Consider the following 72089-nt stretch of genomic DNA (forward strand, 5'->3'; position numbering starts at 1 on the left):
GACACTTGGGCCTTGGGTCTCCACTCTGCACTTCCCCCTTTATTTAATATGATATATATAAACACATACATATATACATATACACATATATACACATACATACACACACATATCTTTTTTTTTGCATGATGCCTTATATCTGGTCCCTTGGGCCCCTCATGATTGCACTGGCCGGTGTGCTTCTACCATGTGGGCTTTTTTGCTTCTGAGCGAGATGGCCGCTTGTTCACCTTCAAGCCTTTAAGACCCCAGACACTATCTCTTTTGATAGCCGGAAACCATCAGCTTTCTTCACCACATTTGCTTGTGCACCCATTTGTCTTCAGCGATCCTATCATGGAGGTGTGCAGTCAATGATATGATTTTTTGTTCTTTGATGCCTGGTAACTGATCCCTTTGGGACCACTCGATCACACAGGCTGGTGTGTTCTTCCATGTGGACTTTGTTGCTTCTGAGCTAGATGGCCGCTTGTTTATCTTCAAGCCTTTAAGACCCCAGTCACTATCTCTTTTGATAGCCGGGCACCATCAGCTTTCTTCACCACATTTACTTGTTCACCTACTTTGGCTCCAGCCGTTGTGTCGGGAGAGTGAGCATCATAGAGTTCCAATTTAATAAAAGAAGGTATTCATGCATTGAGGGAGTGTTTGAGTAGAGGCCCAAGGTCCTTCCGCCACCTTAATACTTGACCTATAAATATAGACACATAGATCTATTTCCCCATCCTCCTATATATATTTGCATGTACATGTCTTTGTCTAGACCTCCATGAATGCCCTTTGACTCCTAGCTCTTTCCTCCATCTCCCTTGACCTTCCTCCTGCCCTACTACCATGCTTCATCGCCACCTGGGCTAGAGTATACCTCTTCTCTAAGCAACCTTACCCTTGATCATTTCCCACCAGGCCTGCCACTCCCCCTTCTCTACCATTTGGGGTCCCATGTTTTTCCCTTGTCCCTGGGTTTGTTAACACCACTTCCTTACCCCCCCTACCCCCCCACCCCAAGTCCCCCCGGAACTGTCGGTCCCGTTGTTTTTCTTCCAGATAGTTCATCCAGCCTGTCCTATTCAGACAGACCTGTGGAGTCACTAACATGCACGAAAACTAGACAGAGGAACACAAAGCAACAGTATACAACCAGACAACAAAACAACCAAAACAAACCACTGAAAAAGAACAGAACAAAACAGTTCACAAGAGAAAAGCTTGTAGTTAGTTCAGGGATCATTTGCTGGCCCTTAGGAGCGTTTTCCAGTCCAGTCTGTTGGGGCACAACGCCCTGGCCCCGAAGTCCACTTTCAGCATTCCCTGGGGACCTTGCCACTCCATTCCCTTGCTGTTCCGCTGCACTCCCCCAGTGATTTGCCTCGGTGTGGTGGGATCAGGTCAGGTGCAATTCCCACACTGTGTCTCCGGTGCTGTCCCCTGTTTCGCCCTTAGTCACTGAGGGGCATCATGTCTCATAGTAGGGCCAGCCATGTTGTTCTCTGTGGACTGGCTGCTCTACTCAGGAAAATCATCATCACGGCCTGGTGGGCCAGGCTGTGCTCCACTCTCTCCTCCTGTCCCTTCATCTGCTCCCGTGTGCTCTGATCAAATATGTCCATCTCCCATAGCTGCAGAGTCAATGTCGTCCTTTGGAACAAATTCTTTTCGGGGGAGGGGCAGGAATCCACTTAATTTATGGTGCTGGGGCCAGCCTCCCAGACCTCTCCACCGGTTCCCTCCTCCACGCCGGGATATTGCATTCACACCTTGCGACACTGGGTTGACGTCTGGTCCCACTTTCCCTGTGGAGATATAAACCATACCCTCCCCTTGGGTGGATTAATGCCCCATTTCTGTCATGCTGATTGTACTTACCTCAGGGGACTCATGTTGTACCTGTCCCTTTGGGTCTGGCTTACCTCGCTTAACATAATTCCTTCCAGCTCTTCCCATGAAATAACGTGTTTCATGTGCTCATTGGTGCTTTTCAGTGCTGCATAATACTCCATTGTGTGTATGTGCCAAAGTTTGCTAATCCACTCGTCTACCGATGGAAACTTAGGCTGTTTCCAAGTCTTTGCTATTGTGAATTGTGCCGCAATAAACATTGGAACGCATATGACTGGTCGTGTTTTATTTGCTGCTTCAACCGGCTATATGCCCAGTAGAGGGATGGCTGGGTCATAAGGTAGATCAATTTCCATTTTCTTTAGGTATCGCCAGATTGCTATCCACAGTGTCTGTACAAATCTGCACGACCACCAGCAGTAGAGGAGGGTTCCTACTTCACCACAGCCCCTCCAACACTTGTTGCTCTCTGATTTACTGATCTGGGCTAGCCTCAGGGGTGTTAGGTGGTATCTCATGGTTGTTTTGATTTGCATTTCTCTTATGGCAAGGGACTTCGAGCACTTTCTCATATATTTATTGGCCATATTGATCTCCTCTCTAGTGAAAGTTCTTCTCATTTCTTTTGCCCACTTCCTTAGGGGGTTAACTGTTTTCCTCTTTTTGCAGGTCATGATGGTGTTGTAGATTTTAATAATGAGCCCTTTGTCTGACGTGTCATTACTAAAAATCTTCTCCCAGTCTGTGGGTTGCTTTGTCACCCTCTTGGCAAAGTCTTTCGAGGTGCACAGGTGTTTTATTCTTATTAGATCCCATTTGTCGATTTCCAGATCACCTGTGTGTGTCCCCTTCCCTGTTGCAGTGAGCCTATGTGCTCCCTGGGCCAGTGCTCTGAGATTAGTCCCGATTCCCTCCTTAATGGTCCTGATGGTTTGGGGTTTGACTTCTAGATCTGTGATCCACCTTGAGTGTATTCTTGTGCATGGGGTGAGGTAGACGTCTTGTTTCAACTTTATACATGTGGATATCCATTGTTTCCAGCACCACTTATTAAAGAGGGCATCTGCTTCCCACTTGACGTTTTTGGGACCCTTGTCGAAGATCAGTTGTCTATATGCTGATGATTTTACTCCTGGGTTTTCTATTCTTTTCCACTGGTCTGAGTGTCTATCATTGTGCCAGTACCATGCTGTTTTGACCACTGTAACTGTGTAGTAGGCATTAAAATCAGGTAGGGCGAGTCCTCCAATTGGGTCCTTCTTCTTGAGGAGTTCTCTGCTAATTCTGGGTTTCTTCCCTCTCCATATGAAGTTGGTGGTCAGTTTTTCCAATTCTTTGAAGAAGGTTGATGGTAATTGGATTGGTATAGCATTGAACTTGTACAGTGCTTTAGGAAGAACTGTCATCTTTACTATGTTCAGCCTACCTAACCATGAGCAGGGGAGCTTCATCCATTTGTGAAGGTTACTTTTGGTTTCCTGTAATAGGGTTTTATAATTATGCTTATATAGGTCTTTAGTATTTTTTGTTAAGTATATTCCTAGGTATTTCAGTTTGTTCTTGGCTACTGTGAAGGGTACTTCCCTCTTAATCGCCTCTTCCATGGCCCTGTCCGATGTGTATAGAAACCCTACCGACTTCTGTTTATTGATCTTGTATCCTGCTACTCTTTCGTATTCCTCTATTGCTGTAAGTATTCCAACTGTGGAGTTTTGGGGGTCTTCAATATATAGGATCATGTCATCTGCAAATAACGATAGTTTCACCTCCTCCTCTCCCAACTGGATCCCTTTGATATCCTTCCGCAGTCTTATGTTGTTAGCCAGAACCTCCAAAACGATATTGAATAGAAGAGGGGACAGGGGGCATCCTTGTCTTGTACCCTTTTTCAGTGGTATTGTTCTTGTCTTTTCTCCATTGACTATGATGTTGACTGTTGGTCTTTCATAGATAGCTTGTATGAGCTTGAGGAACTTACCTTCCAATCCTATCTTCATGAGTGTTTTGATTAGGAATGGATGCTGGATGTTGTCAAATGCTTTTTCTGCATCTATGGATATTATCATATGGTTTTTATCCTTTTTCTTCTCGATGTGGTGTATGATATTGATGGATTTTCGGATGTTAAACCATCCCTGCATCGCTGGGATGAATCCTACTTGGTCGTGGTGAATGATATGTTTGATGTTCCTTTGTATTCTATTGGCCAATATTTTGTTAAGGATTTTTGCATCTATGTTCATTAGAGATATTGGTCTATAATTCTCTACACCTGTGGGGTCTTTTCCCTGTTTGGGTATCAAAGTAATGCTGGCTTCGTAAAATGAGTTTGGGAGCTTGCCGTTCTTTTCTATGTTATGGAATACTTTGTGGAGGATCGGTGTTAGCTCTTCCCTGAATGTTTGGTAAAATTCTGCTGTGTAGCCATCTGGCCCTGGGGCCTTTTTCCTTGGTAGGTTTTTGATGACACTCTCTATTTCTTCCTTCGCTATGGGTTTGTTGAGGTTCTTGATCTCTGTCTCAGATAATCTAGGGATAGATTGTTTTTCTAAATATTTATCCATGTCTTCCAGGTTTCTGAATTCATTAGAATACAAACCTTCATAGTACTTTGTGATTATCCTTTTTATCTTATTGGGGTCTGTTGTTATTGCCCCCGATTCATCCCTCATCCTGGCTATTGATGATTGTTCCTTTCTATCTTTGGTAAGCTTTGCCAGGGGAGTGTCAATTTTATTAATTCGTTCATAAAACCAGCTTCTAGTTGCGTTAATCCTTTGCATTGTTCTTTTGTCTTCCCACTGGTTTAACTCTGCCCTGATTTTTATTATTTCTTTTCTCTTGCTATTGGAGGGGTAGTTCTGTTGACTCTGTTCTAGTTGTTGGAGGTTTTGTGTTAACATATCTGTCATACGCCTTTCTTCTTTTTTCATGTATGCATTTAGTGATATCAAGCTACCTCTGATAACTGCCTTTGCAGTGTCCCATAAGTTTTGATATGTTGTATGCTCGTTCTCATTAGTTTCTAGAAATTTCCTGATATCCTCTCTGATCTGGACCTTAACCCATTCATGTCGCAGGAGATCGTTGTTTATTCTCCAATTGGTGGCCCTTGCTTTTCTGGGTGCCCTCCTATTAATCTCCAGCTTTATGGCATGGTGGTCTGAGAAAGACGTCTGGATAAAATCTATGTGTTTGAATTTACTCAGGCTGGCCTTGTGCCCCAGCATGTGATCTATTCTTGAGAAAGATCCGTGTGGATTGGAGAAGAATGTGAAACCTTTTGCTTTTGGATGAAAGGCTCTATAGATGTCTATCAGGCCCTGTTGCCTAATTACATTGTTTAGCTCTCTGGCCTCTTTGCTGAGCTTCTTTCCCTGTGACCTGTCTTTCTCTGATAGTGGAGTGTTGAAGTCCCCCACTATTATTGTTGTTTCCGTGATTTCTTCTGTCATTTTTTTAATAGTTTGTTTGACGAAATTTGCCGCACCATTATTAGGTGCGTAAATATTCAGTATGCTTATTGCTTCCTGGTTTACTGAGCCTTTGAGCATTATGTAATGTCCCTCTTTGTCTCTTTTTATGTTTTGGATCTTGAGATCCATTTTGTCGGAGATTAAGATAGCCACTCCTGCCTTCTTGGAGTTACCATTTGCTTGGTAAACTTTCTGCCAGCCCTTTATTCTCAGCATATGCTTGTCTGCTTGCTTAAGGTGTGTCTCTTGCAGGCAGCAGATTGATGGGTTATGTTTTCTAATCCAATCCTCCAGCCGCTTTCTTTTAACATATGAATTGAGCCCATTTGTATTCAAAGTGATTATTACAATCGCTGGCTTCATGGTTGCCATATTCTGTTTTGTGTTTTGCGTCTTTACCTATCTTCCTTCATATCAGTGTACTGCGTTTGAGTGGAGGGTTTCTATCCTGTCCTCTTTTCCATCTGAGACCGTGTTGTCCTAGTACGTGTTGCTGGCATGTTGGCTTCTAGATGGAGATGGGCTATATGGTGGTCTCCTGGTGGTTCTAGTTGGAGCTTGATCTTCTGGCCATAGTGAGTCAGCCAGTATGTTCTGCAGGGTCGGGTGACTTGCAGTATATTTTTTGAGTTCTTCCTTGTCCTGGAAGACCCTTATCTTACCCTCTATCTTAATGGATAACTTGGCAGGGTATAGGATTCTGGGGGAGGCATTTTTATCTTTCAGTTTTTGGAAGATGTTGCTCCATTCTCTCCTCCTCTTCATGGTTTCTGCTGATAAGTCTGAGCATATTCTTACCTGCGCTCCTTTGTATGTGACTGTCTTCCTTTCTCTTGATGCTCGTAGAATTTTCTCTTTTTCCTCTAAGTTGGATAATTTTACAATTATATGCCTTGGCGTGTTCTTCTTGGTGTTTAGCTTAGCCGGTGTCCTCTCTGCTTCCTGTATGAGAGTCGGATTCTCCTTTGTTAGGTTGGGGAAATTTTCTTCCAGGAATTCCTTTGCTATCTTGGCGGTCGATTTGTGTGTTATGTTGTGTTCCGGTAGACCGATTATTCGAATATTATTCCTCTTCATAGCATCTGTCATTGATCTCAGGCTGTCTTCTGTTTCTTTAATTTTCCTGTCTGATTGTTTTTCTCGCTTGCTTCGTTTGGTTTGAGCGTCCTCTAGTTCACTGATACGGTTCTCAGCCTCCTCAAGCCTAGATATAGCTTCTGTGACCTTTTGTGTGGCCTCTGCTACCTCCTCTGTTAATTTCTGCAGTTCCTTTTGGTGGATAGTATTCATCCCCTCTATTGTGGACTTCATCCCCTCTATTGTGCATTTCATCCCTTCTATCGTTGCATCCTTATTTTGGTTTGCTTCTCTTAGCTCCTGTATTACTGCAAGCAGAGTTCTGAAGATTTCCTTTTGTGGCTGATCTATATCTGTTTCTTCTATGAGTGACGTTAGGTCTGTTAAAGTGCCTCGTTTTTCTGATTTTTTTGTTGGGAGTGATGTGGTCTGTTGATTTTTCCTTGATCCTTTAATAGGCCCCATGCTTCTGGGAGACAGGAGTAACCTTATTGTGTGGAGGCTCAGACCACTGTGCCATCTCCTGGGGTGGCTGGGGCCGTCTGTGGCAGGCTTAGGGCTGGCACTGGGGACCCAACAGGGCCCCAGGTGGTGAGAGCTGGCTGGAGCTCACTGACGGCTCCTCAGGGACTGCAAAGCCGAGACCCAGGCTCCACTGCAGGTGGAATGTTTGATCTGCCCGGGCTGTGAGCGGGCCCGGGGAGGCCCCTCGGATAGCTGCGCAGGCAGCTGCGCAACACTTCAGGGAACAATGGTGTTCGCTCTCCGCCCTTTTAGTGCGAAACCGCAGGGGGCAATGGCGCCCTTCCTCCGCTCAGGCTCAGAGTCGCGGCCGCCGGGGTCCCCGCAGCACCCTGGGGAGGGCACCTACTCTTGTGCCTTGCGCAGGGAGGGGCCCTTGGTGGGCAGACTCAGCAGCGTGGGGCGCGGCGCTCCGCGGAAGCTCAGGGTCCGGGACAGGCGCGGGTTGGGCTATGGCTCCTGTTGGCGGGAAGTGCTCAGCGCAGGGTCCCCGCCAGGAGTGGAGCTGGTGCTAGGCTGCCAGGGGTGGGCGGGGGCGGGCGGGGGTGGGAGGCCGGCGCACGGAGGGCAGGTTGAGGGGTCCGCGGCAGCAGTGCGGGTGGATGGTCCCCCGTGGGGGTTGCCAGACAACCCGCGGGTCTGCTACCCTGAGCTTGGATGAATGGAGGGAGGGACGTGGGCCCGAGGGCAGATCACTGCCCTGCGGGGAGAGGGGAACTGCGGGAGAGGAAAGCTTCTCTCCCAGTGGGGATCCGCGAGTGGGGAGTGGGCCGCTGGAGTAGGGGAGCGTGACCTGCTGCGCCTGTCTAGGCAGGGCAGGCAAGCGGCTCTGGGCTGGCGTCCGGTTTGGGGATGGAGCCTAGGCCGGTCGCCTGTGAGCTCACGGCAGCTTAGTGGCCAGAGATGTCCCACTAGTCCGGTCCTCTTTCACCTAGACCCCTGCTCCGGACAAATACGTGGGGTAGGACTGGGGTGCTGTCCCAGGGGGATATTTCACTCACCAGACTCTTACTATTCAGCTACCTGGTCGCCAATCCCGCTTTGTTTGTAGGAGCTCTCAGAGTATGCCGGTGTCCCTGTCGGCCATCTTCCCCAGCTCCCAAACTTATTTTTCTATGCTGACCTTATAACCTGTGAAATTGCTTAACCTTTCAATTAGTTCCAATAATTTTCTACTAGGACTTTTGGGCTTTCTATGTTTAGAGTAATATAGTCAGCAATTATAGAGAGTTTTACTTCTTTCCTGTCATTTTGAATGCCTTTATTTTACATTATATGATTGATAGCTATAGTTATGGGTTATAGCACCATGTGAAACAAGATTGGTATTAAATGGTATCCTTATATGGTTCCAATTTGAAAGGTGAATGCTTTTGTTTCCTCTCCATTGAGTGAAATGTTTGTCACTGATATTTCACTTTGCTGTTTTGAGTCTGATTAAATCTGTCTGAAATCACAGCAACACTAGATAAAACAGAAAGGAGCATAGGTCTTACTTCATCCTCACAGTTGTCATGTATGAGGCCTTTGTTACAGTTACTGTGCCATTCTATGATGTTAAAGGTCATCCTTATGCATTATCAAGCACAATATCTGGAAACATGTTAAAAGTCCTGAGATGAAGTAATCACACGCTTACTAGTTAGAATTAAGCATTATAATGTCAAACATTATGCTCACTGTCATGGGATTGGAATATCATGGCTTTCACACTCAGAGATGGAGGTGAGCTGGACTAGTGTGCAGCTGCATCATGATGTGAAACTTAAATTGGTCTGCTAACCTCCAGTAATGAGATAACTTTGTTCTGGAATGATCATGCTCAAGTAATGCCATACCCATCTGCATGCAAAACTGAACTAATTCAAGGAATTCCCATGGCAAAATATTAGCTTGTCATGTGCTTGAATTCCTGGATCATATGGAAAATCAAGAATCATTTTTGAAAAAGCTTATTCTCCTCAGCAAATTCTGGCCCAGAGAGGTCAAGTGACCACCAACTTGTGCTTGAATTTCCCCCATTGACATATGCAGTTTAACCATACAGTAAATGACTGGTGTCAACTCTAAGAATGGAGAAAAATGTTTGTGATCTTTGATATCAATGAGAACAAAATCTGAATGGGCATAACATTTTTAACATGTATAACTAGAGATAGTGCTAGTGATTTTATGGGCAATAATATGAAAAATATTCCAAATTCAGAAAATATGTGAGTGTTGGTATTAAATTCAAGGTTGTGATCCCTGAGCAGTTTGTGGGGAATCATAAGTAAAGCATAAATAGAGAGGAAGACTTTGGTTGTATGTGCTCAAATTTCAGGTGACCCAGAGTCCTCTGGGTAAGGGACATTTAAAAATGTCTGTGCTTATTCCACAAATTTTGAGGACCTGTATGGACTTCATTTAATCCAGAGTGCCTTTAGGTCTCAACTCAACATATTTTGGTTCAAGATATGAAATACTGTCCTTGGCTCATATCCTTACTTTGCCCTATTAAACAATTATTTCCCACTCCCTTCTCTGATGTAACTTTTCACTTTAAGTCATGGCACTTGACAGGTTTTACACTCTTTGGAATGCTCTCTGCCAAACAAAGGGTTTCTCTTCAGAATCTTGCAGTTCTTATAGAGTACAGAGTTACAACCTTGTCTTTTCTGGGGCTCAACTTTTCTGGGTAGCAGCTTCTTCTTACACTGAGGTTTTCCTTAGCCATCAGGTAGTGGGATGTAGTGATAGTGGTGCTTGTAAGAGCGGTGGGGTTTGTGATGATCATGGCCCAAATCTGGAAAAGACCGGGCTGATTCACATCAGTAGGAGGCCAATGCCTACTGGAGACATCCTGCCAGAGCCTCAGGGCATCTGTGCCTTAATAAAATACAGAGTCCGAAGTGGAGGACATCTTGTAGACCCCACATCTGGCTTATGACCACCTGACCTTAGGGATATGGACTGAAGTACACCCACCAACACTTGAGCATTTCCTCAAGCATTCAAGGGGTTTTGTTGGATGTTGTTGCAATTTACATTCAAGAAACACAAGGAAATATATGTAGGCAAGGAATAGGTGGGAAATGGTGCTGAATGACATCATGGAAGAGTTGGATATTTGAGGCATCATCAACCCCCAACTCCTTGGAATTGGTCTGGTATTAATATTACTAAAACATATTATTACCACATAGGAAAATTACCAAGGACTTTGAGGAGGTTGATTAAAAGTCATCCGTGCATAAAGAAAAATTGGGTTTTGGAGAGTGTGAGGTAATGGGAGATACTCTGGGGTGTACCTGCTGGTTCCAAGGAACCCTATACTGCCCAATCTCCAATGTACAGGATATATAAGAGCCTCAGTCAGGGCAGGAGCAATGAAGGGCTGAAGGGAGAGAATACTGGGCTCAGAAATGCTGGGCTTTCCTTTGTCCATTCGCACATACCTTTTAGTTGAAGTGCTCTCTCATTGCAGACTAACACACAGATGAGTTCAAAAGAAGAATTACCCTACAATGGCTCAGAAGAAAAAAAGGAGCCTCTATTTATAAGCATAAGTCTCCCTGCTATGCAAATCATTCTTCAGGCACACGTTTAAAATCCCACAACTTGGGCACTGAAAGCTATCAGTTCTCTTCTGACAGGGCTGTCTATCTCTTGGGAAAGCACAGCTGAGGGCTAAAGATGCTGTTGCTATGTGTTCTCCTGTGCCTGGTGACAGTTCCCCAAGGTGAGGGTCTCAGATGTCGGTGTTGAGTCTATGTGGATGGTTGTGACTGCAAGTGACTGACAGAGATCAATTATCTTTATTTACAGAAGTTCTATCAGAGATGCAGCTTCAGGATTCAGGTCCAGGACTGGTGAAGCCCTCCCAGAAGCTGTCCCTCATTTGCACTGTCTCTGGTGTCTCCATCACAAGTAGGAGTTATGACTCGAGCTGGATCCACCAGACTCCTGGGAAGGGGCTGCAGTGGATGGGAAGCTTATGGTATAATGGTGGTACAAAATATAACCCGTCCTTCCAAAGCTGACTCTCCATCACCAGAGACACATCGAAGAATCAGTTCTTCCTGCAGCTGAGTTCTGTGACTGCTGAGGACATGGCCCTTTATTACTGTACAAGGAACACAGTGAAGTGAAGTCAGTGTGAGCCCAAACACAAAACTCCCCTGCAGGGAAGACACTGGGCAGTAGGGGGCGTGCAGGACCCACTGAACATGGACACCCAGCCCTAGAGAAGCAGGCAGAGGTGAATGAAGGAGGATTTCCTGTTGGAATTAGGGCTTCCTCGCTCAGCTTTCAGCATCCCCAGAACAGGTTTCTCTTTTTTCCCCCCCTAAGTGTTCTTCTCACTGCAGACTTCGAAAGAGGAACTAGAATTCTCTGTTTGCAGTACAAATATTAAAAGTGACAATGATCCTCCATTGTCATCCTATGTGATTCATTTTCCTTCTTGACAAGCAGATTATCGTGGTCATTCTCACCCTGTTAGTCAAAGTATGTTGACGATGAAATACAGACATTTATAGATTCATGAGTAAAATGCATGATTTTAAAAGGCCTGAGCTCATTGCTCTATTAAAACCCAGGATAACACATCTCTGGATGTGTCTCTCTGCAATGTGCACTGTGGATACTGATTGATTAATATTCTTATGTCTGAGAAAATAATTGCAGTGACTTCTGATGCTAAACTTGTGACATGACTTTTGTGAAATTGCTCTTTGGGGTCATAATGAAGCGAACACTCAATGGAAGGACAACTTTGATTCCAAAATAAAGTAGCAGATGTGTCACAAGAAGAGGAAATGGCAGACCAGTATCTCAGAATGCTCTTTAGAATTGAGAATAATGAGACTTCTCACATATTTTGAATATGTTTTCAGGGCAACCAGTTCCTAGAGAAGAACATCCTCTATTGTAGAGTGTCAGCAAAATATAAGAATACCCTGAATTAGATGCACAGACGGGGGTGGCTGCAAAAATGGTCTCAGACTTAGGATCAAATGAGGACGGTTCAGGACTTCTCAGTTTATGTATTTGTGCTGTTGTACACGGAGGCACGGAGCATAAAACTTACTCAAATGTAATCAACAACATCCCTGATAATGAGTTGCAGGAATTGAGATTAATTCTGTTAGCCAAGTGTGAATACCTAAAATATTACTATAATACACCTTTTCATATTTACTATTTAACATTTGATACGTATACCATTCCTTATTAAGTTTACCTATACGTAGTTTAATATTTCCATTTTGATACACTTTTGCTTATTCTGGGTTTTAATACTTTCTGGATTTTTTTTTCATGTAGGGGTTTATACCTGTTGTATTTTGTCATTGTTGGTAGCCTTTTTTATTCCCTCTTATGTCTTTTTCTGTTTTTTGATTTATGAAACCCAAGATGGGGAAATCTACAGAGATAATAACTAGAATAAGGGTTCCTGGGGCCACAGTAAGGGAAATGGTGGTAAAATGGAATGTGATTGGTAGATTTATGTGCCAACCTGGCCAATAGGAACATGTGGTATTAATAAGGTTGCAGTTTGATTGGAGAGCAAAGAGATAAATGGCTCAGAAAGGTCACTGGTATCTCTCTTGCTCTCTGATAATCAGACCAGTGTGTGGCTGCCTTAGCTTGTTCTCTTCCTCAACTCCTAAGCTACACTGCCTTTGGGGCTGACAACCTGTAGATCATGTCGCTAGAGCTTGAGTTTCCTTTGAGACTAGCTTCGCCACGTTGCTGTTGTAGACATCACTTGAGCTTGGGACTGTTGGAACTTGTCATCCTGATGATTGTTGTTCACCCACCCTGCTGTTTGCTGCCTGTGGCCAGACTGTCTGCATTGCTCTATGGAAGACTCAGCTCTCTGCTTCCTTGATCCTGGACCCAGTGGTCGTTGTGAGTTGAACGCCTTCCAGTATATTATTTTTCCCATGGAAATGAATTGAACTGAGCCCTCTACACTGCTGTGTGGCCTAATTAACTGTTATATTCACACACACACACACACACACACACAATCATAAGTATCCTGGTTTTGTTTATCTAGAGAACCCTGTCTAACACAGGGAGCTAATGTAAAGGATTTCAAGAAGGAAGAAAATGTTTTCAAACAGGTTGTGGTAGCAATTGTGAACACAGCTTGATAAGACTGAACGACAGAATGGTATGATGTCTAGATTTGATTCTAATAAAATGGTTTGAATGAGGGGAAAAAAAGAAAAGGTTTAAGGATCTTATTTGCTGACAAAATGATTTAAAAGGTTTTTATTTTGTATACTTCTGAAAATAACTTCTTAAAATATTTCATATGAAAAATGTACTTAATATTGATAACATGCTGTTTCTAATACATATTTCATAATAAATTTTGCCAATTTCTCAGTTTAAAAAAGGCAGTGTCTGAAAATGAGGAGCAGCTCTATTCTGTCCTAGAGGGTCGCTATGAGTCAGAATTCACTTGCTGCTAGTGTGTTATGGTAATTGAGTTTCTCAATTTGTATCTTATTTTGGTTGCTGATCTCCATTAGTTTTTTTTTCTGTGTATTCTGTATTTTGTCTAATCATAGTTAATATTATTGTCAGGAATTGCTCAATTCTTTCCATTATCCTGGTCTCCAAAGAAATTATTACATTCTGTTTTTATTTTAATTATGCCCTTTTTTTCTGTAACATCATTTATACTATTATGTATAATATTTTAATAACATGTTAATGGGTTTCCTTTTAAATATACATTTTATTGGTTGTTCTTCAATTTTCTATGTAACTTTATACAAATAAACTTATTTATCCTTCCAGTTGATTTATTCCTTTTTATATATCATTTTATTGGGGTCTTGAACAGCTCTTATAACAATCTATACATATATCCATTGTGTCAAGCACCTTTGTCCATATATTGCCATAATCATTTTCAAAACATATTCTTTCTACTTGAGCCTTTGGTATCAGCTCATTTCCCACCCACTCCCACCCTCCCTCATGAAAACTTGATAGTTTATAATATTTTTTCATGCCTTACACCAAACGCTGTCTCCCTTCACCCACTTTTCTGCTTTTTGCCCCCCTGGGAGGGGATTATATGTAGATCATTGTGATCATTCCCTCTTTCTCCGCCCCACCTCCCTGCTATCCTCCTTTATCCCTACTCTTATTATTGGTCCTGAGGGTTTTATCTGTCTTGGATTCCCTGTGTTGTGAGCTCTTATCTGTAGCAGTGTACATGTTTTGGTCTACCAGGATTTGTAAGGTAGAATTGGGGTCATAATAGTGGGAGGGGAGAGCATTAAATAACTAGAGGAAAGTTCTATGTTTCATCGGAGCTATACTGCACCCTGACTGGGTCATCTCTTCCTTGTGAACCTGTGAGGGGATGTCCAATCTGTAGACAACTGGACATTCCCTTATTTTGTAGTGTAAGGTCATCATAACATTATATTTCTGTTGAACCAATTGAGAAGTCGCCAGCAAAACACAGTTTACACAGAAGCGTTGGATGCAACAGCAGTTTGCTCTCACAGAGAAGAGATAGAGCTAGCTCCTCATCAGGAGTGGGCACAAATCTCCACAGTCAGTGGTTTCACCCTGGGGCCAGTGCAGGGATGGGGGTTTGCAAGTATCCCTCTTTTGTGCTGCAGTTGAAGAACTGTGTTCCCTCCACAACAGCAAAGATAAAGAAATGGGTTTATGCTATGAGCTCAAATCTGCAGGAAATAGTGAGTTTGTTTTGTTGTTGCTGCTGTTTTGTGTGTTCCATGTAATGTTCATAACAATCAGTTTGGGGACTGTTAGCATGGGTTCAGCCGAAGGTAGAGGGGGTAGGCTGTAGGACACCAGACACTAAGGAGTGTTTTTGAATACAGAAGCCCTGGAAAGGCAGTCATTCAGCAAGGTCATCATACCCCAGTAGCCAGACTGACAATTTGATGCTAATCATGTCTGGTTCTGTCATGGACTCCAGAGAAGGAGGCAACAGATTGTCAACTTCCCCAATTTCCAATTCCTATTGGAGTTTATCTCAGGTATATTTTGTTGTTGCAGGTAACACTCTTGAATTTTTGTTTTATGTTTTTCTGTTTTACAGTAGATAAAACTTGGGATTGATAAACATATAGAGAAAGCAAGTAGATTAAGGGTTTCGGTGGGTGGTGGCATGGGAGGACATAAACGGGAACTGAAGTCAAGGAATTCAAGAAGGAAGATGATGTTTTGAAACGGATTGTGGTAGCAATTGTACAATACTGCTTGATGTGAGTGAACTGTGGAATGATATGATATCTCTATTAGTACCCAATAAAATGGTTAGGAGGAAAATTAAATAAAGATTATTTATTCCATTGCTAGAAGTTTTTTGTAAATTCAAGTTCCTGGCTTATATCAAAATCTCTTTTACTGTTCATTATTTAAATGTTTGTTTGTTTTTTGAATGTTGTTATACTGGGATGAATTTCCATCAGTTTATAATTATGTGTGACTATCTGTCACTTATTTTTTCATGATACACATATGTAACAAAAGGCCATTTGTAAAATTCTTCTCATGCATAATTCAGTAACATTAGATTATCATTGTGTTAAACAATTACCAATATTTGCAAAGTTCCCTATCATACGTATAACACAAACCCAGACAAAAGAATTCTGGCTTGATAATTTCCTCCTTAACATGGAATAAATAGCTATAAATCTAATACTTCAATTACTTTGAATAAAAGTCTGCTTCAAAAACTTTCGCTCCACCTTTGGAAAGAATAAAGCCTAAACTCTGTTCAATGTCTTTCAGTCAGATATCTTTTTTAATGAATACTTTGTTGTGGCATATCAAATCTAATATAAATATCAATATCTATAGATCATACTTCCTTCCACTACAGCCAACTCAACCAATTCAGAGTGCTTGCAACCTTCAGGCCTCCACAAAGCTTTCACTGTGTGGGAGAATCAGTGTGAGACCGGGCCTAAAACTAACCTCAAGAAGAAAGCTGTCCTGCAGGGGTGTTAGAGACCCACCCCCTCCTGGAGCAAGTGAAGAAAGAAGTGAGGACAGGAGCCTGGGTAAGGACTGCAGTGGCTGGTCAGCGAAAACTGCTGTGCTGAGCACTTTGGTAGCTCTACTGCCCATGGCAGGAAACCAGCTGAGAGAACTCCAGGGAACACCTCTGACAATGAGCACGAATGCTTTGGATCAGAGAAAATGTTTCTCTGTGGTCCCCAAAAGGTGGAAGACAGTGTAAGCTCATTGAATACCTCTCCTGTATGTGTGATGGGATGCTGTCAGCAGGGGGCTCTCAGAACACATTGAGCCCAACATACACGTGGGTACTACCATATATACTCGTCTATAAGCTGAGATTTTCAGCACAAAAATGTGCTGAAAACCTGGAGTTCGGCATATACATGGGTCAGTGGTACCCCAGTGAGATGTAACATTTCGCTGCACCCTTCACCCCCTGGTAATGGGATGAGCGCCCGTTATCTTGTGGGTGATTGCCGTTTGTCCACTGTTCATTCAAAGTCGCGTTGACACTGCAGGTCTTTGAATGTTTGTTTACTCACATTTAACCAATCACAGCCGTCCTAAGATATGGACAGCTCCAATTGGCAGAAGCACCCATACTGATTCACTTTCGCTGGCAGCTGAACTGGTAAGGATGTTTCTGTGGCTGTGCTTTGTCTCTCCCCTCTGGTGTCTATGCTAATTTACATCCTGCATGCCCCATCTACACAGACTCCCTCCTGCCCCTCCTACCATCTAACGCATCATGTAGGGGGTGGGGGGCAATACCATGAAAAATCTTTTTCAAAGTCTTATTTTTTTATCCTATTAGATATGGATACTCTTCAACCAAAACAAAAACGCCAGTCATATGAGCCTGGTTTCAAAATGAAGGTTGTGTGAAGAGCAGAAGAGAGCAATAACAGTATTGCAAGTAGTGAATTCTATGTTGATGAAAAGCAAGTAAGGGAATAGAGGAAAATGAAGGCTGACTTGAAACAGATTCCAAAGCTAAAAAAAGCTCATTGTGGTTTAATTTCTTTTTGTGGGGCTCTAGAGAGTGAATTGCATAAATGGATTATGGAGTATCATCAAAATAGTTACTGTGTAACACGCATGGGAATCCACATACGTGTTCTACAGATGGCTAAGGATGACAAATATAAAGCACCAGACATTGAAAAATGTGTTGCATCAGAAGGATGGTGTACCCACTTCATGAATAGGTTTGGCCTACTATGTTTGAGACAAAGAACAAAGATTTCCCAGAAATTGTCACAAGACCTTGAAGAAAAAATTATGTCATTCCAGTCATTTATTATAAAACAAAGAAGGATTTATAACTTTGACCTGGCAGATATTGGGAATGTGGATGAAACTGCCATAACTTTTTATCTTCCAAGCAACAGAACTGTGGCAAGTTTAGGAGAAAAAAAGACATTTTTCTCAAAACCACAGGAAATGAAAAAAACAAACAAACACTTTACAGTTGTTCTATCATGTTTGGCTAATGGAACTAAGCTCCACCCTGTCATTATTTTTAAAAGGAAGACTTTGCCTAAGAAGATCAATTTCCCACCAAGAATTACTGTGCATGCACATGTTAAAGGCTGGATGGATGAAGACGGAACAAAAAAAAATGGCTGTAAGAAATTTGGAACCGATGACCAGGAGCAGCCTTAAAGAAAAAGCCATCACTACTTGTTTGGGATATGTTCAGAGCCCAACTGTCGGATGACATTAAAAAAAAAAGGCAAAATCTATTAAAGTTACTTTAGCCGTTATTCCAGGTGGGCTTACATCTGTACTGCAGCCTTTGGATGTATCTTTGAATAAACCTTTTAAAAACCATGTGTGAAGGATGTGGCATGAATGGATGTGATCTGGCCAAACCTGACTAACAAAAGGATGAAATCTCATGAAGCCTGACAGAGTTAAAAGCAAAGTGGTTTCTAGATGCATGGGAAGACATTCCAGAAGATATGTTGTGATGTGCCTTCCAGAAATGTAGTATTAGTAATGCTAATGGCAGTGAAGACTGTGTTTTGTGTGAAAATGACAGCAGTGATGGTGATGACGGCGATCTCAGTGAGGAAAGCATCTATGATGACCTCACACCAGCTGAAGCTCTGCATTAGGATACGGATGATGATGAGGAATCCAGTTTTGAAGGATTTTACTCTTTACATTTTAGCTAGGTTGCTGATTGAACTCAGGGAATAGTACCCTTAAGGTATCATTGTTCATACCTTATTGTTTTTGTTGAACCTATTTTCCACTTACTGTGTTGGTTTACTAATGTTAAATGACTTGTTGTCCTTTTATTTGTTTTTTATTTAAAATAAATATTTGAATACATTACCCCCACTGATGTCTCAATTTTTAGTAATTTTATTTTCACTTGTTTTGATTATTGAAATTCACCAATAGCTTCTGCATTTTCCAGCCTAGGCTTATACTCGAGTCAATCAGTTTTTCTGGTTTCCCAGGTAATATTTAGGTACCTCGGCTTATACTCGGGTCAGCTTATATTCGAGTATATACAGTAATTTTTCCTTTGGGGAGGAAAAATTACTGTATTTCTGTGGTTTCTTTTAACACCATAAACAACCTTGTTGTTAGGGTTTTTTGTTTGTTTTAATTCAATCTCTAATTCTGTATGAAAACTTCGAAGTACCCTTTACTCCTTTCCAAATATTCTGCAATATCCTAGGGGAAAGGAGCTTTAGGGATGACAGATAAGTGTTTCCCTTTGTGCTCAGATGTGTGACGAGATTCAGGAAAGCCCGGCCTTGATTCCATTATGTTGTGATTATGTTAGAAAGGGTTCTCTAGATGAAAAAACAAACAAACCAGAACATATGATTATACATCAATATCTATCAATTTCTCTCTATTTATATAACATAAGAAATAAACAGTTAATCTATAAAGCAGCGCAAATGGCTCAGTGCAACTCACTTCCCTACTGGCAGTCCTTCAGGTCTTGAGGGCCACAGGGTAGTCCTCTGTAGAGCAATTCAGATTATCTTGGCACAGGCAGCAAACAGCAAGGCAGTTGACAGGATCCAACAGTCCCAAGCTCAAGCGATATTACTCCAGTAGTGTGGTGAAGCAGTTTTGAAGGAAACTCAAACTAAAGCAACACAGTCCATGGGTTAGGTGTCCCACAGGTAGTGTAGTTTGTAAATTGAAGCAGAGAGCAAGCTATGGCAACCACACACTGATCTGATCATCACAAAGCAAGAGACAAGAAAGGTGAGGCTCACCAAGCCATTTACCTCTCTGCCCTTCAATTAATCCAACGTGTGTTCATTGGCCATGTTGGCACAATAAACCTACCTATCACAATGAGGATATTCTCTATAATTTCACCATAGCATCTGGGTAATTATGATAGTAATGGATGTAAAGCAACATTAAACATAAAATATGAACAAATATTCATATGATTGGTAAAGTGAAAACCTGAGAGAGAGGACTATGTTCTCCCAAAGACAACATCCCCATCACCATGTAATTCCCAGAGCCAGGGGCCTCCATTGATCCCTTTTCAACTTTACATAACTATGTGCCTCCCACATGCAAATACATAATATGCAGCCATGTGAAACCACAGCACATGTACTTAAATTCGTATTCTTTCTCACCCTGGAGAGCATTTTCTGGGCGTCATGAATCTTATCCACATGAACATGAATTATGTGTGGACTTTCCTTTTTCTGGTGGAGACTCTGGCTGGTGAGTGCTTCAGGGATTCACACAGGAAGTCTGGGGATGCAGCATCTGAACACATGACCTACTGTTGCTCTTTTTATCTACAGGTGTCCTGGCTCAGGTCTAGTGACAAGAGTCAGACCCTGGACTGGTGAAGCCTTCACAGGCACTGGCTCTCACTTGTGCTGTCTCCAGATTCTCTTTAACCAGCTCCGATGTCAGCTGGATCCGCCATGATTCAGGAAAGGGACTGGAATGGGTTGGTGATATACAGAGGGGTGCTAGCACACACTATAATCCAGCTCTCCAGTCTCAAGTCAGCATAACCAGGGACACCTCCAAAAGTAAAGTTTATTTAAAACTGAGCTCTGTGAATCCTGAGAACACAGCCGTGTATTACTGTACTAGAGGCACAGTGATGGGAATTCAGTGTGAGCCCAGACACAAACCTCCCAGCAACAGGCCATGGTTTCAGTAGATGCAAGGGCTGAGGTCAGTGATGCTTTCCTCTCAGAAGCTGTGGTTTCCCCACCTTGTCAGCACCTCTCTAGGGACACCATGCACAGACTCAAGAGAAGCTTCATGCCTCTGAACATGATTTATTTTCCTTGGAATGGGCTTTGTCTCTCTTTCACCATCTTCCAAAGACAGATTTCACAGTAATAGTAATTGATGAGATATCACTTTACAACTAGTTAGTTCAGGCAGGTGTCCTCAAACTACAGCCCGCAGGCCACATGTGGCCCACCGAGGACATTTATCTGGCCCGCCAGGTGTTTTTACCCCATTTGTTTTTGACTTCAAAATAAGATATGTGCAGTGTGCATGGGAATTTGTTCTTTTTTTTTTTTAAACTATGGTCCGGCCCTCCAACGGGTCTGAGGGACAGTGAACTGGCCCCCTGTTTAAAAAGTTTGAGGACTCCTGTTTCAAGGTACCAACTAGTGCCATTTGTTGTCAAAGCTATAAATATTTCATGTAGAAAAAAAATTCTCATGTGGAGTCCCAAATTGTCTCTATACCCTCAGATTTATCTTGAACCTTCTTGTAATAAATAATCACAAATGTAGTTTTTTTTTCACTGCCACCAGCAGCACTGTGCAGTTTTATTAACCATTCAAGTACAGTAGCATCTGGTAAAATCGGGACAGAACTGGGATTTAAAAGCAAACAGATATTCAGCATCTAACAGTTTTGAGAAGCCACTACATACTCTTTCACAAACATGTTTCCACGGGGCCAATACAGTGCTAGCCATTCACCCAGCGCACTGAGTGCACCGAAGTAGAAAAGAGGCAACAAGAAAAATAGCTACGTTAGAAACACTCCAACACTTTAGAAAAAAAGAGTCAAACACTTTTTGTTTCTCCCCTTTAGCCCCTAAAACAACATCACATGGTCTGGATCTACCTATTTACATCCTACATTGGCTTCTAGTCTTTGTCAGGAGGGAAATAGTAATAGTAGTAAAATGACACTGGCCAGCACGGTCTTTGGATCTCGAGGAGGGAGGGGAGAAAGTCAGTCCTCAGGACAAGCTAGTCGGCTGCAGTCTCATCGGCGGGGTCTTTGCATTCCTTGTTCTTCCGCACTTCTTCCACGTGCTTGTCCTTTTCTCCCAAGCGCTCCAGCTTGGCCACCATTTGTGCTTCTCGGTTCTCTTTGTTGGCTTCCATTTTGTGGGTCAGCTTCTCCTCGGCCATCTTGCTGAAGTTGTTGTTCTCCTCGATTGCTTTCTGCAGCACCTCCTTCTCGTGCTCCCGCTTCCCGGCCAGCTGCTTCAGGACCTCCGCCTCATGGGACTTGCGTCTTTCTTCTGCAGCTTCTAATTTCTTCTGAATTTCCTCCAGGGAAAGGTCCTTCTTCTTTGGAGGAGAAAGAGGGAATTCTGGGACGGCCTCTTTTGAACGGGGGCTGAGTATCAGCTCAAAGGCCTGGCCAGAGGCCCACTTCTCCAGTTCTTTCACCTGGATATCAGAAGAAGCCATGGTGAACAGAAGACAAGAGACTGGCAGTGTACGCTCTGCAATCCACTGGGAAGGAAAGCCCTGCTCGGTCCGAGCCGCCTGGCCACACTCTCACAAATGTAGTTTTATGCAATCATTTTGGCTTAGAAGGCCCTAGAAAATATTGTCTATCCAAATATTGTTGTTTGAAAGCAAATAATTATTAAGAAGATCCTCAAAAAAAGAAAATAAACTCACCCAAAAGTGAAAGACCGCATACAAAGTATATATATATATATATATATATATATATATATATATATATATATATATATATATACACACACACATTCTAATATGACACAAGGATGGTGATACTTTATTCACATACTTTGGACATGTTGCCCAGAGAGGCCAGTCCCTGGAGAAGGCCATCACGAGGGCAGTGACAAGGAGGAAGGCCCTCCAGGAGATGGATTAACAATGGCTGCAACAATGAGATCAAATGTAAGAACAGTTGTGAGGACAGTGCAGGACTGGGCAGTGTTCTGTTCTTTTTGTGCTTAGGGATGCTTTGAGTAGGAACCAACTTGATGGCACCTATCAACAACAAATTCATAAACAGTGCTAAGTACTCTAGAATGTCCACCTTTTTTAGATTTTAAATAGAGAGGCTATCTACAGAGAAATCCATCTACTATAAAGATCGATAGACTGTCAAAATCCTATACAGGGTTGCTATGAGTTGGAGTATACATTAGGGCAGTGGGTTAGATGTAAAAATATTGATAGACTGCCTTTTCCACTGAAAAGTAAATGTTATTTATTGAAAATCTATTAGGAGCCAGGTAATATTCTAGGCACCCTAGTCATCCAGGATGAAACAATAAGTAAGGAGTAAAAAACTTCCTTTCCTCATGGATTGCCCATTGTAAATGCTCTTTATCACACTGAATATTATCAGTCCACTATAGAGCACTCTAAGCTGCATAAAGTCTTAATTTTCAACCCAAATAAATTACTCAAGTTTGAAAAACAAAACAAGAACAAATTATAAACCTAATATTTCCTGACAGTGTCCATTTATGTCTATGTAAGTCTCAAGTCAGTGTTTTCCTTTTTCGAACACTTTCTGAGGTACTCAAATCACATTCTTTTAAATGTCCTTTGCATTTGGGAGACAAAAGGAAGACTGAAGGATTATATCAGGGGTGCAGAGTGCGTGAAGTAAGCTTTCCTTACTTGCAGTCATTGGTACTTTCAATATCCTACCCCCAAGCCATCATTTTCAGGTCATCGATTTTCCTGCAAACTTCCTACTCATTGTCTAGCTTTCACAGGCATATGAGGCAGTTGATCCTCAAGTGACATCACACAATATGTAACATAGGTTCTCAGAGCAGATGTATATATAAAGAAGACTTGGTGGTGAGTGGACTAAGCATTAGTTGCTAAACAAAAGGTTAGCGGTTCAAACCCAGCAGCTACTCCTTGGGAGTAAGTTTAAGTATTGTGTGCCGATAAATATGGAAAGCTCTGGAAACTTAAAGAACAGTTATATTCAGTTCTACGGGTTTGCTATGAGTCTGAATTGACCCAATGGCGGTAGATTTACACTTTGAGGCAGAAGTTGTGTGTTTGCTTGATTGCTTGTGTGATTCATTCAGTGATTGCTTATTTTTTCTCCAGTACAGAAAGTAATGGCATCCACCCTGATTCTCCTACCAACGATATCCCAGGTAAACACAGGCTAGAAATTGTACATTTCTACTTGGTCTAGCATTTTAACTCAAGTAAATCAACCAACAAAAACGTGTAAGAATAAAAATTAATAAATCTCCAATGTGAAATGTGAAGGCCCAAAGGTACACTAGTAGTGAATTTGCAGAAGGTCCTAAGTTGCTCTGGGTTTGGATCTTTGGTTTTCTTCTAGAATCATGTCCATGTGAAACACTGATATATGAGGTGCTAAAATCTGGAGGTCCGTGGTCTTTAAAAAGTCTGGTCTGCAAAAGCAAAGTGGAGGAGAAATTAAAAAGTTGACGAAGAACGCTGAGGTCAGATGCCAACAAAGATGAAAAAAAACACACGATGAGTGAGACACATGCCAGTGGAGTGAAACAAAGAGGCAGCAGAAAGAAGGGTATGGAATGAACTGGCTTTTTTTGGAACAAAAGGCCAGGCAGGCGGGTCAGGAGGATCTGAAGCATGTACATGCAGTGAGTGTCTCATCCAGATCAGGGGTCCCACATCCCCGCTCTACAAAGTGCCTTCAGCAGGTCAGGCACTCGGTGAGCATATTTTCACCGAATGAAACAGGAAAACTATAGTCCACGTGCTTTTGTGATACTCAAGAGCTACCAAGGCATTTGGAAAGGGAGACAAAGTGCCATTCCATTGCAACGTTGTAAAATGAAAAAAGAACACACATGGTCACAGTAATGGGTGAGGGCTTGCAGGACAATATGACTTCTCTCCCGTTGTGCATGCGCATATGGCTCTAACTCTACATTTTCCACTAGAAATATCAGACTACAGTGGATCTGATGCCATCCATCAATGCTGCATTTTCTGGAATCCAATGAAACTCCCACTGTCGTTATTCCATGTCAATGCAGAAAAACACATAGTGCCACTGATAAACTTTCCATCAGATTTATTATGTTGCACTTTTATTTTTCAACTTTTAGAAGGTAGAAAACAAAAATACACAGATGCTGCATTAGGCCAACTTGGGTTCAGGTGTTGTACTGTGGGTACACACCTTGTAAAGGGAGAGCAGCTATGACAGAAGGTACTTGCTGACCAGATGTGTTGCCTCAACACACAACTGTGTCTACCTCTCTGGCTCAGCTGGTTCATTCCCATGACCTCTTACCACCATGTTAGTGAGGTAGCATGACTTCTTCACTCTCACTGCTCCCTTCAAAAACCCAGAACCCCTGAAAGTGCTCTCTTTCTGAAAGACATCTGCCTCAAGGACGCATGGTCCAAAGAGTTACAAATTATTGCAACGAGGAGAACTTGGAGTAACTAAAGTCACCTTACAGTATTTATAAACACAAGGGGCACATCAGTTACTTATGTTATAATTGTAGTGATTGCCTACTACCCCCTGAATCCTCTTCATTGTCATCCGATGAGTCATCCGATGAGCCACCAGTTAGGCTGCTGTAACTGGTCCTACTGCGCCACAGCAGGTTGCACTGCTCCCATGCAGCAGCCTCTTGGTTCTTTCCATGTGTTTTTGATTCCAATGACTTTAACCTTGTTAACTTGGCCAATGTGTTTGTTACTGGACTGCCAATATCCGGGCCAGCCAGGTGAAGAAAGATCATGCAGTGGTTGGTGGAGTCACTCTCATACACTTGGCCTGTGGTTGGCTTTTTACTCTCCGTGGATACTAACTGAAACTCAGAAGAACCCCTTCTCGGTTCCATCAATGAGTAAGGCATTGAAGAAAGAACTGTACAGTCTACAACACCATCTTTTGGAACTCAGGGGCTCAGTTTTACAGAGCCATCTCCCTCCTTTACTATCTCTTGTTTGGATGATCTGAGTAGCACTTCAGATTCCAGGAAGTCTTGGACTTTCCTGCACTGCCACCTCCATCTTCACTTCAGAATTGAGTTACATCGTAGAGCAGAGTCCAGGAAACTACAAAAAAGATGCAACAGGAAAGCCGCCTGCTCTTTGCTCTGGCATTGCCCTGTCTCTTCTGCACAGAACTGCCCCTTTGGGGTAAGAACTACCGCCCTGGTCTCAATTCTCTTGGCTACAGTGACCAGAGACTGGACTTGGAGGCCACCTTTACGTTATCTTCCTTTGCAGATTCCCCTGTAGTGAGCGAGGAACACCATCGGAGCCTGCCAAAGAAAATCCTGCCACCTCCACTGACTTCACCACCACCAAGTCTCTTCACTCATCCACTCCGTCTGGAGAAATGTTCGTCATGGATTTTGTCTTCCTTGTATCCACAATCAAAGCTCATGGAAGCAGCAGTCAAGAGATCAAAAGATATATTAAATGTGGTGAATATTCAATATTCTTCAGAGTATTGAAGAGTCAGAACCTCACTTTAAAGACTAGGTCCACCTGAACTCCCCCAAAAGATTAGATAAAATAACTAATTCAGCATTCTATTGAAGTTGAAGTACATGTGATAATTCTTCAAACACCACTAGTGAATATTATTCAGGGTGAACCTAATACTCACCTTCCATGAAGAAGGGCCAAGTCTGTAGGGAGTTTTTAGGCTATTAGATGAAAAAGGAAACCATCTAGCCTCAGGTGCAGTGAACAATTGTTGATTGCTCATGGAAAGTCATGGTAACCACTCACATAACAAGGGTTGACCTAGAGCAGTGATTCAATTCAATTGCTCCTCCAGGACTTCATTTCTGAATCGTCTTTTTTTTTTTTTTTTTTCAAAATACCTACCAGTAACCTTTCATGACAGTCTTATTGATTAGGACTCACATTTCCTCAATACAAATGCTATTGTTACTATTGCCAGGTTTCATTGGTTTGGTCTTAAATCATCGTGTTGCCATGTACAACACACTGCCTATTCCTGTGTCATCCTCACAGTCCTTGCTATACTCGATCTCATTGCTGCAATCACGGTGACAAGCCATCTAACAGTTAGAATCTGTATGCTACACAGCAGGCTGGGTTTTTCTGTGTGCATTTGTCTATTGGTGTTAGAGCCTCCCGTGGGTTTCTCAAAATAGCCTGTTACGAATGGGTGTCTACTCTTTGTCCTCACTGCCTGTTTACTATTTCCCTGTCCCTAGTTGTTCTGCTCCATTCCAGCTGCAGGAAGCCCTCTGAGGAGTGGCGAAACCTCCCAGATCCTCTCCCTAACCTGTACCGACTCCTCCACACACACCACGATCACTTAGTATTACTGGAGCTGGATCAGCCAATACCTTTTGAAGGAGTCAGACTGACTGTTAACAATAGACCTTGGTTGTCGGAAGAAACTTCACTTCATTCCTGAAGAATTGACCTTCGATCTCCAGAAGTGAGCCCACAAACTCCTTCTCTCTATAGTTAAAGTCTGTGACCACTGAAGACAAGACACTTTTACTGTATGGGATAGCGGAAGTCAGTGGTATCCAGACACAGACTACTGTAAGGAATAGGGCAGGGCTGTACCAGAAAGGTGTGTGTACAACGCACAGGACAAGTGACTCCCCTATGGCAGAAATAAGAGAGGAGATGTCACTTTGTAGTGAATGGGTGACTGGGTGCTAAAAAGTTAAAGATGACATTCTTTTTTTAACATTTTATTAGGGGCTCATACAACTCTTATCACAGTCCATACATATATACATCAATTGTATAAAGCACATCTGTACAGTCTTTGCCCTAATCATTTTAAAGATGGCATTCTTAATGAACAAATCTGTAAAAAAATTCATCAATGTCAAATAAAGGAGGACATATCTTGGAAGACAATGATAAGGATAATAATGTTCACCAACAAGAAACAGACACCAGAGCTATCTATCATCATGTTCACATGAGGAGTAACCATCTGTGCGTCCACACTGAGGATGAAGGATACATTCTGAACTCTCATGCCACAGAGGTTCTCTTTTATGTATAATAGTGTTTAAAAATTTAAAACATTGATATCAAACATTGATAGCTTTTAACTATAGCAGCAGCAGTGCTTCTGTATCACGTGTATAAGCAGCCTTTATAAAAACCTCCATTTTCCTGTGAGGGTGTGTCTGTTTCTTGGGTCATAAGGAGAACCCCAAAACAGGTAGTCCACTCCTCTGCTACTAAGTGGAGGGCCACATGCTAATACAGCTCTCTCTGTGTGCCAGTGAAACCTGTCCTGCTCCTTTCCTGGGAGCTCTGGGCATGAAGCCCCAGTACATTGGGCCTCAGCTATTTCCATTTTCAGCTAACTCAGAGGACACATCATGAATTTTGGACAAAGTTGTGTTTATGTTTTGGCCATTCTACGTGGTAATAATTGAGGAAAATGCTGTGTGGTTGTGTGTAGAATATTGGATGGGGTAGGCAGGGCAGTGACCTTATCACACTGTCTTTGTGATTGCAGGTGTCCAGTGTAAAGTGCAGCTGGTGAAATCTGGAGGTGACCTGAGAAAGCCTGGGGAATCTCTGAGACGCTCCTGTGCAACTTCTAGATTCACCTTCAGTGACTATTATATTAGTTGGATTCAACAGTGTCCAGGACAGAGACTGGAACAGGTTGGTTTTATTAAAACTGCAACCAATGGTCAAACAACGGAGGATGCTTCATCTGTGAAAGGCAGATGATTCACTGTTTCTCCCCCCGCTCCCCCCCCCCCGATGATAGCATGTGCACCTCAGCCTCACTTGGTCTTCCACAGGGAGAGAGAGAGACCAGAGTTAAGGAGAGAAGGGAGGGGAAGGATGAAAAGGGGAAGGGGAACAGGGGAGTGAGGACCAGGGGAGGGGAAGGGGGAGCAGAGAGAGCTTTTTTATTGCTAATCAAGTCTTATATATCTTTGGGGACATGCAAGCCTCCTAATTGCAGGTAAAGACATATATCACAGGAAGGGATTGCACTAATTGGACTACAGTAATGAATCGGGGGGACGATCTAGGGGTAGCCACAAAATACGACAGGGAGTTATTGGGAGTACACATGTGACAAGATGGGTGGATCTTAGATTCAGAGAACCAGCTTAATTTTGGTTATCACTGAGCCAGTTTGACCTGTTCTCTTGCTCACTATTGAAACCATTATCAGTGGGGTGTGAACCCCACCAACAATGGAGCAGACTGCCTTCAGGGGGAATATCTCTGAGCATCTGACCTCCCACCATATTCTGGAAAATAGCCTCTAATGTTTGGCTTTCCAACTGAAGAGAATAAATGACAATTTATGAAAATGATACTTATGACACACTACCTTGACCAAATCAAACTAGAACCCTTAACATTTTATAAATACATAGATGGTATTAATAAATGCACAGTTGTATTTGTCCACACATTCATACATATTTTAGTGTAGCCAAGAAGAGGTATAGTTTATACAAGTGTTAGTAAAATAAATTCCACATTCATGTGTTTATTCCAAATAAAACATGCTTAAACATGTTTCTGCTATCACTGGCTGTCTGTTGGCCATATTTTCTCAGTAACACACTTAACTTGGTTTCATTGGGTTGACTTAAAATACATCTGTTTGTGTGAGTCAGGAAACAAAGAAAGAAAGAGAAAGAAAGAATGTAGGCCAACAGAAATTCTCTCTTCTGCACACTAGACATTTTTTAATTGGATCAAGCATCATAAAGAATATACTGAAAACTTCACAGGTGAGTCAAAGAGGGGGAAAAGTCAACTGGTACAAATGAAGAATCTGGATGACATGAAGTACTGGTGGAAGAAGTCTGTCGAGTTGCCATTGAGGAGATAACTAAGGAAGTTGGAATTTCACATGGTTCAGCATTTTCAATTATTTAGTCACAATTTTGGTTTCTTGATTGGTGCCAAAAAGCAATGCACAGGGATTGATGAGCTAAAAAATTGCTCCTGAAGAGCTGCTTTGTAGGAAATTGAAGTTAATGAAGCCAGTTTTGTGGAATGAAACTTAAGTATTGATAATTCTTGAATGTATCAAAATGATCCAGAAAGAGAGATCCAATGAAAACAGTTAGATCTGTAGGAATCATCTAGGTTGATATTCAAAGAATAACGGTCAATTCAGAATGTATGAAAGTGATTTTGTGGATTCTAAATGGCTAGTCTGGAATGAAATTCTCATAGGACAGAGAAAATCAAAAAGTATTATTATGAATAAGCTTCAAGAAAATGTAACATGGTATTAGTGAGAAAATGTCCTAGAATGTTGCACAAAGGATCTGTTTTTCTCTCTATCATGACAATACACCAGCTCATTCTTCAAGAGTAAGAATGGTTGTCCATTGAGGATTTTGTTTAGAAACCTTAACAGTGGTTCTCAACTTTCTTAATGCCATGACCCTTTAATATAGTTCCTCACATTGTAGTGATCCCCCAACCATAAAATTATTTTCGTTTTTACTTCATAACTATAACTTTGCTGCTCTTATGAATCGGCTGACCCCTATGAAAGGTCACCCAACCCCAAAGGGATCCCGACCCACAGCTTGAGAAATGCTGCCTTACACCATCCACATTAAAGAGCTGATCTTCCCCCTGCATATTTCTGTATTTTCCCATAAGTCAGAGAACATCCCTTGAGTATTGGGGAATTTTCAGTCTGACGTTCTGTAAATCAAGGAGCATAGAATATTTGGGGGAAGGTTCATAACAATAGCTTTACATTTTGATTATTTTTTGTTTAGTGAAAACATCTAAGACAGTGGAGAAATGTATTTAACTACATTTGTATATATGCATATATATGTATGCAATACCTATATCTTGGAGGAAGAACAAGATGGTGACCAAGCAGTACACATGGGAAGGACTCCACAAAGACCAGCGGAAAAGAACCAGGAGAGGGATATGCTACACTTCCAGAATGCAGGATTTTCAGCAGAAAGTTACATAACACAAATTTAATAAAATATCAGCAACATTTGCTGATAGACTCCCCTTTGTCACCGGCCCTCAACAATAACCAACTGTGTGAAGATTCCCAAATTGCTAGACTTAATTTTCCTAGTCCAGGAGCTAGCTAGGATGGTGGAACTTCTGAGCTTCAGAAACATAGCTCTATGGAACTAGCTTGAGGCCAACATAAGCACAAGTAGACTTGGCTTTCAACACAAGTCAATGGAGGTCTAGCCGGATGCCCTAGAAGCCCTAAATCCCCAATAACCAAGATAGCACCACCTAACAGTGTAGTTACATAATCTGGTGTCACCTGTAGTGTAATAAGAGGAAAGAGGTGGAATTTAGCTTGTCGAATATGTCTCAGTTTGATGTCCTCATTTGGAGGGGCTATGGAGATAAACAGCTCACTAGAGGCCAGACACACTCTCTGCTTTGTCTTCCTGCAAGCAAGACATATGGAACCATGCTGATGGAGCAAGAGCGCTGAAGCTGGAGAAGCCACGTGGAGACCCATGCCAGTGCTGAGATGCTTCCACCACCACTGGATCCACAAGAATTTCCACCCACTGGCCTGGGATCTTCCTGCATTCAGTAACATTGCATGGATTCATAAGTCTAAAGAGGAATTTATGGACTAGTACTAAAATATGGGTTAATATCAGACTTATGGACATGTTCTGAACTGGGCGGGAATGTTTTCTTAATGTACAATTGCTCTTTGATATAAAATTCTCTCTTACATGCATAGGAATGCCTCTGGATTTGTTTCTCTAGTCAACCCGGACTAACACAATACCCAAGAAGTGTGGCAATAACTCTACAGGGCAGCCTGCAATAGTCATAGATAGTGAATAGACTAACTCTCAGAAGCTGGGGAAGTTACAACTATTCCTCTTTCCAGGAGATACAGCTCTGCCCCTCCCTCCCCATCTTAAGATGCCGACCAAAAAAGCATGGATTAAAAAAAATATTTCTATAGCAGTTAATACACATCTGGTTGATTAACAAGGTATTGTCCTCACAATACAAACAGAAATTGCAACAGTGGGTTTTAAAAGTATGGGCAGGGAATTTGGACATATGACAAAGACTAAAAGGTTTAGGGCCAAGAAACTTCTCCTTGTTCACATACCAAGCTATTCATCAGTTGTCCCATAACTCCATCCCTGGTCAGCACCCCAAGCCACTCAGATAAACAACCTGCCCTTTGATTCGGTGTGGTAGTTATATAACCTGGTGTCAATTTTGTACTTGAGAGTATTAAGAGGGAAGGGTGGATTCTAGTCTGCCTAACATTTCATAGCCAATGAGGCCTCTGTGTGGGCAAGGCCTTCTCCTGAGGATTCTGGGAACTCCTGGATTTCATCTTTGAAGATGGGAGACATTCTCTCTCTCTTCACTCCCTGGGAAACAGCAACTGACAAGATACATGGAACTATGCTAGTGCCCTATGCTGCAGAAGCCGTGTGGACACTCGTGCCAGTTCAGAGATTCTCACAATGTCATTGAACCCGCAAGATTTCACACCCACTGGCCTGTGATCTTCTTGCATTCGGCATCATTACATGTGTTTCCCGAGTCTGAAGAGGACGTTATAGACTGGTATCTGACATATGGGCTAATGTTGGACTTATGTACTTATTCTGAACTGGGTTAAACCTCTCTCTTATACACATATGAGTGTCTATAAATTTGTTTCTTTAGTCTACCTGGATGAAAACAGTAGGCTATTGCTTCATTCCTCCCTACTAGACCAGCTAAGCAGGTGGAGGGTTTAAAAGGCCCCCAAATGGATTTTTTTAAGCTATGTATTTAATTAAAAAAAATTTTACAAAACAACCTTATCACCTTCAAACTACTTGCCATTACACTTAATATATTTGTCAAATCTGTGATTCCATTTTTGGAAATACTTTTCAAATTTGTCCGTTGGGATTTCTGATACACCTCCCTCATTTTTTTCTTCACCTCTTCTATGTCATCAAATCGCTGCCCTCCTCAACTACCAACTAGGATTTTTTCCCCTTGGGATCACATGTTATGCAATCTTTTCAAAACCTCTAAATAGAAAAGGTAATTAAAGTCTGACCTGTTGGAATGAACTCCAAATGCACTATCCGCCTCACAGTAAACAACAACAACAAATTTGATTTCACTTGATGAGCATTCTTTGGTGTCTTCCACTGGTTCATATATCCTGATCAGGAAACATAATTTCGAAGCTACACACTGTACTCTTAAATTGGCCATCACAAATTCGAGGTTCAAGCAAAATTGCTTTCACGACAAAACTCACTGTGATCAGAAGGAATCTTCCCAGGAGACATCACTGGGTGAACTAACTCAATGCTTGCCTAATGGGAAAAAAAGTGCATATTACAAAAACTTTTCCCAGTGGAGCTTTTCCCGTTTCTTTTGGTTGTGTTTTGGGTTTTTTTTGGGGGGAGAGGTACCCCCACAGACCCGTTCTTCCAGTCCTATTTAGTCACGTCCATCATCCAGAAAAGAGAGAACCCCAACTCCTCTGACCTTGTTTACTAGAGGTCTGTCATCTTTAGATATTTAACCTAAATCATAAAAATTCAGGAGTCTCAGCCATACCAGGTACCAAAACCATTCCACTAGTCTTAATATCAACCCTACTCTTACATGTTATAAAATCATCACACTACCAGACACTGTCCCCAACTGCTCAAAAACTCCTGATCCACACACCCTTAGCTTCCCCAAGGACAAGGTTTAGACAGCAGATGTTCTTTTGCTGGCATTGTTGTTGCTCTGTGTTCTATCATTCCTATAATCCCTCCATATCTAAAACAAATTGTGCACTCTTCTTATAATTCATCCTTAATCAGGACTTCATTATGTGCTGGTATACGTAAGAACTGGGGGGTGGGGGGTAATGTTAATTTACTTTTTTTGCATTCACTTAAATTTGTTTTCCAGTTTTTGAACCCATCATCAATCCAGAAGTTAGCACCCACATCAGAGACAATGCTCCTGGGCAAAACTTAGAGCCAAAACAAACATATATAAAGAGCTCTCACGATTCTTACTCTAGTATCATTTTTTCTATTATTTTTTAAAACTTTACGTTTACCCTTTCCTTCTTTAATATTTAAAGGTTGATTTCTTATCCCTTTTAACCTATCTTTTATTTGTCCCCTTCTTTTATTCTCTTCCAACATTTTCTTTCTATCTCATTCTAATGAAAATAAAATCTAACACTATTCTTAAAATTTATTATCTTTTCCCCTGATCTATTAGCATTACCCATTTTCTGGTCATAGCAACAAGTACATTTGGGAAACCTAATTTCCTTTCATTTAACCTACAAAATAACACTACAGGATCTCTCACTTTTTTTTGCTTACTTTTTCTTTGTTTCTCCCTCCTCCAACACTTCGTCTTCTACTTTTTAATCTACCCAAATAAAACCTAATCTAACACTCTCCCTCATACAGTTCATACTGTCCACTGCCCCCTCTACTGTACTATCTAACAGAGTTAAACACACACACACACACACACACACACACACACACACACACACAAGAAAGAGAAACGAACAACCAAATTCCAAACAGAACTAAATGCAATGTCTGAAACTGAACAGGCTATGGAATTACCAGAGAAATATATTAAAAGAATAATGATAGCACTCATACAACAGATGAAGGGAGAGACTGAGAGGAAAAGTAAAACAATAGAAAAAAGCTGGTAAGTTCACTATATGCCACAGAATAAAAAATTAAACAATACAATAGCAGCATTACAAAACACTCTAAAAAGGAAGCAGAAGAGAAGAGAGAGAAACCTGAGTTAGTGGGCTTGAAGATAAATCTGTCGACTCCAAGTAAAATAAAATGCAAAAGAGAAATAGAAAAACTTTAAGAACAATGTAGGATGCAATCAAGAGGAACAACATATCTAATGGGAATCCAGAACAGGAAGGAAAAAAATACATACAAACAAGGAATAGTATTAGAATTCTCTTAAGAAAAATTTCCTCAATGTCTAAGGATGAAATGATAATTATTCAGGAAGCCAAAAGAATTACAATCAGGAGAAACCCCAAATGGAAAACTACCCTGCACAACGTATTCACTATGTCTAATATCAATTGGTAAGGGAAGAAAATGTAAGTGAAGATAGCAACAACAACTAAAAAGAACAATTATATACAATGGGTCAAAATAGCATAACTTCAGATTTCTCAATGGAAACTATGCAGGCAAGAAGAAAATAGAGTGAATTACACAGAACACTGGAAGAAAAAACTGTGAACTTACAATATTTTACCCAGCAAAAATATCACTCAAAGATGATGGAGAAATAAATGCATTGTAAGAGAAGAAGAAATTCAAAAATTCACATATAGATTGTGATAAGAGTTGTATGAATCCCTAATAAAATGATTTTTAAAAGAATTTAAAAGAATTCACAAGAACAAGACCACCACTCTGTTAAAAAAAAAACAAACCCAAAATCCAGTGAAATACTATGGCCATCAATAACACCATCACATTTATTTGAAACCAACATAAAGACAATTCCTAACAAAAATAAACATACCCAGAGCGACACTGAAAGCAATAAATTAATATAGGAAAAACAATGAAACTATGAAAATACACATTAAAGACACACAAAACATTAACAAATGTAAAGAAAAATGTCGGTAACAAATATATACCTGTCAAGAATCTCACTGAATGTCAATGGACTAAATTCACCCATAAATGCATGTAAAACCCAAAGCTATCCACATCATCGATGAGAAAGCTGTAACAAATATAAGTATTCTATTGCAGCTCATGCAGAGACCACTAAGTACAATGAAAGAGGAACACACAGAGGAAGACAAGATAGATGACTAGAACATCTAGAATTACATCACTTATGCAAAGTGAAATATTTTATCAGCAGATTAAAATGAGAGCCCACAAACTGGCATGGGGGTAGGGGGTTACCAACAACATATCACACAAAGATCTAATCTTCAAAATGTACAGAACTCTACAACAACTCAATAAGAAAATGACAAACTAACTAATTAAGAAGAGGGGAAAAGACATAAGCAAACATTTCTCCAAAATGAAGTACAGATGCTAACAAACATAAAAAATGGTTGTGATGACTAGTCATCAGGAAGATGCAAATTAAAACCTCAACAAGATAGCACTTTATACCCATAATACTAGCCCAATTAAACAACAACAAAACAAAACCCACAGGAAACAACAAATGCTGGAGAAGATGTGTAGACGTTGGAACTAGTATTCAGTATAGTGGACTAGTAAATAAAGCACCATGGAAAATGATATGGCAGTACATACACAACTGGGAACAGAAATTCCATATGCCCCATCAATACTACTATTAAGTTTATACCCCAACGAAATGAGACACAATATGTGTAATTGTATGCTTTCCCATATTCAAAGCAGCACAATTCACAATAGCAAAAACTGGAAGCAGACAAATGTCCCATAGTGGAAGCATGAATTAAGAAACTATGGTGTGTACACATAATGGAAAACAATGCATTCCTAAAAACAACAACAAAAACCATGAACCATGCATCATCTCCCTTGTGTGCACTTTGTAAGAATCACCTCAAACAAGGAGACCTCACATTGGCTGGGTCACTCTGTCAAGAAAGGGGAAAAGGGGAAAGACTTTCCATTTGATGCTGTACAACAGTGAGAGAAGGCTCTGACAAATGAGCAGCCCCCCCACAGGAATGAAGGGAGAACCTTACTGGAACATCAAAGTAAGACCAGGGGACGGGGGCAACTACATTTGAAAGGAGGTGTTGATATTTTTGTTGCTGGGTTTGGTTGGTAAATGAGGAGGAGCAACCTCACTTCGTGAGGGATGCTAAACAATAATTGTTGGGAACCTAAGTGGTCAATAAACTGATTTTATGTTCCAGGGTTGACACTAATAATATGTTTCTACCCAACCCTGGATGAACTATGCTATGGAGTAAACACTATGATGACTGTAGATGTTGGCCTTACAGGCCAAGGGCCACATCAGGAGGACACAGAGTAGAAGCCCTACTGAATGCACTGAGCAATACACCAAATCTACCTGTACCCTTGATTAAGGATTGAACTGTTTTTAAGGCAGGGGAGGGAAAAACTGTGGAAATGTTGGTCATTGGACATCCCTGGCTTAGTGGGTGTCCAATGCAGTGACACTGAGAACCACCAAATATTTAATACCTCAATGCGTTCCTTGCAATAATATGAACAGTTTTAATCTGATAGGCAAGTACCTGCACTTGTAACAACTGATAAAAGTAAAATTTCCCTAACACCAAGAACCATGCTCAGTGTAAGCAGAGGTCATTCAATTAAGAAATCTTTCTGTACAAAGCAACAACTCGTGGATTGCACCTCAAAGTTATATACTTGCATAAACCCCTCATATCAACAGTATCTTAAATTCTATGTCATTGGATAAATTATTGATGCTATCAATGCAATCACATCTGAGGGGGCTTTGTTTTACGCCTTTTTGTTGTTGCTGCTGCTGCTGTTGTTGTTGTTGTTGTTGGTGGTGGTGGTGGTGGTGGTGGTGGTGGTCTTTTTGTCATAATATGACCACCAAAGTAAACCAGAGCAGATGGATTATAGGCTCCCACTTAACTCTATTCCCAATCCAAGAACAGTTAGTTCTGATAACAGGGCATGCTCAATACTGACTTTAATGAAACAATCACTGAAGGTAAGGGAGCTACAGCAGTGTGGTGAAGAAAGCACATGGCGCCCCGCTAACAATTGGAATAGTGTCTGGGGTCTTAACGGTTTGTATTCAAACAGTCACTAATCTAAGTGAGGTGTCAACTAAGTCCACATGGATGAAGCACATGTGTGATGCAAAGATAACAAAATCCAAATATGGTGAGGGAAAAATAGCAAAGTTTAATTGTGAAAAACAAAACAAAAAAATTTATAGGAAAGTATGTAGGACAGTGGGGACCCCAAATCCATCTGGAAACCATCTAGTGAGAGTAAATCTCTGGCATATCCTCTTTAAACACAGGAAAGGGTCTAGAACAGCTTTACTATCAGCCAGAGATCATTGTAATCCTGATTATGTTCAATCACACCATAGTATAATATGATACTTTTTCAGTTAACCTCTCTCTTGACTCAACATGAATTTGCTGTAGCTTCAAGTATTCCTCACTTTATCCACTACAGTAATTTCTTCTCTGGCTTTTAAGATTTTTTTTGGGGGGGAGGGGCATTTAAGATATTGTTGGTGGTATTTTCTTTATTAATCTTTATTTTTATCTTTATATTCTTATTTTCTTCTTCTTGCCGGTTTGTTTTGGTTTCTGTTGGGTTTCCCAGACTGTGAAGCACAGGAGTAGATGCATAGAAACAATAGGTAATGCAATGATTTAGGGGGATGTGTGAAGGGAAGGCGGGGACAGTGAGGGAATTGGGGGAGCATACAGTAAGTACAGGAGGGGGAAGAAGCACTTGTAATGATTGTGATGATGTCTATGCAACTCATTTTAAAAGCAATTTATCTCTACATAGAATCGTGTGATATTTGAATACTGTATGAAGAATATTGCTACTAAAACAAACAAATAGAAGCCAAAGTTGACCAATGATTACCGTGGTTGAAGGAGAAAGCACTGTTGCTTAGGGATCATTGAGTTTGATGGTTGTGGATGAATTTGGAAAAGGATACGAATAATCATTGTACAACATGAAACATTTTAATTAATGGCACTGAATTATACATGTAGAAGTTGTGTAATTGGAGAATGTTTTGTTGTGTATATTTTTGCTACAATTACAAAACTTAATTCATGAATAATAATGACTACAAGGAAGAAGAAAATGTTCTAAAATTGAAAACGGTGATAACTTCACAACTATTCTTGACATGATTGAATTATTGAATTGTATGACATGTGGATGACATACTAATAAAACTGTTAGAATATTTATCCCTATCAATATCTGTCATATCTATCTATCTATCATTTATCTATCACTATCAGTATGGTAGTTACACAATTTCAGGTCAAATTGAAAATATATAATGTGGTAAAATCTAGCCTGTCACTGAGGTCACAGATTGATGGTACCTCCTTGTGGGCATGGTTTTCTCATAAGGAGGAACATTGGAACCCACTCCCACCCCCAACTCTGTGTCTTCATCTTTATGCTGTAGAGACATTGGATCCACAAGAGTTTGTACCTACCATCATGTGATATTCCTGCATTCGGCATCATTGCATGTGGCTGCATGAGTCCAAAGAAGAACTATGGAATAGTATCGTACTCATGGACTTGAGTTGGACTGGGCTGGGATGTTTCTGTCAATATGTAATTACTTCTTCATATAAAGCTATTTCTTACACATATTTGAGTGACTGGTTTGAATTCTCTAGACAACCAGGCCTAACACAAGCAATCTCTCTGTCAATCTGTCAATCTATCGTCTATCTACCTAGCACTTATGCCTTAACAGAAAAAACAAGTGTGCACCATACTGTTAGAGATTACGGGAATCAAGAACATTACAAAGATTATAAATGATAGGTAATCATCACAGCAACCAAATAGCTTCAACATTAAAAATAGTACCTAAAAACAAGTAGTCTCCTGTCACTTTTATTTATTGAGTTTTAAGAACTTGGTTCATATTTTGTATATAAGGCCATTATCTCAGTTGGTTTCTACAAATATACCCTTTCCATGACTTTTGCTTTATATTTCTTAGAAGTGTCTTTCATAGAGCCCATAACAAAATGTCATTGAGTCTCTCCTGACTCATAGCCATGCTCTACAAATTTTTTGACTGTAAATATTTATGGGAAGAGAACAGAAAAACTTGATTAATTCACACGGACAGTTTTTCAGTTAGCAGTCCAATGACTATGACACACAGATGACACCAATATGTAGAGATATTGAGCACTCACTGATGGATACAAATGATTAGAGCCTTCAATGTGGTTTATATTTCATTATATAGAAATATTTAGTCCACTCAAGTGGTTCCAAAAAATGTCATGAAAAAACAAGGAAATACTGCAGTCACAGAATTCATTTCACCTAAATTCACAATCAATATCAATATAAGAAGCAGGCAATAAATACAAGGTAAAAGAAATTTCTTTAAAAAATCATTAAATATTTTAATGTCATTGTTGGGACTACGGTATGGCTTACCCCAGCCATGTCATTCTCTTTCACCTAATATGGAAAAGAAATCTTGACAATGAATTTTAAAAGACCAATGAAAACTTAATGTATATTTGAATGATGGTATAGGCAAAGATTACTGAATACACCATAAGTTTCAAGAACTAACAAATCTGTTTTGTACTCCTGAGAATTTCCATAGAAGTAAAGATGAAGATAATTTGTTTGGTTTACTTTTGTTTTAGAGGAATAGGGTCCCCAATTTTTTTTACATAATTTATAGACCTGTGGAGATAAAACTATCTGCTTTTATGACTCCCATGTTCACAGCTCAAGATGGTGAATTTAGGTCACATAGTTCAACAACTAATCGTTTCCCTTATGTCAATAGTTCTATCATTTTAAGTAGATTATAAAGGTATAGAGAGTATATATACACAGGCACACACACTTAGTCTAATTCTTCGGAAATCTTCTGGTATGTGACATTCCTTAATAGTTCATCAGCTTCTATTGCAAGTTGGCACTTCAGAGAACACAAAGGTCAGTTTGAGAAACTATTTAAACACTGAAATTCGTGCATGTAGTATAGTTTAAATGAAATATATATCATTTAAACAATGTATATAATTTAAACTAACTTTCATTTTGTTCCTTGGCTTTCTCAAGGCGCACAGAAGCTACATTGGGAGGACACTCAGGAGAAAAAGCAGTGGTCCAGGTGTGCTGGAACAAGATTTTTGGCTTTAGTTATCACTTAGCTCTCATGCTACAGCCTCGAGTAGCAAGAGAGGTGAATGTATGAGAGTACCATCTTCACTCACCCATTAGATTCTCATGGAGACATTGAATGTGGACACGGATGAGACTGTCTTCTTCACATAATGTCTTAATCACAGTCATGAAATAACCAAGCAGGTATAATTTTAAGCTGTAAACAATTATTCATGATTTCTCTACAATAGTAGAAAAGTGGAATAAATATGATTGCCCTTTCATTGGGCCCATATTACTCTACAAATTCCAAATTGGAAAGTACTGAGAGCAACTGGATTAAATGACTGACCAAATATCACCCTGTGGCTTGGGGCATGGGAAAGAAATCCATGCCATTGAGTGTAAAGCTCAAGGTGTTGATTTCCATAGTCCGGGGAGAACTTTTCAGCTTATTAAGAATATTTGTAGCCCCCAGAGTAATTTATTTCAGTGGACAGCACTGAAGCTGCAGCTCAAGAAGGACATGTCTGAGTAGAGAACATAGGAGCAAATTAAGTGGGGGGGGAAGAGAGATAGTGGAACACATCCTGGCCCACCAGGACTGGAGGACAATATTCCCGTTCAGAGCAGCCAATCCACAGAGAAGACCATATGTCTGGCCCCATTATGAGACACAACATCCCACACAGACTCATAGCCCTACAGGGGACAACACTGGAGACACAGTGTGGGAATTTCACCCAATCTGGTCCCCCAACAAACGGAGGCAAAAAACAAGAAGGTTGTGCAACAGAACAGCAAGGGGAACAGAGCAACAAAGTGCCCAGGGAATACCAAAAACAGACTTTGGGGTCAGGGCTTGGCACCCCATCAGACTTGACCAGAAAATACTCCTAAAGGCCAACAAACAGTCCTTGAATTAACCATAGGCTTTCCTTTGTTGTTGTTTTGTCATTGGATATTTTATTGTTGTTGTTTGTTTTTTTGTTACTTTGTTTTGCTTTGTCTTGTTTTTGTGCATGTTATTATCTCCACATGTGTGTCTAAATAAGATAGGCAGGATGAACAATCTGGTGGAGAAAACAATGGGACTGACAGTTCTGGGGGGACATGGAAGACGTGGAGGTGGGGGGAAAGGTATTGGGGTTAACAAATCCAGGGCAAAGGGAACAACAAAGTGATCCAAATTGGTGGTGAGGAGGGTGTCGGAAGCCTGGTAAGGCATGATTAAGGGTAATGTGGCTGAGAGGAATTACTGAAACCCAAATGAAGGCTGAGCATGATAGTGGGACAGGAGGAAAGTTAAAGAAAATAGAGGAAAGAGCTAGGAGGCAAAGGGCACTTCTAGAGGTCTAAATAAAGGCACATGCATATGTAAATATATTTTTATATGAGGATAGGAAATTACATCTATGTGCATATATTTATAGGTTTAGTATTAAGGTAGCAGATGGACATTGGGGCCTACACTCAAGTACTTCCTCACTGCAAGAATACTATGTTCTGTTAAACTGGCATTCCGTGATGTTCACCTTCTTGATATGATCACTGAAGACAAAGCAGGTGAATAAAAAAATGTGGTGAAGAAAGCTGATGGAGCACGGCTATAAAAACATATAGCATCCAGGGTCTTAAAGACTTGGAGGTAAACAATCAGCCATCAAGATCAGAAGCAACAAAGCCCACATGTAAGAAGCACCTCAGCCTGTATGATCATGAAGTGCCAAAGGGATCAGGTATCACATATCAAAGAACAAAAAAATCATACCACTGGGTGCTTACCTTCCCAGTATGATCACTGAAGACAAATGGGTGCATAAGCAAAAGTGGTGAAGAAAGATGATGGTGTCCATTTATCACAAGACACAGAATCTAGGCTCTTAAAGGCTTGAAATTAAACAAGCTGCCATCTAGCTCAAAAGCAACAAAGCCCACATACAAGAAGCACACAAGCCTGTGTTATCACTAGGTGTCGAAGGGATCAGTTATCAGGCATCATCGGAACAAAAAAATCATATTATTATGAATGAGGGGGAGAGCGGAGTGGAAACCCAAAACCTATCTGTAGGCAATTGAACATCCCCTTATGGAAGGGTCACAGGGAGGAGATGAGCCAGTCAGGGTGCAGTGTAGTAACGATGAAACATACAACTTTCCTCTAGTTCCTAAAAGCTTCCTTCCCCTACTCCCCTACCCCCACTATCATGATTCCAATTCTACCTTACAAATCTGGCTAGACCAGAGGATATACACTGGTACAGATAGGAATTACAAATACAGGGAATCCAGGACAGTTAATCCCTTCAGGACCAGTGTTGAGAGGTGATACTGGGAGGGTGGAGGGAAGGTGGGATGGAAAGGATTACAAGGATCTACATGTAACCTCCTCCCTGGTGACTAACAACCCTAACATAGGGAGATATCAGACAGTGTAAGATATGACTAAATAATTATAATTTACAAATTATTAAGGGTTCATGAGGGAGGGGGTAGCAGAGAGGGAGGGGAACAAAATGAGGAGCTGATACCAAGGGCTCAAGCAGAAAGCAAATGTCTTGAGAATGATGATGGCAACATATGTACAATGTGATTGAAACAATGGATAGATGTATGGGTTGCTATAAGAGTTGTATTAGCCCCCAATAAAATGACTAAAATAAATAAATTAAATGTAATTAGGAAAAAAAGAGTATTTTTAGCATGCGTAATAAAAACATTCAATTCAGAGGGATACTGTCATTAGATTTACACTTCAGATTTCATGATCTCTGTCATGAACTTATCTGAGACAATCATGATCATCACATTTAGAGATGAAGGTGACCTAGACTAATCGGCAGATACACATAGTCTGGGATTTAAGGTGGTCAGACAACCCCCAGCAGCAGATGGCATAAGATGGCACTTTGTTGAAAAGACCAGTATCAAGTGATGCCATTCCAGCCTATATGTGAAAAAAGAACCAAGCCTGCAATGTCTAAATGACACACACAAATATGACTGTGTTTAAGTATCTGGAAATTGATAAAATCTATGGCTCTTTCTGTCAAAGCAGTTACTTATTCCCCTCAACAGCATCTGGCTCAGAGAAGTCCAGGTGAATTTGATTTAAATTTGGTTAGTTGTGATATAATACAGTGGTTATAACCAAGCAGAAAACGAGTTAGGGAGACCAACTCTAACTCTAGACCATTTTTGAGACCTAGGATATGAAAAAGAGAAATGAAAAGGGAACCACTGTTGGAAATTAGCTTTAAAACGCTTGTTTTGAGTTGCTACTTCTTAATTGTCAATAATATGAACAATTTTCCATAAAGCTCAATCTGTGAGTTTGGGTAAGCAGCAATTAGAGTGCTGTGTCCAGAGCATAAATGGAGATACTGAATTTGGGGATGCTGACATTTCAGATGTACCAGCGTCACTTGGGTAAAGGGCATTTAAAACAGTTTCCACGGTCATTCTCCAAATGCTGAGGCCCTGTTGCCTGTGGGAAGTGCAGGCCTACATTAGAATCCAGAGTCTCTATTCAGTCTTCAGCAGGTGTCTTTCCATTGAAGATGTGACTTACTGCTTTGGGTCCTCATTCCTACTCTGCCCCTTCTGAGAGAGATGCTGGCCGCAGTACCCTCCTCCTATGAAGGCATGAAAGGGCTGGGGTCACACAGGGTGCTGAGGGAGATTCCAGCTGGAACACCTGCCTCCTATGCTGGCTACAAGGGCTGGGGGGGGGGCAGGCTTAAAAGCTGGCACTGGCGACCGCACAGGGCACCCCAATGCTGAGATTGGAGAGATGGCTCTTGTGGGGATCCCAAAGCCGTGTCCTAGTCTCCCTAGGAGGAGGGAACAGTGGTCTTTTGAGCTGCAGGCACTGTGAACAGCACAGGCTCCACAGCAATGTGGGGCTAGCCTGAAAGGGCAGCAGTGGCTCCAACAGGACACAGAGGGCAATGGTGCCCACCTTCCACACTGGGAGGAGAGCGCCGCAGCAGGCAGGCTCAGAGTTCCCAGCTGCTGGCACTGCGAACCCCACAGTGCACAGGGGTGGACAAAGTCGGCTCTGCTGGGAACACAAAGTCATGTAGCTACCCTTCCTAATAGGCAGGAACTTTGGCCAGCACTATGAACAGTGTAGGGTCCGGGCTCAGAGGAACACGCCTTGGTGGGCAGGTTTAGCACTCCCAGGGTTTGGTACTGGATACCCCATGGTGCACCATGGCAGAAAGGGCTGGCTCTGGCACAGGGTCCGGGCTATGGTGGCAGCCCACTGTACTGGGAGGAATGCACTGAGGTGAGGCAGGCTTAGCGCTCCAGGACAGAGGCACAAGGCTCTGCAGTGCTGGGAGCCAGCCTGAAGTAGCTCCCCTGGAAAGGCAATGCAGTAAGCAGAAGTGAGATTGCCTCCAGCCATGAGCTCATACCTGCGGGAAGTGCTTCCCAAGCAGGGAGTGGAGAGACAGTTAAGTTGATGGATGGGCAAATGGGGTGCTGGTGGAGAGGTTTAAGGCAGCAATGGGGGTGAATCATCCACTGCGGAGGTTGTCCAGGCAGCCATTGGAAGAATGCAGGTGAATTAAGGGCCTTGGGTGAATGGAGGGAGGGACCCCAGCTCAAGGGCAAATCACTGCCACATGGAGAGAGGGAAACTGTGGGAAAGGCAAACTTCTCTCCTAGTGGGGTCCCATGAGTAGGCAACTGCTATAGGGGGTCCCACCACAGCTGCGTGTCTTGGCAGAGCAGCCAAGCGATTCTAGGTGTGGAGTCCAGTTCTGGGGGTGGAGTGAGGCTACAGCTGGTCTCTGCCACTGTGGAGGAGCCCTGATGACTTGAGATGTCCCAAGAATGGAATGCTGACTAACCGAGGCCCTGGCTCAGAACAAATGCATGGGTTGGGGGTACAGTTCTCTACCAGGGGGATCTTTCACTCACCTACTCTTTCCACTCGGCTACCTGGAAAACAAACCCACCTTTTTCAAAAGAGCCCTCAGAGTGTGTGGCTCACCTGGTCCGCCATCATCCCTCTCCTAATCATGTATATTTGAGAAGCAGAAATGAGGTGACGTTGACAGCATGAAAACAAAGAAAAGCATTAAACAAAGGCAACAGGTAACTGTGGAACCAGAAATGCTTTGTCACGTTGGTTCTTTCAATGTGTTGGCAATGCTCCAAAAGCAATTGGCAAGTAAATTCAACCTTAAGATTAAAAGGAGCAGTATCACATGTACCATAACTTGTAATACGAAAATCATATTTAAAAGGAAGTAGACACAAGACCGATATAACATTAATAATTTGATGGATTTTCGTTTTCTTTAATCCTTCATGAACATAGGTTTATTATGCCTACAAGTAACACATAATCAAGGGCAGGCATGCAGAATTGTCTTCTTAGTTAAATGAGACTTTTTCTAACAAATGTATCAAATGCAGTTTCTTCCATAACAGTGGAATGTGTGCAATGCTTTCTGGACACAGTGGGCCTGGATGACTCTTCTGCACTCTCCCGCGGCATTTCTCTTACTACTCTGAGAGAACGAAATAGGTCTTACCAACATTGCACCCATAACAGACAAAAAGAAAGCCTAGTGAACATTTTCCTGACACTGATTAAATACTTTGATTATCAAGATCTCTGAATTATTTGCAGGCATGAATTATTTTCAAAATAACTATTTCCCTGAAATGTTTAGTTAACACAGTACGGCCCTGTGACATAGATGGTACACATTGCGCCGCGGACTGCAACATCAGCAGTTTGATATCAATCCAGCTTAGCGGGAGAAAGAAGAGGCTTTAAATATCTTTTAATCATCAAGACTCTTCTTCTGGCACTATATTAGATAACACTCCATTATGATTCACATTTGTCAGTTTATATTCCGGAAGTGGGAAAAATCTTCATTACTGCTAATTTGCTGAGTTTTAAAGTTCCACAGATACCTGTTCACCAGGGGGTAATACTGGTAGTAATTGAAATACTTGTTGTGTAGACTGTAATATGTAAAAATTTGTGATCATGGGAAACCTACAATATAATTGTCCCAGAGAGAAAATTAACTGAATTGTCATATTTAACGAGGTATTCCTCCTATCCCTTTTCCTATTGACTGGACAACAACTGGGTATATTTGGTAAATAAGGAATTTATTTGGAATAATGAAGCTTTTCTTAGCAACTATAGCTAAGTTTGTGAAGGTCTCCACCATCACATCTCTGTAGAGTTGCTTCTGAGAATCATCCAGCAATGCTCATTCTTCTGGGGTAAAATCCACAGCCACATTCTCAACAGTCACTGAATCCTAAAGTAACCCACAGGATCTCCTTCATTTGAGGAATAAGCAGTCAAATATGTGTGAACAGAAAAATGAGGCATCTAATCCTGAGAAATTTTCTTTATATTGTGATTTGACACATGGTTATGGGTTCTATAATGTCTACCGTAGGGTTTACCCATTATTCTAGCCATATATATTCACTTCTCCAAAAGTTTCATCTCATCCCATAGACTTATCAATATGAAGAACCTTCAATATTTTAATGAAAACCTTACATTACCTTTAATTCCATTTTTTCATACTCACTGTGTAAAGTCTCAAGTTTTTAAAATAATAAGCTTATCACTGCTCACATGGACTTCTCAAATCCAGGCTACAACCTAACTTTAAGAGTTTATAATATTTCAGCAATTCTCCACTATAAACAACATATTCCATAACATCTCTCTCTTTCTGTTTCTCTCCATCTCTCTCTGTGGTATGTGGGTATATGAGAGATGGGTGGGGGTATATTTATGGAGAGGAGGTGAAACACCTTCCACAGTGATATCTCTCTCTATTTATATATATCTATATACATATATTTATATAAAATAAGTGAATGTTGAAATATTAACAATTAATAAATACTTCAAGACTGGTATCTTATGGGTTTGCCAGTTTTTTTGGGTTTTTTTTTTTGCTTCCCATTAACCACTTCATGAAATAGCATATGATTAACAACTGAAAGACTTCAATATATAATTCAAATGTGCTCTGAAGTATTCCAGATAAACATGTCTTGAGTAATTGCCTGAATACCAATGAATATGTTTAATCAAACACATGCAAATCTTGAAATGGTCTATGCTCTCAAATTTGGGAAACAAGTGTTTGTCCATAGACTGCTGGTTATCCATATTGTTGTGCATTCAAAAAAAGGAGATATTTAAATAGATGTGAAATTTTTCAAACAATATTTTATGATACACATGCAAAATTCTGCTGAAACTAATACAAAATAGAGCTGCAATACTCGATCAACAGAACTGCTTGGCACTCAAGTAAATGGAAAATAACTTCTGGAATTAGAACTTCTCATATTATGGGTGATATCAAATGGTTCCAGTAAAAGATTGGATTAAGAGAGTACCATAACAATATTCCCCTGTCTTCTTGTCTTTATGGTAATTGTTGCAGTAGGGAAAAAAGGAAGCTATTCAAACAGAAAAATGGGATGCTTCAAATTTTAAAATCATGAAATGTACAGTATATATTTAATATATTTTTGGGAAAAAATCATCTGAAACATTAAACATATGGATAGGAGAAAATCATTTTAAAAATCTGTGAAGTAGAAACTGATCTTTCTGGTTGAAAGTGAGGAGAATCTGAAGAAATAACTAATGAAGATCAAAGATTATAACATTGAGCATCACTATAACAACACACACAATTGAATTAATCAGCAACCCCAGCAGAGTTTGAGCATGATTTGAAATCAAGATTTATATATTACTGAATCCATCATCATTATCCTTGGAACCAGCTATCAAGAACTCAAAGCACCTATTAAATTGGGCAATCTTCTGCCAAGGGCCTACTTAAAGTGCAGAAAGCAAAGGTGCCATTTTAGGACTAAGGTGAGCTTGGCTCAATCCATGATATTTTCATCACCCCATATGCATGTTTTCAAATGGGCAATCAATCAGAAAAAATGTAAATTAATTCATGTGAATTTTATGATATTGGTGCAGAATGTTGAGTATACCACAGACAGCAAGAAGAATAAACAAACCTATCATGGACAATGGAGCAATGGTAGTACAGTGAGCTAACTGCTGGGTCAGTCCTTTGAAAGTATCAGTCATTTCACTGGAGGAAGTCAAAGTTTCTATGCCCATACATAGTTACAGTGCAAGAAACCTCCAGGGCAGTTCTGCCCACAATTTTAAAGCTACTCTGTTTTGGAATCACTTTTTTGGCAGTGAGTTTGTATTTTTTTATTTTGGTCTCTAGGAATAAGTGCAGGACAAATGCTATTAAAAATCAAAGATGATGAGGTATCATCCTCAATACATGGGACATGTTATGAATGGGATCCTCTGAAGAAAGAGACACAATTGTTTAATTTTTGAAAACAGTCAAGAAAAATAAAATCACCTTCAGTGGCTGTGTTTTTAATAATAGTCCAATAATGGTGTTAATTATGTAAGGCAAGGTAAAGACACTGCAAGCCTAGGCAGGATTTCATTCTGTTGTACAAAGGGGCATTACCAGTAAGGAATGTTTTTACAGGGCTTACAATCACCATACATAAATATAAAGAATAGGAATTCTGGCTTATTGACCAAATGGACACATTTCATTCAGACTCATTCTTTTGATGAGGCCATGAGAAGATATGTGCAACAGTGTAAGAGCCAAATCTACCATCTCTAAAAAATCTAAAGAAAATATTTCACTGACTGATGGAGAAAAGAAAACTATAGTGAAGAAGCAATGGTGACTTTAAATGTGCTAAGAAAGCATGTCCTTTGGTCGACCTGTATATCTAGACTTACTCAGGAAGTTTATCATCACTGTTATCCAGTGTTTGGAACCACATATGCATTTGATAGCAATAGACTGCATCATACAGCTCCATCCCTTGTCCCCCACCCATCACACTTTTGCCTTTGAATCTAACCTCGGGTTTCAGTGATTCTTATCTGACCTTACTCTGTATAATGAAAATAACCTAGGCTTCTGTAGTACTCACCATTTTGTAGTACAGCTCCTGGAAGAAAAATCAATGCACTCTCTAAATAGCAAGCAGAGACACTAGGAAATTTGGAGTCAGGTGAATGGATTTGGTTCACAGCCATCCAGAAGTTCAAATCCTTGTGATGCTTAAGTGTGCAAGACAGCAGTCCCACGTTTCTGGCTCCCTAGACTGGACTGTATTTTGTTATGTGTGGCCAATCTGCAACCTGAAACTGAAGAGGAGTGATCACTTAGGTATGTCAGTGTTGGCCTGAACTTCTTGCCCTAAGAGAGACCACCCTGAGCCACTGAGCTGAAGATTAGGATCCAAACAGAAGTATTTGTTGTAAAGACAGGGCCCACGCTATGCTAATAAAGTCCATTCTTCTCTTCATCAGGTCCCCTTCATTGACATTTCTGTAATAGAAGCAGGTATTTCCTAGTCTCAGAGGATTAATGGATTCCAGGTGTTCCCGAAAGGCAATTATGACCCTGGATTACTGTATAGCCTTGGGAGTTCAATGCTTAAGTTGAGTGTTGACCTAGGTTTTGAATGGTTGACTTTGAAGAGGAACCCTTCACACTTTAATTTGTTATCAAAATAGGTGAATTTTCAGGAAGAATCTGTTTTCAAGCCAAGTCAATATACTCATTGCTACAATATTCTTATGCTAGTTTTATTGCTATAAAAATATTTACACGACTTCCGGGAAGATGGTGACGGAGTGACACATACCAGAGGGACTCCACAGAATCCAGGCCAGGAGAGTTGCTCAGAGTGAAATTCAACACCACTGGATCGCAGGAGGTGCATCATAAAGATAAATAGGCACAGATCCACGGGGTTTGAGGGGCTGGGGGCTTTTGGCTTACCTCAGTGGAAGCCGGCTGGGCCTCGACCCTAGTCAAGCTGCCGATCTGCCCAAGCTGGGACCATTTGGAGCCTGTAGCAGGGCTTGGTCTCAGCACAGCCACAGTTTTCCGCTACCTGCCTCAGGGCAGGGACAGGACGCTTGCGGCTCCACTGGCAGGGATCGGGGTTCAACTACATTGATGCTTCTGTTTGCTTGTCTGCTCTATATTCCCACACAGCCTTGGAGGGCTGTGCAGGGGCCTTTTCAAGGCACAGCCGCAGCTGCGCCGCGTGGTCTGAGCAGGGACTAAACCCAAACCCCCACAGCTCCATAGGCAGGGATTAAGCTTCAGCTACACTGTGGTGTCTGTTAACATCTCTGCTTTCTGTCCCCCCACTTCTCTGGGGGCTGCTCAGCAGTTTTCTTGCGACCCTTCTTGGGGCTCAGCTGCAGACTACCGCTGGGGCTTGGGGCAGGGAGTAAGCCCTTTAAGATCCACAGGCAGGGAATGGGACTCAGCTACATAGTTTCTTTTGCTTATCTCGCTTCCCTGTACCCTTGCACAGTCTAGTATCACTTTTTGATTTTTCTCCCCCCCCCCCTTGTTCCTGCCCTGCTCTCTCACACTCCATTGCGGACTTACGGGGCACTCCCATTGCCCTAGGGCATTTCCGCCTGGGTCACACCCAGCTAGGTGAGCTCCACCCTGCATAGATATCCCAAGGCTAGGGTAAGTCCTGCTTGCTCTCCACGGGATACTCCTCAGACTTCTCACCAGGTAGTTCCTGCCTGTGTACCTGGGGACATAAGGCAGCTCAGGCAACACTTATCAATATTCAAACCAATAGCGGGAACTTCAGCCCAGCCTCTGCATCACTGGGGCAGGCACTCGACCTGACATCTGGGGCACTCCCCTGATAGGGAAGCCACAGGAAGATAAAGTGGTAGGTTAATCCCGTAGCAAAAACAGCTGTAGGTTAATCCCATAGCAAAATCAGCTGTAGGCAAATCGAAGAAGCATTCCTATAAGTCTTCCAGAGAGAGACTAGAAAATGGCACCTGGTCCCTCAAAAACAACTCAACGCAAACAGCCATCACCCACAACGACCTCAATGAAAAAACAGGAGAAACAAAAGACCAACGCAGAAGATGTCCTGAACATAGCAACCTACATAGAAGAAGCAGACATTGGGATGCCATACAAAGACACTCTCAGAATGCTGCTTGGAGCCATGCAGGATATGAAGGAAATAATACAGAAAAAGGATGAACGGATAGAGGAGATAAAAGACATACAACAAAGGGAAATACAGGAGCTTAAGGAGCAGATAACGAAAAACAATAGCAGAATCGTGTTCCTTGAGAATCGATTGGAGGAATCAGCGAACCGCATCAGTGTTGTGGAGGACAGCCAAGCAGACTGTAATAAACATGAACAAAAATCTAATAAGAGCATCAGAGAAGCCGAAGAAAACCTAAGAGCTATGTCTGATGCTATGAAGCGGAACAACATTAGAATAATTGGCCTACCGGAGGAAGACACAACAAAGAAGTCATCTGAAACAATAGCGAGAGAATTCTTGGAGGAAAACTTCCCCAGCCTAATGAATGAAAACCAAGCAACCATCCAGGAGGCTGAAAGAACACCAGCACGATGGGACCCCAAGAAGAAATCACCAAGGCACATAATAGTTAAACTATCCAACTTTGGGGAAAAGGAGAAAATCATGAGAGCAGCTAGGGAAAAGCAAGCAATCACATATAAAGGTTCCCACATAAGGATATGTTCAGACCTATCAGCAGAAACTATGAAAAAAAGGAGAGAGTGGAGTAACATATTCCAAAAATTGAAAGAAAACAACGCAAATCCAAGAATATTCTACCCAGCCAAATTATCGATCAAGATCTATGGAGAAGTAAAAGTCTTCCCAGACAAGGAAAAACTCAAAAAATACGTTACAACAAACGCAGCCTTACAAAAGATCCTCGCCGACTCGGTATGGGCAGAAGAACAACACTCACCAAGCACAAATAAGAGACCAACACATAGAACAACCTCACCCAGAGCACAACAAAGAGAAAACAGACCCCAAGATAGCAATGGCTTAAAGATGGAAAGAAGTCAAGAATGATACACACACACTAATGAGAAAGGAAAGTAGGAAAACTCCCAACACAAAAGGTATAAAATGGCATCACAGAGTCCGCACATTGAGATAATAACCCTGAATATCAATGGCCTGAACTCAGGCATTAAAAGACTGGGACTAGCATAATGGCTTAGAAAACACAACCCATCAATTTGCTGCCTACAGGAGACACATTTCAAGGCTACAGACAAAAATAGGCTGAGAATCAAAGGCTGGAGAAGGACATACCAAGCAAACAGCAATACAAAAAAAGCAGGGGTTGCAATCCTTATCTCGGATAAAATTGACCTCAAAGTGCAAACCATAAAAAGAGATAAGGAGGGACACTATATAATGCTCAAGGGAATGATAGACAATGAACCACTAAGCATTGTAAACATATATTCCCCGAACGAGAGACCAGCTCAATACGTCAACCAAACATTCCAAAAGATTAAGAAAGAAATCACAGACTCAACAATTATACTGGGCGACTTCAACTCACCACTCACTGAGAAAGATAGATCACAGGGAAAGAAACTCAACAAGGAGACTAGAGAACTAAACTCCACAATTAGACAATTTGACCTAATAGATATTTACAGAGCTTTTCATTCAAATAAAAAAAATTTCACATTCTTTTCAAGTCTATTCGAAGATAGACCACATGCTGGGGCATAAGGCAAATCTACATAAATTTAAGCACATTGAAATAATACAGACCTCTCTCTCTGACCACCGTGCCATAAGACTGGAAATCAGCAAAAGGAAGACAAAGAAAATAAGAGCAAATAATTGGAGGATGAATAACACTCTACTGCAAAAGGAGAGCATACTGGTGCAGATCAGAGACGAAATCAGGAAATTTCTAGAAACCAACGAAAATGAGCACACGACATACCAAAACTTATGGGACACAGCAAAGGCAGTCATCAGAGGAAGGTTCATAGCAATACAAGCACACCTAAGAAAAGAAGAGAGACTCATGACAGATACACTGATGCGAAATTTACAAAAACTAGAGCTGAGTCAGCAGGACAACCCTACTAATAGCAAAAGAAAAGAAATTATAAAAATCAGGGCTGAGATTCAGGAGAGGGAAAATAAAAAAAACTATGGAAAAAATTAATATTGCTAAAAGTTGGTTCTTTGAAAGGATAAACAGGATCGATAGACCATTGGCAAACCTAACCAAAGAAAGGAGGGAACAAATCTCAATAGCAAGAATAAGGGATGAAAGAGGGGTCATTACAACAGACCCTAATGAAATCAAAAGGATAGTTACACAATACTATGAAGGAGTGTACTCCAATGCATTCAACAATTTGGAAGACATGGACAAATTCCTGGAAAAACAATCCCTCCCTAGACTATCCTCGGTGGACATCAAGAATCTCAACAGAACCATAGCAATAGAAGAAATAGAAAAGGTTATCAAGGGATTACCAACAAAAAAATCCCCTGGACCAGATGAATACACTGGAGAATTATATCAAGCATTCAGGGAAGAACTAATACCAATCCTACACAAACTTTTCCAGAACATAGAAAAAGACGGCAAACTCCCAAACTCCTTCTATGAAGCTAGTATAACTCTGATACCCAAACCGGGCAAGAATCCCACAAGAATCGAGAACTACAGAGCGATATCCCTAATGAACATTGTTGCAAAATTCCTTAACAAAATACTAGCCAACAGAATACAAAAGTATATAAAACAAATAATTCACCATGACCAAGTGGGATTCATACCAGGGATGCAGGGATGGTTCAACATACGAAAGACCATTAGTATTATTCGTCACATTGACATGAAAAAGTATAAGAATCACATGATTATATCAATAGACGCAGAAAAAGCATTCGACAACATCCAACACCAATTCCTGTTTAAGACACTAGCGAAGATAGGAATGGAAGGAAAGTTCCTCAAGACAATACAAGCTATATATGAAAAACCAACAGCCAAAGTCATAGTCAATGGAGAAAAGACTAACACAATCCCACTGAAAAAGGGGACCAGACAAGGATGCCTTGTCTCCATCCTATTTAATATTGTGCTGGAGGTTTTAGCTAACAGCATAAGGCAAAGTAGTGACATCAAAGGTATTCGTCTGGGGAAGGAAGAGGTGAAACTATCGTTATTTGCAGATGATATGATTTTATATATGGAAATTCCCAAAAGTTCCACAAGGGGAGTACTAGAAGCAATAGAGGAGTTTGGCAGAGTGGCAGGATACAAGATCAACAAACAGAAGTCCATCGGACTGTTATACACATCAGATAAGACCAGAAGAAGAGATCAAGAAGGTGGTACCCTTCACAATAGCCAAACACAAATTGAAATATCTAGGGATACACCTGACTGACAAAAAAAAAAGATCTATATAGGGAAAACTATGGACACTATTACAAGAAACTAAGAGTGACCTCAACAAATGGAAGAATATTCCATGCTCTTGGATTGGGAGACTTAATATAGTTAAGAAGTCAGTTCTGCCAAAAGCACTATATAAGTTTAATGCTATCCCGATACAATTACCATCATCTTTCTTCAAAGAAATGGAAAAACTCATTACCAACTTCATATGGAGAGGGAAGAAGCCCAGAAGTAGCAGAGAACTCCTCAAGAACAAGGACACCATGGGAGGGCTTGCTTTACCTGACTTTGGCACATACTATGCAGCCACAGTTCTCAAAACTGCATGGTATTGGTACAATGACAGATACTCAGACCAATGGAAGAGAACTGAAAATCCAGAAATAAAAGCATCAGCATACACACAGCTGATCTTTGACAAGGGCCCCAAAAAGATCAAATGGGAAGCAGATGCCCTCTTTAACAAGTGGTGCTGAAAAAAATGGATATCAACATGCAGAAAAATGAAGCAAGACCCTTATCTCACTCCATGCACAAGAATAAACTCAAGGTGGATCACAGACCTTGAAGTTAAACCCCAAACTATTAGGGCCATCAATGAGGGATTTGGGACCAACTTGAGAACGTTGGCGCAGGGAATACACAGGCTATCAGAAATAGGGAAGGACACAAACACAGAGGAGGCACAAATTGACAAATGGGATATACTGAAGATAAAACACTTGTGTACATCCAAAGAATTCACCAAGAGAGTAATAAGAGAGTCCACAGACTGGGAAAACATCTTTAGCAATGACACATCAGACAAAGGCCTTATTACTAAAATTTATAATATTCTGCTAGATTCCAAAAAGAAAAAAACCAATAGCCCACTTGAAAGGTGGGCAAAGGACTTGAACCGAAATTTTACAGGGACAGAAATCTGAATGGCCAACAAACATATGAGAAAATGTTCCCGATCTTTAGCCATAAGAGAAATGCAAATTAAAACAACAATGAGGTACCACCTGACACCCTCAAAGGTAGCCCAATTCAAAAAATCAGAAAGCAACAAGTGTTGGAGGGGCTGTGGGGAGACAGGAACTCTCATCCACTGCTGGTGGGACTGTAAGTATGTACAGCCACTATGGAAATCAATGTGGCGATACCTAAAACAGATGGAAATAGAGTTACCATATGACCCAGCAATCCCCCTACTGGGCATATACCCAGAAGAGGCAAGAAACAAACCAAGACCAGACATCTGTGCTCCAATGTTCATTGCAGCACAGTTCACAATTGCAAGGAGTTGGAAGCAACCCAAATTTCCATCAACTGATGATTGGATTAAAAAACTGTGGTATATACTTACAATTGAGTACTACGCATCACTAAAAAGCAGTAATGAACGTATGAGGCATATAGTGGCATGGGAAGAACTGGAGGAAATCATGCTAAGCAAGGTAAGTCAGGCACAAAAGCACAAGTACAACATGAGCCCGCTGAGGTGAGAATTAAAATTTTTTTAAAAAAGCAAAATGGCATAGGGGAAAAAACTATTGTATACAAACATTTTAGGGGTGAAGACTGTGTAGTATGGAAGGGACCAGACCAAAACCAGGGATGTACATTGTAGACAATGGTGGAGGAAGGGGGGAGAGGAAAACAAAAGGATGAATATAAGGAAGAAAAGGGGAGCAGGGGCATGGGCATTAATCCACCCAAGGGGAGGGTATTGTTTATATCTCCACAGGGAAAGTGGGACCAGACTTCAACCCAGTGCCACAAGGTGTGAATGCAATATCCCGGCGTGGAGTAGGGAACCAGTGGAGAGGTCTGGGAGGCTGGCCTCAGCACCATAAATTTAGTGGATTCCTGCCCCTCCCCCCAAAATAATTTGCTCCAAAGGATGACATTGACTCTGCAGCTCCGGGAGACGAACATATCTGATCAGAGCACACGGGAGCAGATGAAGGGGCAGGAGGAGAGAGTGGAGCACAACCTGGCCCACCAGGCCATGAGGATGATGTTCCTGAGTAGAGCAGCCAGTCCATAGAGAGAACAACATGGCTGGCCCCACTATGAGAAATGATGCCCCTCATTGGCTAAGGGCGATACAGGGGACTGTACCGGAGACACAGTGTGGGAATTGCACCTGACCTGATCCGACCACACCGTGGCAAATCAATGGGGGAGTGCAGCAGAACAGCAAGGGAATGGAGTGGCAAGGTCCCCAGGGAATGCTGAAAGTGGACTTTGGGGCCAGGGCGTGATGCCCCAACAGACTGGACTGGAAAACGCTCCTAAGGGCCAGCAAACAATCCCTGAACTAACTACAAGCTTTTCTCTTGTGAACTGTTTTGTTCTGTTTTTTGTCAGTGGTTTGTTTTTGTTGTCTGGTTGTATACTGTTGCTTTGTTTTCCTCTGTCTTGTTTTCGTGCATGTTAGTGTCTCCACAGGTCTGTCTGAATAGGACAGGCTGGATGAACTATCTGGAGGAAAAACAACAGGACCGACAGTTCCGGGGGGACTTGTGGTGGGGGGGTTAGGGGGGGTAAGGAAGTGGTGTTAACAAACACAGGGACAAGGGAAAAACATGGGACCCCAAATGGTAGAGAGGGGGGAGTGGCAGGTCTGGTGGGGAATGATCAAGGGTAAGGTTGCTTAGAGAAGAGGTATACTCTAGCCCAGGTGGCGACGAAGCATGGTAGTAGGGCAGTAGGAAAGTCAAGGGAGATGGAGGAAAGAGCTAGGAGTCAAAGGGCATTTATGGAGGTCTAGACAAAGACATGTACATGCAAATATTTATATAGGAGGATGGGGAAATAGATCTATGTGTCTATATTTATAGATTAAGTATTAAGGTGGCGGAAGGACCTTGAGCCTCTACTCAAACACTCCCTCAATGCATGATTACTTTCTTTAATTAAATTGGAACTCTATGATGCTCACTCTCCCGACACAACTGCTGGAGCCAAAGTGGGTGAACAAGTAAATGTGGTGAAGAAAGCTGATGGTGCCCGACTATCAAAAGAGATAGTGACTGGGGTCTTAAAGGCTTGAAGATAAACAAGCGGCCATCTAGCTCAGAAGCAACAAAGTCCACATGGAAGAACATACCAGCCTGTGTGATCGAGTGGTCCCGAAGGGATCAGTTACCAGGCATCAAAGAACAAAAAATCATATCATTGACTGCACACCTTCATGATAGGATCGCTGAAGACAAATGGGTGCATAAGCAAATGTGGTAAAGAAAGCTGATGGTGCCCGGTTATCAAAAGAGATAGTGACTGGGGTCTTAAAGGCTTGAAGGTGAACAAGCGGCCATACCGTATTCAATGAAGGGGGAAGTGCAGAGTGGAGACCCAAGGCCCAAGTGTCGGCCACTGGAGATCCCCTTATGGAGGGGTTTAGGAGAGGAGATGGGTTAATTAGGGTGCGCGGTAGTATCGATGAAGAACACAGCTTTCCCCCAGATCCTGGATGCTTCCTCCCCCCAACTACCATGATCTGATTTCTACCTTGCAGGGCTGGATAGGGCAGAGGCTGTACACTGGTACATATGAGGGCTGGAGAAACAGGGAATTCAGGGTGGATGATACCTTCAGGACCAAGGGTGTGAGCGGCGATGCTGGGAGAGTGGAGGGTGAGTGGGTTGGAAAGGGCGAACTGATTACAAGGATCCACATGTGACCTCTTCCCTGGGAGAGGGACAGCAGAGAAGGGGGGAGGGGAGACTCTGGATAGGGCAAGATATGATAAAATAACGATGTATAAATTACCAAGGGCACATGAGGGATGGGGTAGAGGGGAGGGAGGGGGAAAAGAGAACGTGATGCAAAGGGCTTAAGTGGAGAGCAAATGCTTTGAGAATGATTGGGGCAGGGAATGTATGGATGTGCTTTATACAATTGATGTATGTATATGTATGGATTGTGATAAGAGTTGTATGAGTCCCAAATAAAATGTAAAAAAAAGAAAAGAATTATTTCAATAAAAAAAACAAAAACAGAAAAACATTTACAATGTACTTTAAAAATTTACAGAATTATGAGGTATGACCAATGCTTTCAGTGCTACTATCTGTGTACCTTTCTACCAACAATTTCTTCCCCTTTACATTTCATTTTAGTAATCCCTTTTCCTGATTATCGGACTAACACCCACATCTCACCCATAGTTTTGGACTTCTAGGGAGAGATAGAAAGGTAGTATCTTGGAATGCACTTGTGAAACTTTCTCCACCAGGAGCCTGGAAGGGTAGGATCACAAAACGAATGTGACGGGAAGAGGCTGTGAGAAAGTAGGGAGACATTAGCCTGAAGTGGCTAGTTGGATATGCTGGTGTGATGTCATTGACATTGCGCTTTTCAACCCCTAGTGAGTTTCTTAGTCAGGAAGTTGTGAAGTGGCAGTTATTTGACAGGGGTGTATGTTTGTGCCCCTATAAAACTAGTATGTAAGTCAAGCTAGTAGAAAAATACACTATTTATTTTTGACTCTGTCATGCCCATTCACCATAAACATCTGGAATATAGGACTCACCATTCCCCTAGGTCTTAAGTCCATGTTTCAATCGCAGAGCTCTGAAGCAGGCTGGGTAAAGAATAAAGTTGGACCTATTTGATCAACATTCTTTCTTTTTTTTAAAAAAAATCACTTTATTAGGGGCTCTTTCAACTCTTATCACAATCCGTACATCCATCCATTGTGCAAAGCACATTTGTACATCCATTGCCCTCATCATTCTCAAAAAATTTGCTCTCCACCAAAGCCCCTGACATCAGGTCCTCATTTTCCCCTCCCTCACCACTACCCACTCCCTCATAAACCATTGATAATTTATAAATTATTATTTTGTCATATCTTCCTCTGTCCCACGTCTCCCTTCATACCCTTTTCTGTTGTCTGTCCCTGAGGTAGGAAGTCACATGTAGATACTTGAAATTGCTTCCCCCTTTCCAACTCACCCTCCCCGTGACCTCCCAATATTGCCAATCACACCATTGGCCATGAGAGGATCATCCACCCTGGATTACCTGTGTTTCCAGTTCCCACCTCTACCAGTGTACATCCCCTGGTCTAGCTAGACCTGCAAGCCTTTTTGTAGGCCACTGGACATCCCCTTACAAAAGGGTCTTGGGGAGGAGACGAACCAGTCAGGGTCCGATGTAGCAACGATGAAAAAAACAATGTTCCTCTCGTTCCTAAATGCTTCCTCCTCCCGACCCCAGTCATTATCTGAATCCTTCCTTGATAAACATTCTTAATCTAAGCTTGAGTAATTTTAACTCCTTCCAGAAAAGGTTAGTTTATGAACACTGCCCCCCCCCCCAAAAAAAAGAAAACCACTCTGAATGGTGAAAGTAACAGTCAAGAGATCAACAGCTGCATTGCATTGGATGTATCAGGGGATCAACACCTTTTTACAGTGCTGGAAAGATATTACCTTGAGAAAGAAAGCTAATGGTACCTTGTTATCAAAAGATATAGCATCTGGGGTCTTAAAAGCTTGAAGATAAACAAGTGGCCATCTAGCTGAGATGTATCAGCCCACATGGAAGAAGTACACTAGCCAGTCTGAATAAGAGGTGCAAAAGAGACCAGTTATCAGACATCAAAGAACTAAAAATCCTATCAGTGGGTTCACACCTTCCTGATATGATCAATGAAGACAAACGTGTGCATAAGCAAATGTGGTGAAGAAAGCTGATCTTGCCCGGCTATCAAAAGATATAGCATCTGGGGTCTTAAAGGCTCGAAGATAGACAAGTGGCCATCTAGTTCAGAAGCAACAAAGCCCACATGGAAGAAACATATCAGCCTGTGTGACCAGGAGCTGTCGAAGGGATCAGGTATCACGCATCAAGAAACAAAAAATCATATCATTGTTAATGTGGGTGAGTGCAGAGGGGACGCTCAAAGCCCATCGGTAGCCAACTGGACACCCTCTTACTGAAGGATTGTGGGGAGGAGATGAGCCAGTCAGGGTGCAGGGTAGCAACGATGAAACATATAACTTTCCTCTAGTTCTTAAATGCTTCTCCCCCCTCACTATCATGATCTACCTTACAAATCTGGAGAGGCCAATTCTACCTTACAAATCTGGCTAGACCAAAGGATGTACATTGATACAAATAGCAACTGGAAACACAGGAAATCCAGGACAAATGACTCCTTCAGGACCAGTGGTGAGAGTAGCAATGCCTGGAGGGTGGAGGGAATGTGAGGTAGAAAGGGGCAACTGATTACAAGAATCTACGTATAGCCTCCTCCCTGGGTGATAGACAGCAAAGAAGAGGGCAGTGGGATACATCAGACAGTCCCTGTGAATGCTTGGCCAACACATGCCACTTATCCCTGTGGGAGTTTTTCTGACACCTCCTTCTAAAAAGTCAAAAGGTCAGAAGAATCATGAGGCTCCACTTTTATGGTCTGTATTCGTACTGAAAATCAAGATCAAGCTAGCTTTTTCCCTGACTCTCCACAAGAGTTTCTATCCTCCCTGAGCTCACCTTAGGACACCTGCGGTAACTTTTCCAGGTGTACCGTCCCAGTCAAACAACCCAGCTGACCCCGCTAAGTCCCTGCCCCATGGAGGGGCCCCAAAAGGATGCAGCTATGGCTCAGTGGAAGCACAGCAAGAAATGTCAGCGGAGGAAGGAGGCCTACTCTGTGTATGTGAACAAGGTGCTCAAGGAAGTCCACGTGGACTCCAGCACCAAGGGTCATGGGCATTGTGAACTTGTTGAACAATGACACCTTCGTGTACATCACCCACATCATCTAAACTCCATATTCCATACTACTCGACCACCACCGCCTGGGACATTCAGACGGCTGTGCATCTGCAACTACTGGAACAGCTGGACAAGCGCGCCATGGCCGAGGGCACCAAGGCCATTGCCCACTACACTAGCTCCAAGTAAATTGTCCTTCAGCCTCACAACGTTCAAAACCCACTGGCCCGTTTCAGGGTCACTTCCGTTTGCATCTCAGAGAAAGAAGTCAAACACGTTGGCACTACCTAGTGTTTGGTTTGCATGTTTCGCTTTGGTTTTTGACTCATGCATAGTTTATTTAGTTCATTAGTTTTCATGATGGAGACCTTCTTTTTTTTAATACCTTTTGGGGCACTTACTGGACATATCCCACAATTCAAACATCTCAAGAAGAATTGTACAATTCGAACAACAATCCATTGAACATTGTCTTTTTCCCCATGATGATTAAATCACCTTTAAATGACTTCTGTTGTCACCATTAGTTCTAGTGCTCAGTTCCCTCCTTCCTTCATTGTTTGCTCCCCAAATCGCCTCCCCTTCCCCAACTCAGACACCACCCACCCCCACCCCAACTGGACATCCCCTACAAACCCTCCTATCATTTCTTATCTGTAGTCATCCACTCCTGTGTTTCATAAACTGAGAAACCATAACAAACTGAAACAAATTTTAGTGGAAAGGAAAAAAACAGTAAAATATAGATAAAAATATAAACATGGAATAAGAAAAAAGGCCACTATCAATATTTTAAAGCCAGCGAAGACGTTTCTGTCACAGACCAGCAAGAGATCTTGCCCGTAGAACAGACTCTGGTCGGATCCAGAGGGAGGTCAGCAGAACAAGACCCCGGGGCTCACCTTTGAGCTGAGGAGGAGCAAGGAGTCTAGGGGAGGAGGCGTCCCTGTGTGGAAAGAAACAAGGGAGGGGTTCTTAGGAGACCCACAAAGAGAGAATCAGGGAACCCTGAAGCCCAAAACCCCAGGTGGGATCCCTTTTCTCCAACAGGGACTCCCACCATTGACCACAACCAACCTGAAAGCGGGGAAATAGGACCGGTCTCAGGGACACCGGCCCACCTCTCACCAAGAGAAGTGCTGGCAGGGTTCCTAGGGGAGAGAAAGGGCGCTTGCACCCTAGTCAGCTGGACTAAAATGGCCACTGCCCACATACATTTCCCGGAGCCCAGTGCCTCCCACCTGGGAGGGTCACTAAAGGGGTGCTCAGGCTATGGGCCCTTCTCTGGCACAGCGAGCAGAGAACGGACAGCGGCTTTCTTGCTCTGAGATATAGTTCCAGCTAAGACACCTCCACTTCTGACCCTTTCTGAGTGTGACCTGGGGTGGGAGGAGCTGACGGGGACAGGGAGGAGTAGGATCTCTGCCATCACTTCCTCTCAAGGAAACTCTTCCCTGCCCATTTCTGCTGAGGCAGCAACACAGGTGCCTGGTGATGGGGTGGGTGTGGCCTGGCTGGCCTGGGATGGGGCTGAGGGAGGGGCCAAGGAGAGGTGGTCCTCACCAGAGTGCCCACAGCTGTGGCTGAGACTGCAGCTGCAAAGACTCATATAACAAAGGCCAAGGCAGCAGTACTTTCCCTCATAGCAGACACAGTGCATGGGTGACGTGGGTGAAATAAAATCATGTACGTTGGGTGTGTAAGCCTGTGATCAGATTCCCTGGATGTGCATCCTCCTAACTACATGGAAACACCCAACAATCCAATCCTGAAAGGTGTTAATGGGGGTGAAGCAATAACTAAGGCCCTTGCTAAACCTTGTGGTAACGAATTATTCTGCGACCTAAAGCACTGTAGTGTGTGACTGATTTTTAGGAAAAGAGAAGTACCTAGCATGCACATCTAGGTAAGTTATATGTCAGTTTAACAAAATTTAAAAAATAAAAATTAAGCAGGAGCACTGAAAAGGGTATGGAAGAACGTAGAATAGAGAATGGTTGTTAAACTTGCCTGTCCTTAGAGTTGGAATTTGTACTATCTCCTTGTTTGATTTCATCATGAAGCTTTGGGGACAGTTAAACATGAGAGTTATGTTCTTCTATGGTGCTTATTATGATTCATGCACTCCGCTAATTTAATTTAAAATCCCTTGTGTTTCAATCGGTCCAAGAGGTCAAGTCTATGGACCGTGGGGAAGGCTTTTCCAAGTTGAGTTATTTTAAATTTAAATTTGTTTCCTGCAAGGAACTCTTGGCTGCCAGGACTCTCAGAACAAGTGTTTATGGGAAAGATCAAAGTGAAGTATTTCCCGACTAACTTGTATCCATAAGGATTGTGCTTCTTTTATGCCTGATATACTGGAATTTCTTTATGAAAGTTCAAGTCATATTCCAGAGTTGCTGGCTGAAAATGGAGATAGGAGAATTGTAACACTGTGTTACATTTCCCAATATGGTCAGATAGTTCCACAGAATGTACAGAAAACTGTCACCTGACTTTATCAGGAATCCACAAACGTCACTTATCAGCCAATATTTTCTGAATAAAACTGATTTATGTTTCAAGTTCTGATGGAGACATCTTATCAATAGATCTTGGGAAGCAGTCTAGATTTTCCAACTAAAGGGCGACTTCTCTGGAAATACCTGTTGTGTTAGACTGGGTTGACTAGAGAAACAAATCCAGGGTCATTCAAATATGTGTAAGAAAGAGATTTACAGCAATGACTAATAGGTAACAAGAAAACGTTACACCACAATCCAGATCAACCATATAAGTCTGATATTAGCCCTTATGTCTGATACTGGTCCATAATTTCCTCTTCAGATTCACACAGCACATGCAATGATGAGGAATGCAGGAGGACCATAGGCCTGTGAGTGAAAAATCTTGTGTATCAAATTGTGGTAGAAGCATTTAGGGCTGGTGTGGGTTTCCATGTGGCTCTTCCAGCTCTCCAAGTTACTCAATAGCAGGAAGGTGAAGCAGAAAGAGAGGGTAGCCCAGCTCCAGGGAAAAAGAGTGGAAGTTTGCAGATTCTACATGAGAAGGTTATGCCCCCAGGAGGCATCATCAGGTTGTGACCTTACTAACAGGCTAACCTCCACCCCTAGACTTATTTACCAAGTTGAAATGAAACTATGTAGCTACCACACCTGCTTTCATGTGAGTTTTCTGTTTCCATGGATAAATCTTTAATTTCCCTTTCCCCTACCCCCGCCATAAAAACCTTATTGTCATTGAGTTAATGCAGACTCAGATAGATACTATAGGACAGGGTAGAACTTCCCTGGTGAGTTTCCAAGAATGAAAATCTTTGCTGGAGTAGAACGCTCATTCGTTCTCCTGGGGTGTTATAGGTGATTCCTAAGTGCTAGTCTTAAGTTAGCAGACCAACTTATACCCTCTTCTCAAACAGGGGTTTGTTCATTCATTGTAGATCCACCCCACCCACTATAGCATGCAATGAGAATCCAAAACTTTCCATCGGTTATACAAGCTACTTCCCATTGGGTTGCTCACCTAAAGTTAGTGATTGATCAGCAGAAGGAGATGTGCCCAGCCACCGCTACCAAGTGCTCCAAAAGGATGCCATTAGAAAGTCCTGGAGAGAGTGTGAAAAAAATATGGACCCAAACTCAGACTCACAAAAGAGACCCTCAAGGAAATGGCCTTTGGTCACTCTCATGTCCGGAACTGAACTCACCCCCTACTAGGCTAACCCATCATGTAAGTAAGATCAAGGACAGGATTTAGCAGACAGGGAAGAAGGGAATCATGAAAGTATTGAACAAATATTGGCTGACTCGGTTTCTAATATTTACAAAAATTTTTTTTTCATGTAGCTCCATTATCAATATCGGTCTACAGTTTTTGGAAGTATCATTATCTGATACTAGTATCAGATTATTACTGGTCTCATAGAATGTGTTATTAAGTCTTCTCTCTCAACCATTGTTATGTTTTTACCCAATTAACTTGAGTTTAAATAAAATTGCAGTAAAATTGGCACGTTGTTAGAACAAAGTGTTCTTGTGTAGTTGAAATCCAAAGTCCATCCACTTCCTCAATGTATGGCCATACAAATATATGTACATAATCCAATACCTCTATTTTGTGAATTAATATATTCACACATGCACACCGATATGTTTATACCTCTATCCATAGCTTTGCTTCCTAGATCTTTTCTGTATTTCTTTTTTCATTCCCCCTGTCCTACCATCACACTCAACCCTTTTCTGTCTCTTAGTAATACCTCTCAGCTAAATTGCTATTGCTCTAACATCCCCAGGATGTCTAAGTCCTCCTCATTATTCATTTAATTCCATAGTAGTTCCCCTATCTATGGAATTGTTTGATCACCGCTACCTCTCTCCACTCCCTTCTCCCCCAAGGCCCTCCAGAACAATTGGTCCAGTTACTTCCCATGCCTCTATTGGCAGGCAAAACAACAAAAGCGTAGACAAAACAAAAAAGAAAATATTGATTTAAAAAGGGGTGGGGGGAAACTAGGCAAAAAAAACCCCTCAAACATGAAAGCATATATAATCCTAGGTCTGACCGCTGACCTTTATGACTATCTCCCCACCAGTCCTGGGGGTTTCCGGAAACTGCTCCTTCTAGTCTGAAGTCTATTTTTGCAGCTACTCAGGGGCATTATGGCTCGGCTTGGCTCCCATTGCAGACCTGCTCTGATCCCTTATTGGTTCACACCACTGTGGAGGGAGGTGAGGGTCAGACCAGGCTCATTACACACCATGTATCACCCGTATGGTTCTCTGGCAATGTACTCTCCAGCTAGGGGACATCATGTCTCAAGCTGATGTTGGCCTTAGTCTTCTCTGTGTTTCTGAGCAGAATTTTGCAAACAATGGTGATAAAAAATTTTACCATTCATTGTTAATCCCATTTATTTTAACATCTCCAAATAAGATACATATAATTAAAAAGACATATTTGAGCTAAAAATTCTTTTAAATTAATTAATTTGCTTTCATTGACAATTATGCCTTGCGACGATGGTGTAGTGCCCTCTTGGCATTCATAAATTAAAAATGTGAAAAAATTTAAGCAGTCCACACAGAAAGGAGAAAGAAAGAGAGTGAAAAAGAGAGACAGAGAGAGAGATAATATATAAAATTTAAGGGGTGGTTCTGGGTGAACAATGCACAATGAAGTTTGACGAGAGTTAATTTACTGATGAATAAACCTTGTTTGATAAATGAGATTAAGAGAAAAAAGTGTCATCAAATATTACATTTTATAAGGCAACAAACACACAAATCATGATGCTAAGCTCTGGGTTTTGGGTGAGCCCTTATTTTATATTAAATGTTATTCATGGTCTCTTAATTCACTTGGCTTTTGGATTCTCTGCGTACATTTGACGTTCTTATTTGCTAATATTTTCATGTGTGTGCCTGTGTGTCTATGTTTGAAAGGTGTTCCTATAGCTCCAAGTGTTCCCTAAGAACATCTCCTACAGCAACTTCACCCAATCCACCCCGGGTTTATTCTGCCTTCATCTGGAACAGTGGTTCTCAACCTGTGGGTCACAAACCCTTTAGGAGTCGAACGACCCTTTCACAGGGTTCACCTGATTGATAACAGTCGCAGAATGACAGTTATGAAGTAACAATGAAAATAATTTTATGTTTGGACTACAACACGATGAACTGTATGAAAGGGTTGTGGCCTTAAGGAAGGTTGAGAACCCCTGATTTTCTGCACTCACCAAAGGATGGATATTCCAATGAGAAAGGCTCCTGGAGTATAAATTTCACTGATTTAATAATGATGTTGGTGTAATTAAAGGTGATTACCCTTTAATCAGTCTCTCACGTTGCCTCCTTAATTTCCAGCTCCTGCTAAGGATCCAGGTGAGGCTGGACGCAGATAATTAAAGGTGCTGAAATTCAGGCGGATTTGGATTTCAGATCAGGCTGTGCTGTGTTGATCATCCTTGCTTGGATATTTTGTGCTTCCTGGAAGATAAGAGTACCTGGAACCTAGGCTCGGGGACCTATTACATGCCAGGTACCCTCAGCTAGTAGGTATGTAAGACAGGCTCAGGGAGGAACATAGCCTTTTGCCTCCGGAAGCCCCTGGGTTGAGCTCAAAGATATTCAGCCTGTGCTAACACGCTGACTCTGAAACCTCCACTAACGACTTCTTAGTTGCTGGTTTGTCCACATCCGGGTCTCACTTTCATTCCAGGGTATATTTAGATATCCACACACTCGGGGTGCCTGGTCAGGATTTAACCGATTAAGTCAGCGCGGGGTTGGCCACTGTTGTTATCACGAGTGACTCTTGTAGGACTTATTTCTCCAAGAGTGGAGAGCCCAGTGTGCGCTGAGAGGTCGTTCCTGGCACTGGACCCATAGGATGTCCATGGGAATAACATCTTTACACTTAAGGGTGAAGCTGCAGCTCCTACTTGAAGTATGTCTTGTGAGGTTAAGTGGTTGGTTTTCTGGAAACTCAAGTAGTTACAAACCCAAATATTTTAGGGTTAGAAGGGTGTGTTACATGTTCCTCAAAGCCGTTAATTCTGAGGGAAAAGTCCAATGTTGTGAAAAATGGAGATCACGGTTTCAAAAAATGGAGATCATGGTACTTTTAATTTGATACCACGTTCATCTCTTTTGACATGAGGGTCCCTGGGAAAGAGGGAATGGAGGGAGTCAAAGGTAGAATATCCATTATTTTATTTGTTTCATTAAACACGGATTCACTACATCTTTGAGGGAGAAACCAGGATACATTGTGACCTACCAATTAGTGAGCAAGTACAATTTCGCTCTTGGTCACCTTGGTTATTGGGTACCACATCCCTGCATATGTCTAATAGCAGAGAAGACTCCTTGAGTGTAGGACACAGTAGAGCAGATGACCACAAATGTTTTGGGCTAGCTCTTGGTCATATGCTTTTTGTCATATTTAAACATTTATATATTCCTTCATTTTGCCAAATTTCATGAACCATTTGTAAACGTTAACTGAAAACAGAGGATGTGTTGGTGTCTCCTAATTTTGCATGTCTACCTCTCGCAGTCTCTTACATATAGGTAAAATCTGGGAGAGGAGACAGGTCCACACACATAATTAGCAGCGTGAGTTATTTCGGTGTGTTAGGTTTGGTGCCTAGCTTAGGGTTTTAGTGTGCTAAAGACTGAGTCTGTACTTAACGATTGGAAGCCAGGTCCTGAGATTAATCAATGTTCCTGCTTCAAGAACAAGAATCAAGGGATAGAATTAGGAGTTAATTGTGATGATTTGAGTTTCAGGTGTTGGTGGACAGATTAAAGGTCATTATACTTAGAAAGTTTCTGCCTAACAGATTATGTTTTGAGTTGATTAGGAGCATATATGTTAAGTGATAATGATGTAGAAATAATGTTTAAGCATTGGAGTTTTCGGGGGTAGTTTCTGCACTTGAGATGTAGGGTCATAAGGTTAGGGTTAAGTTGATAGACTATAGTCCAGGTTGTGACTCTCATTCAAAGAATTGGAATAACTGCTTTAGGTTAGATTTAGTGTGTATGGTCATTGGATTTGTTAAGCACATGTTAACTTTGCTGTGACATCAGGTGATGCGCAGGGTGTTTGTAGTTCTGGAGGATGCATGACTTTTCAGCTAGTTATCAGTGTGCTGTAAGGATACTCAGCAGGTTAACGTATAAGGGTTAATGGTTTGGGAGATGGTGATTAGCAGTGAATGAGTAAGGATTGATGTACAAAGTTAATATGTGCTGAAATGTAGCCGAAAACATTTTTGAGTTTATCAACTATAGTACTTATGATATATTTAGAATCATTTATGCATAAAATCATCATTTTTCTAATTAGTTCATGGATCGTTTCTTGGCCTTTCGGAGTGTTTTCCAGTCCAGTCTGTTGGGGCACCACACAATGACTTCAAAGTCCAGCTTCAGCATTCCCTGGGGACCTTGCCACTCCATTCCCTTGCTGCCTGCTTCAAGCCCTCAGTGCTTTGCCTTGGTGTGGTGGGTTCAGATCGGGCGCAATTCCCACACTGTGTCTCTGGTGCTGACCCCATGGGCCATGTGGCCCTCTCTGTGGACTGACTGCTCTAATTGGGGTCATCGTCCTCAGGGCCTGGTGGGCCAGGATATGCTCCACTCTCTCCCACTCCCCCTTCATCTGGCCCTGTGTGCGCCTACAAGATATGTCCCTCTCCCAGAGCTGCAGACTCAACGCTGTTGCTTGACATAAATTCTTCTGGGTGGAGGGGCAGGCATCCATCCAGTATTTGGTACCGGGACCAGCCCCCCAGACCTCTCCACTGTCTCGCCACTCCATAACAGAGTGTCACACCCACACTTTGGGGCACTGGGTCGAATCAGGTCCCTCTCTCCCTGTGGACACACAAACAATACCCTCCTCTTGGACGGGTCAACGCCCCATACCCCTCCACCATCTCTTCCTTATTTTCATCCTTTATTTTTTCCTTTTCCCAATTCTTCCCCTGTTGTCTACCATGTGCATCCCCGGATTTCATCTGGTCCCTGCCATATTACACAGTCCTCAACCCAAGAAGGTTTGTATACAATAGCTTTCTCACTATGCCCCTTTTTCGTTTTTCTATTTAATGCTTACCTCAGTGGGCTCATGCTGTATTTGTCCTTTTGTGCCTGACTTACTTCACTTAGCATGCTTTCCTCCACTTCTTCCCATGCCGTTATGTGCTTCATACGTTAATCACTGCTTTTTAGCAATGTGTAGTTCTCCATTACATGTATATACCACAGATTTTTTATCCAATCATCAGTTGATGGAAATTTGGGTTGCTTCCAAGTCCTTGCAATTGTGAACTGTGCCACAATGAACGTTGGAGGACAGATGTCTGGCCTTGGTCTGTTCCTTGCCTCTTCTGTGTATATGTCCAGAAGGGGGATTGCTAGGTCGTATGGTAACTCTATTTCCATCTGTTCTCCATATCACCAGATCAATTTCCATAGTGGTTGTACATACTTACAAGTCCACCAGCAGTGGATGAGAGTTCCTGTCTTCCCACAGCCCCTCCAAAACTTGTTGCTTTCTGTTTTTTTGAATTGGGCTACCTTTGAGGGTGTTAGGTGGTAACTCATTGTTGTTTTACTTTGCATTTCTCTTATGGCTAAAGATCGGGAACGTTTTCTCATATTTTTGTTGGTCATTCTGATTTCTGCCCCTGTGAAACTTTTGTTCAAGTCCTTTGTCCACCTCTCAGGTGGGAAATTAGTTTTTTTTTTCCTTTTCAGAAGCTAGCAGAGTATTGTAGATTTTAGTAATAAGGCCTTTGTCTGATGTGTCATTGCTAAAGATGTTTTCCCAGTTCGTGGACCCTCTTATAACTCTCTTGGTGAATTTTTTTTTATGTACACAGGTGTTTTTTCTTCAGGATATCCCATTTGTCAAATTGTGCCCCCTCTGTTTGTGTCCTTCCCTATTTCTGATAACCTATGTATTCCCTGTGCCAAAGTTCCCAAGTTGGTCCCAATTCCCTCATTCATGGCCCTAATACTTTGGAGTTTAACTTAAAGGTCTGTGATGCACTTTGAGTTTATTCTTGTGCATGGAGTGAGATAAGTGTCTTGCTTCATTTTTTGCAGGTAAATATCCATATTTTTCCAGCAACACTTTTTTTTCTTTTAATTAATAAATATTTTGATTGGGGCTCATACAGCTCTTATCACAATCCATACATACATCAATTGAGCAAAGCACCCTTATACATTTGTTGCCCTCGTCATTCTTTTTTTTTTTTTACATTTTATTAGGGACTCACACAACTCTTATCACAATCCATACATATACACACATCAATTGTATAAAGCACATCCATACATTCCCCGGCCCAATCATTCTCAAAGCATTCACTCTCCACTTAAGCCCTTTGCATCAGGTCCTCTTTTTTTTTGTTTCCCCTGCCCTCCCCGCTCCCCCCTCCCAATGTGCCCTTGGTAATTTACACATCGTTATTTTGTCATATCTTGCCCTATCCGGAGTCTCCCTTCCCCCACTTCTCTGCCATTCCTTTCCCAGTGATGAGGTCACACGTGGACCCCTGTAATCAGTTCCCCCTTTCCAACCCACTCGCCCTCCGCTCTGCCAGCATCGCCCCTCACACCCCTGGTCCTGAAGGTATCATACACCCTGGATTCCCTGTGCCTCCAGCCCCCATATGCACCAGTGTACAACCTCTGCCCTATCCAGCCCTGCAAGGTAGAATTCGGATCATGGTAGTTGCGGGGAGGAAGCATCCAGGACCCGGGGGAAAGCTGTGTTCTTCATCGGTACTACCTCGCACCCTCATTGACCCATCTCCTCTCCTGAACCCCTCTGTGAGGGGATCTCCATTGGCCGAACTTGGGCCTTGGGTCTCCACTCTGCACTTCCCCCTTCATTCAATATGGTATATATATATATATATATATATATAGACACACACATATATACATATACACACATATATCTTTTTTTTTTTGCATGATGCCTTATACCTGGTCCCTTTGGCACCTCATGATCACACTGGCCGGTGTGCTTCTTCCATGTGGGCTTTTTTGCTTCTGAGCTAGATGCCCGCTTGTTCACCTTCAAGCCTTTAAGACCCCAGTCATTATCTCTTTTGATAGCCGGGCACCATCAGCTTTCTTCACCACATTTGCTTATGCACCCATTTGTCTTCAGCGATCCTATCATGGAGGTGTGCAGCCAATGATAGGATTTTTTTTGTTCTTTGATGCCTGATAACTGATCCCTTCGGGACAACTCGATCACACAGGCTGGTGTGTTCTTCCATGTGGACTTTGTTGCTTCTGAGCTAGATGGCCGCTTGTTTATCTTCAAGCCTTTAAGACCCCAGTCACTATCTCTTTTGATAGTCGGGCACCATCAGCTTTCTTCACCACATTTCCTTGTTCACCCACTTTGGCTCCAGCAGTTGTGTCGGGAGAGTGAGCATCATAGAGTTCCA

Source organism: Tenrec ecaudatus, chromosome 3, assembly GCF_050624435.1.
Source record: "Tenrec ecaudatus isolate mTenEca1 chromosome 3, mTenEca1.hap1, whole genome shotgun sequence".
Lineage (NCBI taxonomy): Eukaryota > Metazoa > Chordata > Mammalia > Afrosoricida > Tenrecidae > Tenrec > Tenrec ecaudatus.